This window comes from Centruroides vittatus, unplaced genomic scaffold, assembly GCF_030686945.1.
Source record: "Centruroides vittatus isolate TY-2023 unplaced genomic scaffold, ASM3068694v2 contig_595, whole genome shotgun sequence".
NCBI classification, from domain to species: Eukaryota; Metazoa; Arthropoda; class Arachnida; order Scorpiones; family Buthidae; genus Centruroides; species Centruroides vittatus.
This window is the reverse complement of record NW_027122359.1, coordinates 443,108-515,196: the sequence shown is the minus strand read 5'-3', so window position 1 is coordinate 515,196 and position 72,089 is coordinate 443,108. Positions and strand designations below refer to the sequence as shown.

The following is a 72,089-nucleotide window of genomic DNA, read 5'->3' as shown; positions in this document are numbered from 1 at the left end:
TCGTGTGGTTAAGTATGTAACGGACACTTGGTACATGTGCTTATTCGAGTGGCCAGTGGCGTTAAGCTATTGTTCGTGGGATTATGACTAAACGCCTGTTAGGCAGAAGACACCTAGCCGCGGCAACGGAAGTCGTTGCGATAGTAATCCTACGCGGTATGAAAGGATCCGCAGGTTCACACACTTTGTTACTTGGTCACTTGTTGCTAGGACGTCGGCGAGTGCGACGCAAGAAAAACGAACGTATACCCAGAATAGATTTGAACTTTGGGGTACGGACTCTCGAGTGTCGTCCACCCTGAACTTGCGCTTGGCTAAGACTCCATTAGCCGTAACAAAGTATGTCCTCGGAAATATTACGTTTATGGAAAAATTGTTAAAATTGGTTTTATTTATTTGGTTACGGCAAGAGACACGTCACCATCGCCAGCAAGGAGAATGCATCTCAGAAAGAATTTCATGTAAAGCTGGCCCCTATTTAGGTGTTACTTACGTCAAGAAAATCCAGAAAAGTTAACTTGGCTAGTCCCACGACTGAATACCGGTGTTCGGTGATTTTATAGGTACTGTTATTAGAGAATACTTATCGCGCTGCAATTTGTAAACATTGTGGACCTATAAACTCCCACTGTCGTTTGACTGTCTATTCGTTATTTCCTTAATGTCGAGAACAAAATGTGATAGACTGAACGTCAATACTCGATATTAAAGGCAAAAAAGCAGTCGGCATACATTTACTATACAGGGTATACGAACTTTTGGTTTTCAAGGAAAATAACGTTATTTCATTTCAAAAATCTCTCCTAAACAGACTTAGATGCATAACCAGCACGACTATATTACTAACAAGAAAAGTATGATGTACAGGAGCAAAACATCTCTCCACGCGACCAAGAACCAAGTGTTGACTGTCTCAGTAATAATACGGCGCTTCTATTTCGCGTAATATAATTGTCACAGAAATTAAGTGAATATAATATATATATAATTTAATAACTATATATTTTTTTGTAAAAATTATATTTAGTTTATGATTTTGTTAAATATTTTTGCAATAGATAGCGCTACGTGTAAAGCCAGAAAATCAAGGTCTGTATATGAAGATCAAGGCACGCGTGACCTACTTCTTGAGCCACCAATTTGGGGGTTTTGAGTCGCATGTTTTAAGCAGACTTGTACGAGCAGTCAGTGTCATACAACATTAATTAAACTAAAATTGCATAAATCCAGTGATTTCCAGTCAAAAATATAATAATAATTTCGGATGATTATGCAACCCCAATTTTATGTAACTTTTCAATCAAATAGTTTAAAAGAAACAATCATCTATATCATTTGCTGTCGTGATTGAAACTGATTAAATAGGCGCTAAAACTGATGTAATTACGTATATAAGCACTTCGTAAAGTAATGCAATATCATAGGTTATCCAAAATTTTATTTTAAAGATTTACCATGACAATATTAAAGCATCTCACTGACAGAAAAGTTGGCTGCCACTTAGCCCGTCTGCAGTTCTGCATCCATTTCGCTTTCCTCTGCTTATGTGCAGGAAATCTAAACAATCGAACGTCGGTAGACTTACTTTTACAATTAGGTGCCACACAATAACCCATTGTTTAACGTTTTGAGTACGTATACACGCAATAATAGTCGACTCGCGCAGGAACGACGTGTAGTGAGCTCTATCGATAAGTCCCAAAATGGCTGCCGCCGCATAAAATCACGGGAGGGTGTCCTGACCTTCTTATACAGACCTCGCAGACAATCGATATAGATAGAAATTAAGTGATTTATAGAAATCGAATCGAGATTTTCGTTTCGCATGTACGACATTACCTAAGTCTCTGACGTAGGTAATGTCGTACATGCGAACGTAACTTTCGACATCTGTAGAAATTGGTTAAAAGGCCTAGGCATGCATAGCGAACAGAGAAACAAACAAAGAAACGAACATTTTCATTTATGTATATAAAAGAAGACTACCAAGCAAAAGTTAATTATCCACAGGTAGAAAAAATAGAAAATACGCTGGATTAAAAAATAAGTGTTTTCATCTTTGGTTTTTCTTAGCATTTCCGTGATAGAATTTACATATTAACAATTCATTTGTTTTTATTTGTAATATATATTGTTCACTGTAGCGTTACCTGAAACAGTATTTTTGAAAATTTCAAACTTTTATTATGAATCCTATCACGTAAAGCAAAATACAGGCCAACTCATATCTACATACAAACATATTCGCATATATAAAAAGAACTTTGTTTTCGCGTATTTCGTGTATGTTTAAGTTAGAGAACCTTAAAAAATAAAGAAATGCAAAAGATCTGAAGATCAAACTTTACAACTTACAATATTTTCTGTTTCATAACGCGGGTAAATAGTAATATTACGATTGTATTATACAATATTTTATTATTTCACAATCATTTCGTCAGTATTTTAGATTTTGCATTTAATACGTTGTTAATGAAGCCTGTACTCCTAAAATTTATATATAATTATACTTTAGAGAAGATAAACAGAAAAATTTCCATTTATGAAAATAAAAATGGAGCACTTACCTATGGTCAGGAAAGCAACAGCAACGTTCGTATCAACGTACTCTACATTACAGTGTAGCAGTAATCCGAAGGCAGCTACTGTTCCCAGCAATGGACTGAAATAGGCAGCAATTCCAATCAACGGTTTACTACTTACAGCATCGAACGTTAGACAAGATACAAAAGAGAATGATGTCAATATAGCTCCAGAAACAATTAAAAAAAATGGAAGAATTAACTCGGTATTTCTGTTCAGTTCTACCTCGTGAGTTTGTCCAGCGGTCATATAAACTTCAATATGTTGAAAGTTTACACTTGATAACGTGTTCAAAAAAGCGCTTTCCCATTGCAAACCTAATTGTTTGTTTTTTATTAAATTATGATCCAAGTAGTAAAATAGACGGAATGCTTTAAAATCAACGACATAACCATCGTCGTTCGTTGATACTCCTCCAATATGCTGGGCAGATATTCGTAGTTGAAAACCATTTCTTTCCAATGGGTATCTAACGAAAAACAATTGAAACTATAATGTAAAAATATTAAAATGCAACAAGAATGTCATGCATTATAAACATTTCATCGACTACAAATATGTAATTTTTCGAGTAGTCTTATTAATAATTTTAATAATACAGTATATAATACTATAAGTGACATTTGTCAAATGTATTTTTATTGGTTATGTTTTTCGAAATTGGGAACGAGAATTAAACAGGTATACCCACACTCTTCAACATTATATACATACAGACACATTATTAAATTCTTCATTTTGTTATCTTTTTCAGGATTCCGGAATCAACGTGATTTGATATGTTCTCAAAGATTCCAACTTCGATCTTAATTAATAGTAAATGACATTTCAATTGTGTAATTTAAAGACGTGATATAAAGCAAGTTGGTTTGGTTTTATTCGATTACGTCAACGCGACGCGATACTTGGGCGATCTGCCGAGAACTGCCCTCCAGATGGTCATTTATGAGAAAAGAACCCTTATTTACGTGTTTCTAACATGAAGAAAACCCGAAAAACTCCACATGGCCTGCCTGTTAGTGAAGCGTGAACCCACGACCAATTAGGCCTAATCAGTTTTCTTGTAAGTTATGTGCTGTAAAGTTAAGTCATTTACTTCAGTTTACAAACCCGTTGTCGTATACCTTTTGCATTGCCTGTTAGACCTATCCTTGCAAGGATTGCCTGAAAGTAATGACAGATCAATCTGAATTCAATTAACCACCTCCCACAATTCTCATAATATCTTATTTAAGTTATGCAGTATTTATTCAGACTGTTGAAGCATTACGTAATTAAAATTACATAAAGACCAAAGCTAGGAGAATTATGCACTAAAAAGCATATAAATAAACTACCAAAATAGATAATAAAACGTTCAAATTAGACAAATTCTTTGAAAATACGCTTTTGAAAAAGCGTAAATATTAATCAAAGTAATTCAAATGACAGATAATGAGATACAGTTTATATACTCAAATTTGGTTAATACCAGTGAAAATATTCTTTACTATTTCAAAATCATTTATTCCTGAACTATTACCGTAATAACCTACAAGCACCGCTTTCAAATTACTCTGTAGGAAAAATTTTCTTTTCCACTAAAACAGTTTGTTAAATGACAGAAATTTCTATCTGTAATACAAGATATGACTGGTGCATTTTTGAATGCATCCAACTCATTTGAAAAATATATAAGATCTGCTCTAGAGGTACAAGTCTCAGATAGACATTTTGCAAATTTTTTTACTAATAGCCAATCTGCATTAGTTTTCACGAATTATTTTATCTTGCTGCTTCTCTACCAGAAGCTGTATAGATACTATTTTTAGTTTTATAGAGAATATCGACATCGCTCATCAGCAGCCGTTTTTATATCTACATTTCAGTAACGAGATTTATATACTTAAAATATTTTTTAGACATATGCAAAAGCTGCTTTAACTGCACAATGCAACTTTTGCATTTTACATTGCTGCACTTTCATTAAAATCAAAATTTGAATCACCCGAACAAGTCGCAAGCAAACTTAGAATTTAAATTCATTTAATAAAAGTATTTTCACTAATTAACCTTACCGATTGCTTTAGTTGCGTAATAAAATACACCTTCTAGCCGTTTTACTCAAATTGGTTACAGTTGTAAAGATAACAGAGAAACATCCGAAAGAGTTTCTTCATACATCGATGTTTTTCAAGCCATAATAACAGAATATTCGTAAGATATAAGGAAACGTACTGCTTATTCAGAATCACGGATAGCTCTTCCAATTGTTGAAGTGTTAGTGTTTCAATTTCTTTGCAAAGCACCGATAGCTTCACGATTAAATTTTCCTATTATTATTGTAACAGTGAATCTCCGCAACGATCACTAGTTTTACGTACAAAAGCCAAAACAGTAATTATTTAAATCATATTTACGCTCTCCACTGCATAGCCTAACAGCGAGAATGGCAGTTACAATCAAAAATTGTAATTTCAAAAGAACTGCAATGAAATAATTTACTTGCTGGATCGCCAGATTTGAGTATTATCCTTGTAGAGCATAATCTTTCCAAGCACTATGATTTCCATCTTTCATAAAATATTATCTAAAAGCAATTTTGTGTAATTTATTTTGTTAGAAATTTCGCCAAGTAAAAACTTATAACAATTTTCTTGGCAATCAAAATTTTTTTAGGAGTTTTACGTTGGTGAAGATAAGTTTGGCGCTAAGAAAACTTTCGATTATCGACCAAATTGTCATAAACTTTTACTTGGCGAAATTTTTTAGTCCAGTCGTTTTTGTTTGGATATCAATTGTTGTTTGTTTAATAATTGTATTATTACGTCAAGACAAACGATCGGTCGGCGCTCGGCAACCGCCGATCGATGCTTTCCCTACACCGTTTAGAAAATCTCTTGTAAGAAGTTTTAATTCGCATAAATTTTAGCTTTCGTAATTCTGAGTAACATTTTGAATAAAATTCATTTGTTTCCATGCAATTTCATACTTATAAGCATACAACTAAGCCATAAAACTTTGACCTATAGACCCGAAATTATTTGTGAGCATATCGCAGATAACAAGATAACTGAAGTTTAAGATTTGAGCTTTCTAGTCTGAATAGTTTTTTCTCTACGAGCATCTGCAGTGGCGGATAAAGGAAAAGGATCAAAAACTACAGCTTTTTTAGAGATTTTTGCACTTTTCAATTGCTTATATTTCGGCAACTGCATTACAAAAAATCTTGAAATTTTACACACTACGTAAGACAACAATTTTCCTTCGAAAGACATATTCGAAATTACTTCAGGTGTTTGGGGTCGGGAAAGAATCGATGTTCTAAAATCGACAACTCTGATTCCTGTAATTATAGTCAGTCAGTGAACTTTTACTAGGCGGAGAGTCACTGCCATATTTCCTGATAAGGAATATTTGCAGATGGTAATGCGTAATGCATTAAATAGATTTGAATTTATTACCGAGTTGATTGTAACGGATGTTGATTTGGGAATCAACCAGTTGGTTGTTATTAAGACTTGATGAATCTGTGAAGTAATTAGAGCTGACTCAAGAGTTTGGAATTTAATGGATAACGAGGTTGGGTCGGTAATGGACTTTGAGAGCATGTGTCCATTGATCAAACCATCCTCATGTTTTGATGCACTAATGGAAGTGTTATATAGCTTACATCCAATGGCTGTAGAACACCGTAAGGATCTTGAGATGATGACAAATCTGGTATGCGTGCAATCGTTTTTCTTTTTCGAGGGTAAAGTCTATAAACAGTTAAAAGGTGTCCCGATGGGCAGCCCAATGTCTGGTTTGCTGTGCGAGTTAGTTGTAAGAAAAATGGAGCGCATAACACTTATCAACTTCAAGGAGGACATAATCATGTATAAAAGGTACGTGGACGATGTGCTGATTATATGGAGGAACCACGCAAGAATACAACAATTCTTAAGTGACATGAATTCCAACGATCATGGCCTAAAGCTGAGCTCGGAGCATGTTAGTAGCGACGAATTACATTTTTTGGACATTAGTATTGCATTTAAGAACGGGTCAATAGACACGACAGTGTATATCAAGCCTACGCACGACCCGCTGTATATACCGTCAACATCGAATGATCCTATTACTTATAAGCTCTCAGCGTTTAGAGCTTTAATTAGAAGAGCGTTTCAGTATTGCTCTAACATAATCGATACGATGCGAGAGCTGGATAGAATCAGGCAAGTGGCTAAGGTGTTGGGATTTGGTCCAAGAACAGTTGAACGTTTGATTGCCGCTTACAAGAATCCTAAAGTAAGCAAGAAAAAACGGGATCTGACAAACGGTATCACGAAATTCACGTATAATAAACGTCTATCCTCGGTCATGGAGGGTATTGCAGGCCGCAGGAACAGCACTATTGTATACAAAAGAGCTTCCTCGATATATAAGCTACTAAGGAACGACAAAGATGGAATTAAACCGAGTGAGCAACCAGGGGTGTACTCGATACCGTACAGCAACGACCAATTAAGGATTGATAAAGAATACATCGGGGTCACGACGAGAAGCCTAAGTAAAAGGATTAAGGAACACAGATATGACGTGGCGAAAGGTAAATGCACAACAACGTTAGCAAAAATGGCGCAGACTGAGGGGTCCGTAGTTAAATGGGAAGAGGCCAGGATCTTAACTCCGATACATTCGCCGACACTTGCAGCTACAACCGAAAAATGTGAAATTTATAAGTCCAGCTTAACCAAAAAATGCTTAAATTACAAGGATGCGGCGATTTTACCGTCAGCTTGGAAGTTTCTAATTAAAAAAGTCAAGGGAATACATTAGATAGGGCAAAAGGATTGCCCAGAGACCTATAGATTTTTGTGAACTATAGATTTTTTACAATGTATACATGTAACATTGGCATATTTTATTTTATTATTTTCTATGCTGTTTATATTAGTTTTAGTTTACGTAGTCTAGCGTAGCGCGTGAGTTCTTTTGTAGTTTATTTCAATTTGAAATTGGTTGTTCGAAATAGTATTCGAATGTAGTTAGCCTGACGATGGCCCATGGAATGGGCCGAAAACGTTTGTTTATGATTAAATTTAAACGTTCTCAGCATCAAGGTGTTTTTTTGTCTTACTGTATATAAAATACTAGAAACTGAAGAGCATGACAAAAAAATATTTGACAACACAGATGCACTTAGCCGTAGAAGTAGCTAAAAGATTCAATTGTCATTGAACATAGGTAAGAAGATGATGATAAGAAGATGAATTAAGAAGATAAACATAAAGAAAAGAAAAAAGAAGAGAATCCAGATTACACTACCGAAATCCAAACCCAACGCAGATGGCTCTTAAGGAATTTTAAAAAAAAAAAGTTCGTTTCGGACGACGAGAAGTATTTTTCTCTTACCGGCATGCAAATTTACTACACGAGCAATGAATATCAACCACTTCCCGATGAAAAGTACACATTTAAAAAAATATTTGAAGCGAACATACTGTACATTGTCATTTCACCAACAATTATTTCGAAGAGAATTTTTAAAAAGTAATTATTAGCAATTGATACTGACTGTAACAAAACGAACTTCTATAAAAAAAAATTCGGTTAATATTACCTTAGGATCCAAAATGGCGACCAGGGAAATTTTTCCCTACTTCGGAGACTGCGACGGGGAAAAAATTTTTCCCTCCATTCAAGATGGCCGCGGTTCCGGCCGCCATCTTGAATTTCTCTGCAGACTCCGCGGATTTTGTCACCGAAATAAACAATAAAAAACAACAAAAAGAGGAGTTTTTTACTCACTTTTCGATTGTTCGATATTCTGAGTATGATCTCCTGTTTGGGGTCGACGAAATTTTTCGAATCGTTGACAGTTCTATGTTCGACCACTACTCCTTCTATGTCGTCAATATGCATATATCCTTTCCATTCGTCCGTTATTATCGTACTGCCGGAATTCACGTATTTATAAACGATCCAATTCACAGTGTTTTCGGATCTGTCGTTCACCTGACATATGAAGCAATTCTTATCTTCATCGCAATGAATGCAAACGAATCTCGGTCGGCTGTATGCCTAATTTTACAGCAAAATTCGATGCGTTATCGATACGGGGAGGCAAACCTAGCTCCGAAAAGTCGTCTTCCATCAACTTGTAGAAATCACGGGAAGTGCATCTCGACCAAAATTCGTCGTTGCAACTCAAATCGGCAAAACTAGTCATTATCGAACAATTGGCAATAAACTAAACGAGGGGAGGTAAGGATAGGGAAAAAAACACGCTTTTTCCTTAATTTCTGATTACTTGGTTCTCTAACTTTTAGGATTAAATTGTTATAAAAGAAATAACAGTACTTACTAATACTGGAGGAAATAATAATAATAAATATTCAACGATAGCAATTTGTGTGCGAATGAAATATCGTTACGAAAAAAAAAACAGTAATTAATCCAATACGCAATTCGTCGCAACACAGCAGTAAACGATTCTAACTGAAAACTAGTCGATTTGCATAAAATTGCCCAGAAATGACCAGAAATCACGTCGCAGATCATGCATTTGCATATTCGTTCGTAACACACCTACGAATTTCCCGCCGATTTTACTCTTGCACGACGTCACGAAAAGGCTCCCTCTACCGTTGCAAATTTACACACTACCGTCTCCGTTTCGAGGTTACAGGATACTCGGCAACGTCGAACGCAGGGTAGAAACCGAACGGGGAAAAATTCCCCACGTCGTCGACGTCGCGACTCTAGGGAAAAATTTTTTCCCCGTCGCAGTCTCCGAAGTAGGGATAAATTTCCCTGGCCGCCATTTTGGATACTAAGGTAACATTAACCAAAAATTCTAATTCCTTTTTTTAACAAACGTTAACAAAATCACTGTTTCATCTCATAGTCTGACAATGATTCGACTCACAACGCAAATTCGACGTCTGAGTTTTTCAAAGTAAAAACCACTATTTATGTACAACAAAAAATATAATCATTTAAATCAGACACAATGCGGGTCGATTAAAGATTTCTTTGCATATTTGACACAAATAGTGTACAGAAAAAGTTAGCGAGAAAAACGTACCACACAATCGAGTCAAAAAAATAAAAATTTCGACTTTAAAGAATTGACACGAAGGCAATTCAACGAAGTTGCGAGTCTACCGAACCAAATTTTCGATGCATCGCCAACAATGGCCAACAACGCCATATAATCACGTTCATTAATTCTATACCATTGTAAATAAGATTTGTCGTAAAACTGTATATAAAATTGTATATAATATTTAATAGTTACATCAACATTTCGATAAAATATTATGCTATAAAAACAATGCAAATATTTTGTCTCACCCCATTATTTAATGTAATTGTACTGTGCATCACGATTATTATATATATAATAAAAAACACTGCTTAACTTTTGTATAGAATAGAAAAATAAATAATAGTTACTTTATAAAATTTCCTCCTCGTTTAAAATCTTCGTATTTTCTGGTTAAATAAGCAAGGAAATTGCTAGGACATCGATTCTGTTTATTCCGAAGACAGAGATCTTCATAGCGAAAGAAACTGTTATTCCAAAATATGCTGATATTTCGAATAATTTGGTCTACTTTTACCAAATCTAACATAGCATTATCATTCAAAAGGGAATCGTTGTTTTTAGACACTGCAATAAAATATGATAGCTTTTCAGTTCTAGTAAGTCTGAAGATGTCTAAATTACCACTGGTATTAAAAGAAAACATTGATTCGACAGAATTTCTTTCCAATTTTCCTCTTCCATTAATCGGAGTGTAGAGATATTCGGCTTTCTTCACAATGTGTAATTTGAAGAATCCAGTTGCCAGGACAATCGTTATCAATAAGAAAATGTAAACGTACAATTGAGGATGGCAGCCGATATGATATCCTATACGAGAAAACCAACAGGTAAAGCTGTTTTTAATATTCTTCTTCATCGTTATTCTGTAATGAAATATTACAAATTAACATTGATTCCTATCAGTATTGAAAAATATGTTGTGTTTAATAATAATAATAATAATTGTAAAATATTTGAAATAATAAGAATTGCAAATTGTCATTTTCCATAGTGCTTGGACGCTTTATAGCTTAAATCGTAATTTTGAAATTATTAACGATATTTTCATCTTTAACTTAAATTCAGTTCATTTAATTACCGTAAAAAGTCACCATGGCAACAAATTAGAATAATTCTTTGCTTATAAACAAAACCAATAAGACATGGCGACAAATTTTCAACACTATCAAATGCGAAGTGTTTTAAAGTCACAAACAGCAAAGTAAGCAAAATAATTCTTCTATTTCGTATGAATTGGAGCATTGTAACACCTTGATTTATTTCGTTTGCTATTCACCATTTATAAATAAAAATGAAGACTTAGTATATCACAAGATTTTGAATGTTACTGAAGGTCATCAAAGGATTCTCGAATAGCTTAATAATATTTGCATGGATTCTTCAAATTATGTGAATAAATCATAATATAAACTCCATTTTGTATTATATGGAAATATGTAGACGTAAGTACACGAAAATATTAAATCGCTGAAGTGAGAGAATCTTATGTGTATATTTGTAGTTTTAGAATCTAACGGTACACTTGAGGATTACTACAGAATTCTATGGTCAATAGAGCATGCAAATTTAATGATACATTTTCTTAAGGCAGGAAAAGGTAATGGACAACAGTTGAACATTGTTAACAATCTCGTTTCCAAATGTAAATATTTATTGAGCAAACACCAGCGGCATCAACTTATATGAGCCCACGAAGCTAGGGTTAATTCAATATATCGGGCTCATACATTGGTTGTTTCTTCGTAATTTACAGCCATTTGATATCGCAGTAAAACAATATTGTTCAATCGTTTTATCGATTGAAATCAAAACAGAAATACAGTAAAGTCTTTACGTTGAAGTTTAAGGAGTAAAGAGAATTAGACCAATTAAGATAACTCCGGGATCTTTTATAATTTTAAGTCCACGAAATATTATATGATTTTTACCTCAAAATACTAACAGCTAATTTTTGTATTGATATTTTTGTTAGATAATTTATTATTTTATTAGTATATTAAAGTAATAATATAAAGCTTAATATACCAAGAATAAGAAATGATTTTAAAAATTCTAATACTGTACTTTCTATTTTGTAATATTATTTGCACGGCTGTTATAAGAGGAAATGTATGACAATCGGTCAGAGAAAGACCCCAAGATATTTGCATACTTGGACTTAGGAAGCCTTAAAACGTCGTAGAAATGAAAAAAAAGAAAAAAAAAAATGAAGGATGATTTCTGTATGTATGGATGTTAGTGTGTGTGGAAGAAAAAGAGATTTTGTTCATCCCTGTTTGAAGCTTAATAACTCTTGTGCTTTTTGTCGAAAATTTCTGAAATTTTTAATGGAGGTTTGTTTGTTACGAAAATTGACGTTATTAAATTTTGGTGGTTAAAAGTCCAGGGGGTGAAGAGATAATGGGGTCGTGTTTATCTCCAGTAGGGTCTGACTTAACGAGGATTTCACTTGTTATTAGCATTTCTAGTTTTTTTTTTTTTTTTATAAAACTCATTTCTAGCCTCAAAATTGAGCATTTTGCCATTTTATTGATATAATACTTAAAAATATAAAAATACTTTAAATAAAATATGATAAAAGATGGCGCCACCAAAATATTAATCGTTGTTGGGAAACTTGAGCAACTCGTTGCTGATTTATTTTTTCAAGTATAAATACAGTAAAACATTACTAAATCGTAAAATTTCAAAATTATTTGAAACATTTGAAACATTTTGAAAGATAACTTAATGCCGGTGTTTGTAATTAAAAAGTATAAATACAACCTATTTTAAATATTTTGGTGGTACTTTTCTTAATTTTATATTTTATAATTTTATATTTAAAAAATCGCAATTAGTTAATTTTCTTTGAAATATTCAGATATTTCTTGTACTTATTTTGTATTGTAGGCATTTTGCCTAACCTACTACTACTAAAAAATTTACAACTAAAAAACTTTTTGTTTTTTATCCATAAATATTAACAAAACTCTCCAACGGCTGTGTCCTAAAACGTGAGTTCTTAACTTTATATTTACGGACCTCTTCTCGCATTAATGTTCTTCATCCATAAAATAAATTTTTAAAATAGGCCTATATGATTTAAAATAAAAAACACATGATGTATTAATCTATACGCTTCTTTACACAATAATTAACAACACATAACTTTTAAAATATAAGAAAGTTTTATCAGAAATTTTTATAGTTTCATAATTTTCAAAAAAATGTCATATCTAGCTCTAATTGTAAGGATCCATCTCCCTACTGAAGAAGCCCACTAGTGGAGGAGTGGATGAAACCACTGGTGGTTCGGTAAGCATTCCATTTTTGTACATGCCTCACGTGTCCCGTCGCCGTAACCAAATAAATTCATGTAATATTTTTTATAGTCTACAAGACCTGAAATAATAGCGAGGTTGTGGCCGAAGTTTTCATCTCGCAGACGTAAAGTCGGACGTCGAACGCCGCATATACTGTATGATTGCGGTGCTCGATGTTCGACGTTCACGTTTCAGAGATGAAAACTTCGGTCGTAATCTCGCTAATAGATCTGTACTGATTGAGTTATATTTAGAATTATCACATGAATTCAATTTACTTTTAAGAAATAATTCTAAATTATACTGAAAGTATATCAAACATCACAAAGCTCGATATGCATTTAGAAATATAACCAAACGTTCGCCTTAAATAATCAGGCTATAAGTAACGATTAATACTAAGTAATAGATGTAAGGCGCCATCTTTTAACTAAATTAATAATTATATTACTTATCTTTCACTTTTTAATTTCGGACTTAACGTTATTTCTTTAGTTGTGTAACAAGTTATTATTAACTTTTTCATGCATATCATTCTTTAATGTCTCGACTAGTACTATTATTACTATCTGTTCACTTTTATTGAATTTAATCAATTTGGCTACAGTTTGAAAAAAAGAAATTGTAGACCTATAAATTCGCACTGTCGTTTGTCCCCTGTCTGTTGCCTGTCTGTCATTCCTTAAATTCGAGAACGATATCCTCGAACAAATATGGAAAGCTTAAGGGCAAGAGGCCCGATTAACTAATACAAACTTTAGGTCTCGACCGGAAGTCAAATGAATTCAATGCAGAAATTTTTTCAGAACAGAATTATAGAAAAAATAACTGGCATAACCCTCTTGTTTTCATTGAAAAGTATAATGTATACGGGCAAGACACAACTAATTTGAGGAGATCATAAAATATAATTTTAATAATATTTACTGCCTGGACAACAATTATAAATTTGAAAAAATTACAAAATTTCCTATGGACAAACTGTAAATGTATGTGTCCTTCCTTGCTGTCCCTTCCCCCACTTTTAGAATACGTCCGTAGTTAATTTTGTAGAGTTTCCAAATTTATCAAAAGACATATTTTAAATTAAATAAATTTAAAATATTAAAAATTTCAGCTCGGCATTGTGACGACGTCACGATAATTTTTGTTCGTTTTAATTTATCATCATCCAAAAAGCTTATTTTTTAGTCCTATAATACTTTTATGTGTACTGTACAGTACATACAGTACATACTTTACTTTTATTTCGTTTATTTATTTTGTTTCTTATTATATCCTGATGTTTTACTCTAATATCTTTAACAATAGAAAATACTTATCATTAGTGTATAAAATCCTAACTATTGAAGCAAAAAAGCAAGCTTAAAAATCAAAATTTACCCATTGACTTGACATAGAAATAACATTTTATCCCCGTTTTTTCCCCGCTGTAGATCTAATTTTAAAATTCGGTGTCTATTACCGCACACAATTTTAAAACTTCTGTTAATCCGAAAATTTCGTTGAAATCCGTCAACTCACTACTTCGAATAAAGGTGTACCGGCGATTTGTTAATTTGATCCATGGCAAGTAAGCTTGTTCGCTTTGATCCCTGCGATTCGATAAATTTAAATGTTACTAATTTATAATTTCGGCAACTGGTGCTAAGAGTGTATACAAGAGAAGCCATCTTATACATTTTTTGAAATTCTTCAGTAAATTAAATAAAACTTGGGTAGTAGTATTTTAAGTCGCTGCAATCAAAAAAAGGTACTTTTTCATAATATTTCATATAAATGAATTTCACCGTTATATAATAATATATTGAAAAGGATATTATATAAAAACTTCTTAAGAAATGAGAATGAAAGAAAATGAAAAAAGGTTCGAAATGCATATCGTTTTTTGAAAGAGTCGCTTATGTTAATTGTGGCTTGCGAAAAACTGCTACAGAAGTTGTATTGAGTATATTAAAAAAAACTAAATAAATGAAAACTTAAATATCCTTAACTAAATAAATAAACTTACTTATTAACTTTGCTAAGTACTGTATATTGTAGATTATTATAACATTTCCCGAATCTTCTATAATCTCATGTCTAACAAAACTTCACGATTCTTACCTGATAATACTTTTACACAGCAGAGTTTCTAAAATGTGTTAATTCTAACGTCGTTCGACAAAAAATTGAATTTCAATGTCATCGAAAAATCGGTTTTTTAAATTCTATATTCAACCGGTTATTGAAACTTTTTTATTTTAATTAAAATTCTGTAAACGTTTATCAGAAATTACGTATCTTGAATGTAGCCTAATTATCAGTTAGAACGCGAAGGTTTATTACTTTTACATATACGTATCGAATTTTTATTTTTACATCAAATCTTAATAATTAAATAATTTAAGAAATAAGTTAGAAATTGAAGGATAATTTATGTAGAAATTATCATATTCGAATCATTTATACGACATTAATTACTTATATTTGATTGTTACTTTTCCGCTGTTATATATAAAAATGTCCGTCCTAAAGTTTTTACATTATTGGACTTAACTCGTTCAACGCTTTCCGTAATCGTAAAATTTTTTCATAATTTTTGAAATCTGTTAATAATTTTGTAATTTGTGTAATGTTTAAAAAACAAAATACTTTTTAAGATTTAAAAGTGAACAATTTTTTGCATTATTTTCTAAAATTCCTCACTTAAACCATGAATAATAAAAAGTATTTATATCGTCGGGTGATTTACTGACAAGAGAAAATTTAGAATATTTTTAATAAATTTTATACTGAAATATTTCATATTTGAAACATAAAAAATTTTCAACCTTTAAAATATAAAAAATGTATGCAAGTTTTATAATTACCAATGTCCTAGAATTCTTCAAGGCTAAATCAACTAATAATCTTTGAATACGTATATGTTTACATTTTATAAATTTTAATTACAAAATAACAAAAAAAATATTATTTACCTCAGTAATTTCGGAGTGTTATAAAAACACTTTCGAGTTTGCGAAATATGTATTAATTTCCTTATTGAGCACTCTGTAGCTGTAATCAATAAACTTGACGCCAAAATTTGTATACAGATTGTGCAAAGTCGGCAGAAAAGGTAATTACAGAAACAAATTAGTTCAAAATTTTCAAGTTAAAGACGTTTTACAAGGATATCTGCGAAACAAAGAGACAAAAACACAACAAAAACTTATTTATTCGTTGCGAAAAAGGATGCATTCGGCACAGGATGGCTACTGATACTGTATAAAGAATTTTGATATTTACGACTAAATATTTATTTATAAATATTTATGACAAAAATTAATTAAATCTATTTTAACGTAATTAATTTTCTTTGTGTTCATTGTCATGATTTCTTCATTGTTTTATGTTCGTTTCCTTTGCGCTTGCTATTTTTTCTGTGCTACGAAAGATTTATCTCCGTGGTGCGTTGTGAATAAATTAAAATTTTATTTTAATTCATTGACAACGCACCACCGCAATTTATTATAAATTTTTATATCTTTATTTTTATCTATATATATATAATATACAAATGGACGAGTTTTTTGCCTATATTTCACTCTGCAGCCAAAACTACACATCGCACATGAATGGTGTTTGTGTGTGGTTAGTAAGCCCAAAGTCTCCCATCGTGCACTATGGTGGTTGCGTCTCGATAGCTATGAGGGTGTGGGAGATATATATAGGGGTTGAAAGTGGTTGACTTCGAAAATGTGTGACGCTTCAATGAGAATGTTCCAGTTTTTTCTAGAAAGTTCCAGAATTTTCTAGAATATCGTAGAATTCTCACACACATTTTCTGTCCTCACTCTCATTCTTCACCCCTACAACCTCTCCCCTCTCATTTCTTTTTAAATTAATATTACATTATAGTACATTTTTTAAAATAATCAAATAATTTTAAAAAACTAAATGACAAAAACAAACAACGAATATTCTGGAAAGTTTTGGATTAATTTAATAATTATTAGATCCTTCAAGAATGTTCCATAATATTCTATATTATTTCAGAAGCTTTTGGACGTTTCCGATAACAGATTAACTGACGCGACCACCATAGTGCACGCTGAACCTAAAGAGGTGAAATTTGGTACACAGTTAGGGTATGCCGTGAAAACGCACACTAAGAAGGGATTTTTCGAAATTCCCCCCGCGGGGGATAGAGGGAGAGCATTAAGACTTAACTTGAAACACGGCTTTTACTGTACTATTTTAGATGCGATTTTTTGTTTTTAATTACGTTTAGTCTTCGTTGAGTACTTAAATGTATTAAATTGATAACATTTCAGATATTGTTATAAATATTTTTATATATTTCGATTTTTTAACCAAATGTTCGAACCGTTTTAAATTCGAATTTGTTTTTGCATATTGATTCGATTATAGAACGATTGTAAACGGTCCAGAAAATTTATCAAGTTAAAAACAGTTCGTTTGATTCTCAACAATTCTCATCATTCTCAGCGGTAGGTGTTAAATAACAATTACTATGGTTGTTAAAATTCTGAATGTAAATAGGGTTTGCTTGCAAAATCCGCGCAGACGAAGTCGCGGGTAACAGCTAGTATTTAATAAAATTACATACATTTCTTCTTGGTTTGCGTTTTAAGTCATAACTATCGAACTAATTGTGTTCGAGTTGAAGACTGATTGTTTCCTCTTTGATTATACATGCGATCTCCAGCACATGACGTTAAAAAAAATGCTCTTTTATGAAAAACCCTTTTCCAAAAATAAGGTAGTTCAAGCAGTTTTCTGCTTTAGAATCGTATTTTATTGTTTTGTTAAGGCACAGTTCAGAAGTTTTAAAATCGGATTCTTTAATTTTTTCGAATTTTTATATTCGTAAAATTCGATTTTGAAAACACTAAGACCGGTTTGTCTTGGCTCAGGTACAACATCCTTGAAACATATCCTGACGTCGTGTGCGAGTAACAAACATTTTTAACTAACATAATTTGTTTACAAATTGTCTTATTTCATAAAAATATCATAATATAATATCAAAATATTTTTACTTTTGTTATATTTAAACCTTAAGTGTCGATTTATTCGTAACAAACATCGAAAGAAACAATCAGTCTTCAACTCGAACACAATTAGTTCGATAATTATGACTTAAAACGCAAACCAAGAAGAAATGTATGTAATTTTATTAAATACTAGCTGTTACCCGCGACTTCGCTCGCGCGGATTTTGCAAGCAAACACTATTTACATTCAGAATTTCAACAACCATAGTAATTGTTATTTAACACCTACCGCTGAGAATGATGAGAATTGTTGAGAATCAAACGAACTGTTTTTAACTTGATAAATTTTCTGGACCGTTTACAATCGTTCTATAATCGAATCAATATGCAAAAACAAATTCGAATTTAAAACGGTTCGAACATTTGGTTAAAAAATCGAAATATATAAAAATATTTATAACAATATCTGAAATGTTATCAATTTAATACATTTAAGTACTCAACGAAGACTAAACGTAATTAAAAACAAAAAATCGCATCTAAAATAGTACAGTAAAAGCCGTGTTTCAAGTTAAGTCTTAATGCTCTCCCTCTATCCCCCGCGGGGGGAATTTCGAAAAATCCCTTCTTAGTGTGCGTTTTCACGGCATACCCTAACTGTGTACCAAATTTCACCTCTTTAGGTTCAGCGTGCACTATGGTGGTCGCGTCAGTTAATCTGTTATCGGAAACGTCCAAAAGCTTCTGAAATAATATAGAATATTATGGAACATTCTTGAAGGATCTAATAATTATTAAATTAATCCAAAACTTTCCAGAATATTCGTTGTTTGTTTTTGTCATTTAGTTTTTTAAAATTATTTGATTATTTTAAAAAATGTACTATAATGTAATATTAATTTAAAAAGAAATGAGAGGGGAGAGGTTGTAGGGGTGAAGAATGAGAGTGAGGACAGAAAATGTGTGTGAGAATTCTACGATATTCTAGAAAATTCTGGAACTTTCTAGAAAAAACTGGAACATTCTCATTGAAGCGTCACACATTTTCGAAGTCAACCACTTTCAACCCCTATATATATCTCCCACACCCTCATAGCTATCGAGACGCAACCACCATAGTGCACGATGGGAGACTTTGGGCTTACTAACCACACACAAACACCATTCATGTGCGATGTGTAGTTTTGGCTGCAGAGTGAAATATAGGCAAAAAACTCGTCCATTTGTATATTATATATATATAGATAAAAATAAAGATATAAAAATTTATAATAAATTGCGGTGGTGCGTTGTCAATGAATTAAAATAAAATTTTAATTTATTCACAACGCACCACGGAGATAAATCTTTCGTAGCACAGAAAAAATAGCAAGCGCAAAGGAAACGAACATAAAACAATGAAGAAATCATGACAATGAACACAAAGAAAATTAATTACGTTAAAATAGATTTAATTAATTTTTGTCATAAATATTTATAAATAAATATTTAGTCGTAAATATCAAAATTCTTTATACAGTATCAGTAGCCATCCTGTGCCGAATGCATCCTTTTTCGCAACGAATAAATAAGTTTTTGTTGTGTTTTTGTCTCTTTGTTTCGCAGATATCCTTGTAAAACGTCTTTAACTTGAAAATTTTGAACTAATTTGTTTCTGTAATTACCTTTTCTGCCGACTTTGCACAATCTGTATACAAATTTTGGCGTCAAGTTTATTGATTACAGCTACAGAGTGCTCAATAAGGAAATTAATACATATTTCGCAAACTCGAAAGTGTTTTTATAACACTCCGAAATTACTGAGGTAAATAATATTTTTTTTGTTATTTTGTAATTAAAATTTATAAAATGTAAACATATACGTATTCAAAGATTATTAGTTGATTTAGCCTTGAAGAATTCTAGGACATTGGTAATTATAAAACTTGCATACATTTTTTATATTTTAAAGGTTGAAAATTTTTTATGTTTCAAATATGAAATATTTCAGTATAAAATTTATTAAAAATATTCTAAATTTTCTCTTGTCAGTAAATCACCCGACGATATAAATACTTTTTATTATTCATGGTTTAAGTGAGGAATTTTAGAAAATAATGCAAAAAATTGTTCACTTTTAAATCTTAAAAAGTATTTTGTTTTTTAAACATTACACAAATTACAAAATTATTAACAGATTTCAAAAATTATGAAAAGATTTTACGATTACGGAAAGCGTTGAACGAGTTAAGTCCAATAATGTAAAAACTTTAGGACGGACATTTTTATATATAACAGCGGGAAAGTAACAATCAAATATAAGTAATTAATGTCGTATAAATGATTCGAATATGATAATTTCTACATAAATTATCCTTCAATTTTTAACTTATTTCTTAAATTATTTAATTATTAAGATTTGATGTAAAAATAAAAATTTGATACGTATATGTAAAAGTAATAAACTTTCGCGTTCTAACTGATAATTAGGCTACATTCCGAGATACGTAATTTCTGATAAACGTTCACAGAATTTTAATTAAAATAAAAAAGTTCCAATAACCGGTTGAATATAGAATTTAAAAAACCGATTTTTCGATGACATTGAAATTCAATTTTTTGTCGAACGACGTTAGAATTAACACATTTTAGAAACTCTGCTGTGTAAAAGTATTATCAGGTAAGAATCGTGAAGTTTTGTTAGACATGAGATTATAGAAGATTCGGGAAATGTTATAATAATCTACAATATACAGTACTTAGCAAAGTTAATAAGTAAGTTTATTTATATATATAAGCTTATTTATATATTTTTCTTTATTAATGTGTAATAAAATTAATAAATATTATTATAATATTATACATTTTAATCAAATAATGATTAGTTATTAATAGCAAATAAATCACTTTCCATCTATTTAAATTTCATCTGTTTGCAAGGTCCAGATACATTTGATATTACTTTATAAAGCATACTTAATATTAAAAACTATATAGCAATTTTTACCATAAAAAATTTAAGTAATTGTAAAGATGACTAAATAGAAAAAAACTACAGTAATGTTTTTTAAATTATTTAAAATGGTCTTTTGAATTGCAAAAATAACAAATTTATAATAAATTAAATAAGTTTGTGATATTAGAATTAGAATTAGAATTTCAAATTTTAAAGTATTTTAATTGTGAAATCTTTTATAATCAGTATAAATATGAAAAAAATTTAAATGTTTCTTTTCCTATTTTAGAGTAATAGGCATATGCGATTAAGAGAATTACTTCTGCAGCATTCAAATGAAGCATCTCTCATTGTGATGACGCTTCCAATGCCTCGTAAGAGTACCTGTTCAGCACCTTTGTATATGGCATGGTTAGAAATGTTAACCAGAGATATGCCACCTTTTTTACTGATTAGAGGAAACCAAAGAAGTGTATTAACTTTTTACTCATAGAAATTTGTTATATTGATTTTCATTTTTTTTTCTATTCATTAATGTATATTGCTTATTTTTCATAAATAAAATATTTAAATTAATCTGAATTGTAGATATGATCACTATAAATTATAAACTTTTTGAAAGTCTTAATTATTTTATTACCAAATCCATTTTTATATTAAAATTGGAAATTACATCAATTAAAAACCCCGGCGTAAAAAATACACCTAGGAGAGTTTTCAAACTTTTACATTGGCGCCATCTGGATTTCACAATACTAACTATCTACATACAAAAGTAATATTTTATATTTAATTTACAGTATTACAAAAATAAAACATTTAACTTATTAAATATTACACAATAATAATTTTTTAATTAATGATAAATAACTAAACAATGAGAAATGAATTTATTTACTGAAATAATGCTTTTAAATAATGGAAAACTTTTAAAATTTTTTTTAAAAAATGAGAACAAAAACGTTAAAACATCGAAAATGACAAATTTATTTAAAAATAAAATCCAAAATATATACTTCTATGTAGAATACAAACAGAAGAAAACGATAGTGTTATCTGCTTATGTGTAGGATGATTGTTCTCAAGAAAAAAAATTAAAAACCCCGACGTAAAAATACTCTGTTTTCAAACTTTTACATTGGCGCCATCTGGATTTCACAATACTAACTATCTACATACAAAAATAATATTTTATATTTAATATACGGTATTACACAAATTAAACATTTAACTTCTTAAATATTACCCAAAATAATTAGACAGTATTATCTATATTTTTTATTACGATAACTTTGATAAATTTTATAATAATAATAATAGTAAATATACTTTCATTATTTTAATATATTTAAATTTAAATTAATGGTAAATAACTAAACAATCAGAAATGAATTTATTTACTGAAATAATGCTTTTAAATAATGGAAAACATTTAAATTATTTCAATTTCTTAGCTAGCTTCTACGTCATAGGATCGTCACAGGAAATAGAATGGCGTCACCTTATCTGTTGCAGGTGTGTCTACGGTCACGTGACCTGTGACGTGGCCTTCAGAAACACGTGTTTTTGTTTTCAATATTATATTTTGTAAATTAATTAACAGAATTGAATAAAAATGTATAGAATTACAAGAAGCGATGTATAACAAATATATAAGAGCATAAATTAGTATAAAAACTAAGAAAATAATTATAAAATTCACAAAAGTGACTTCTATACATCGCATACATACGATTAAAAAAAAACTTGAATCAGAAATCATGAAAACTATAACAGAAATATGTAATGAACTCAATAAATTTGTGATATCACAAAAACTAGCAAAAAAATTAAAGAAACAGAGAGAAAAACGATCATTTACCTCAGTACTATCATGACCTTGAATAGACTAAGTGGTAAGTTTATTTAAAAAATCAAAAATGACAAATTTATTTAAAAATAAAATCCAAAAAAAATATTACTATGTAAAATAAGATCAGAAGAATATAATCGCGAAAACTGCATACTTCTAAGATGCATAGTTCAAATAAAAATGGTTGTTATTGCCTTCGTTGTCAGCCCGGCAGAAAATTCTGCCGGCTGAGTGTACCAACTTGAAAACGACCCGGCAGAAAATTCTGCCGGGTCACGTCAAACGGGTTATAATATCAGGCCCAGATAACATCTGAGAAATTGCTGGGTAGCAATTACAAGCCATTGCTGGGTAGCAAGTCAGGGATGCAGCGATGACATCTTTAAGAGTATCATCTCCTGAGTATCATCTCTGAACTTAAAATTCTTTATATTATAATTATTACAAGAATTTTATAATAATTATACATTTCTAACTACTTTTAGATGAAGATACCAATGTCACAAAAACAAGAAAACAAAACTTTCTTGTCTCATACTTACAAAGCAAGCTAGACCAAAAGCATCAGTTGAAACAAGAAGAATTAAATTTAAATAAAGAATGACTGAAACTGGAACAAGAAAAATTTTGATTTGGAAAAAGCAAAACTTGATTTAGAGAGAAGAGAGAGAGAGAGAGGAGAGAGAGAGAGAGAGAGAGAAAGAGAGCAAGACTGAAGCAGGATGGAGAGGAAAGAAGAGTGTTATTAGAAATACTTTTGAAAACTTTGAAGAAAAATGTTTATAAAATTGAAAAAATTCTTTATTTATTTATTGATTGCATTCTAAGTATTTGTCCAATTTGGGGGGGTAAACAATTAAAATAATCTGATGTTGCACTACCGTATAAGCATGTGTGACAGTTTGTAAGTAGTGCACCAACAATATACAGTTTACAGGCCTGATGGTCGAGCGGTAAAGGTGGCAGCCTACCGCTCTGGGGGACCCGGGAACGAATCCGAACGGGTCGAATAATCCCCAGGAATTTTTCGGGGGGTGGTCCGTTCGGATATGTCGGGCCCCGTCCCTCACCACCCGGTCGCCCCATTGTGGGCCTGGCCGAACCCATAATGGGCCTACTAAAAGAGGCCCTCTTAGTGCCCACAGGGCGGAAAGAGTTAAAATATATATATATATATATATACAGTTTACCAACAGGCTGAAGGTACAGTTTCAAATTTTTTTTTTAAATCTATAAAAGCAAATATTTGAATTATTTTTTTAAAATACCCATTCCACACACTCGCTTACTGAACTCATCCTGGAATTAAATACTTCTTGCTCAGGTGTTAAACTAGCACTTCGGAACGGTGTAATCAGGTGTTGACGCAAAGGATAACCAGAATCTCCATTTAAAACAAATTGGGTCCCGTTCTCGGAACAAGGAATCGCAGCCAAATGCTCTAACAAATTAGATTCTCTTAACATTCCACTGTCACGACGTCTTCCATTGGTCCAAATAAATTAGCAATCATACCATCGGGTGTAACCACTAATTAAAATTTCAATGTATACGTTTATGGAAACCGAATACCATCCTTTGATGTGTTTTTGGTTGACAAATAGGACATGCCGTTCCATCTATAAACCCCCAACAATTGTCAAAGGAGCACCTTTTGCTGTTATTACTTGGCTAAATTAATTTTTCTCTTGTTAGTTTTATTTCGTTGATATTCAATAACAATTTGAAATGGCTATTGTAAATGATATTTAGTGTTTCATGCACAAATCGTGAAAGTTTATTTTTTGATTTCCCCAACAAAACAGAAATATCATCAAGTCTATTAGGATAAACTAATCTTCGTAATAAAATACATAATGCATCAATTCCAAGTGAACGTGATCCATTTTCACAAATGATTACAGATGGAAGGCGTAAAGCAGAATGCAGATGAAACAAATCATCTCTTAAAAATCTGTTAAAATTAAAAATTTTGTATTATTCCTTTTTTTTAAGTATTTACTTTAGTTTATAAATATTTACTTACCGAAGACGGCCGGATGGCCGAGCGGTCAAGGTGGCAGCCTACCGCTCTGGGGGACCCGGAATCGAATCCAAAATCCTACTAAAAGAGGCCCTCTTAGTGCCCACAGGGCGGAAAGAGCTAAAATATATATATATATATATATATATATATATACATACCGAAAATAAAACAAGCAATCAGAATCAGTCATTTTATTTAAATTTATTCTTGCTTTTGTCACAGGTAGACCTTTAGTGATATGATGTAATAAAATGGCTTCTTCATGACATAATTTATTATCTGGAGTTTATAATTTATTATTTCCTTCTTTTGTCAAATTGCACAATATCTCGCTTCACTACATTAAATTGAAAGTAATTATATACAGTATAAATAAATTAAATTTACATTAAATGTATTAAATATTTATTAATTATTTTGAAATAAATTACGAATTTTTGATGAAAAAATTAATTATTTTAATTATGTTTACTTTTTATAAATCAAATATAATGCTTATAAACGCAGGAATAGAATAAAAGCAGGCATTTTTATAAAATTTAAAATTATATTAAATATAAAATTAAAATTTCTGAAATATAATATAATTTGATTACATCAAAAATTAAATGATAATAACATAAATTTTGACATTATCTTAAAGGATAAAAAATGAAATAAAGGTTAAATTATTTATGACGTAAGAGGTCGTGTTAGGGTGAATCAGATTCTAAGGAGGCGCTGTAAACAAATATGCAGACGAGAATCAAGATAAAATACAACAATTTCAACTTATATTTACGATTTTTTACGTTTATTTTAACAATATGAACGTAAAAGAACATTCAGATTTATTTGTTATGAATTAGAAATGCCTAAAGTAGTAGAAAATATCCAATTGGGACTTAGTGCTTGTAGGATTGGTTTGAGAAAGGTAAATCTGATTTTTCATTTAAATATGTTAATTTAAATATTAATTATGTGAAAGTAAACTCGTTTACACAACATAATAATTTTGTTACGTCACAGACTATAAAGAAAAACTCAGAACACAAGTATTACTATTACAGTATTTTTCTTTCATACGTTTAAATAATAATCGACATTTTATACATTGTACATGTTATATACTAAGTACAAGTTATATACACATATATACACAATAAGCTTTACGTAATGAATTAAATTACTTCTTATTAAGTATTACAAGATTACGCCAAATGCCTGCTTATATTTTGTCCTGAAATTTAAAAAAATATTCTTTCAGACCAGTTTCCCGTTTCCTGTAACCTGCAATTAGTCTGAATGAATGTTTGGTGTGAGGAATAAGTTTATACTTTACAGATGAATATAATTGGACAGAATTAAGTGTAGATGTTCACCTAGGTAGCCTCAATGGCAGTATCGTGTTTAACAATTTAGCCCACACAACTGTGCCAGCTTCAGGTAGCCCACTTGACTGTTCGTGGAGTACTTGATGTTATATAGTTTTAGGGGTTGTGGGGCAAGCTCCCACCTGGGCGCTGAGGTGCTCGCTATCACTTGTACTGAGGCGCACATCTACATGCAAAGCATGTGTAATAGTGGTAGACTGATACATGTTACAAACTGACCTTTGCAGATGAATATCATGCAAAGGGTCAACAATTGCAGGAGTGGTATGATTTATGTTTTAAAAATACAAAATAAAACATCAATTTCGCTAAAAAGTAGTGAAAACAACCGGCGTCCCATTAACAGAGGTGCCGCTATTGGGTTTACCTACGTAAACATTTACCTATGTGTTTCAATACAACAGGATTTCACAGTTTGGTCTTGCTTGTTAATATTGATTAAATTACTAGTATGATTCAAATAATAAAGTAATGTCAAACTTGTATATAACAAATTACTGTTTATTTAATCTCTGTAAGTTTTTTGTATTCATATGTTGTTGAATTTGGATAAATTTCAAAGAGAATTTGTTTGTATTTCAAATCTAATGATTGATTACTTGTCTTGTTAACTGGCGTGTAGTATTATTAAATTTTTCCATTCACAAAAAGTCAGCATGATAAAGCAAAATTTTAAGTCAGAAGTTTGGTAGTAAACCATTGTATGAATTTATATTGATATTCTAAAATTTTATGAATTGCTAAATAAATTTGTTTTGTACTTTCTGATTTTCTGAAATATATATGAATACAGATGTTTCAGTTTAAATTTCATATTCTATAGATATAGGTATATGCCATTTAATGACAGGGATTTGTTCTGAGAAATATGTCATTAATCAAATATAGTTTATAGACTTAAACAAACCTATATAAAAAGTCTATTACTAATACTATGTAATGCAAGTGTAATACAATAATGAGCATTTATGTAGAAACCTTATCACACGTTGGATGTATATGTTTTTATTTTACTAACTGGATTTTTGGTTTGGAAGTGTTATAGTAATAAGCATTTATGTATCTAAACATATCTATGTATTTTTAAATAGCCACCAACATATCCTACAAAGCAATGACCGGCATTCAAAGAAAAAACAAACTGAAAATTCACCACGAATGTTTTTGAACTCCCCAGAATTCTTTCATTCGAACACATTCGAATGATTGTGTTCTGAAGCCTTTACATTCCATTGAACATCCATTTAATGCCTGAAGAACTCTGGAGAGTTTGAAAACATTTGTGGTAAATTTTTGTTCTGTTTTTTCTTTGAACACCAGTCATCGGTTCGTAGGGTACATTGTTGACTATTCCCCAGTGTTGTGTCGTTGTTGTCTTAAATAACCACTTTTTGTGGAAAAATCAAAACATTCATTTTACCAAAAAATGTTTTTAGCCCTAATCAGACTATCTTCAGTTTCTATTGCAACTTTTACATAAACTTATGTTCTAACAAAATCTATAAATTTTTTTATAGAATGTTTGTTTGAAATCATCATCTAAAATATATTATGGACATTCTTCAATTTTAAACAGTTAAGTTTTATTCTATATTTCAGAACATGTGATTGACAATTATGTATATTTAAAATTTCCTTTAATTCAAAATTTAAAATTTCAAGCATACAAAAATTTAAGATAATAAGGTGTTAAAAACTTAAAGCTTCAAATTATACTGATAAAATAAAGGGTGTGAGGGATATTTGAAGACATATTTGGTAATTTAATAAAACAGCACTAACATAGCAAAACCAAATATATATGAAGAAAATTTTGTGAGCATGTTCTTGATAAGCTTTCTTACAAGACTATTCTATGAATCTGCTTTCAGCTTTGATGACTGTTTCAATGATTAACTGGAATCATTGACATGTCTGGACTAAATGGCTTATTCATTTTATTCTTTCTTTCAACTGGATAAAAATAGTCAATAAGAAAAACACACCTTTAAAAATCCAGCAAAAAAATTTTTACTAATAAAAAGGTTTTCAAACGGTTTTACCGATCTTCATCAGTTAAGATGACACAGATTGTAAAAATACGATGCAAATTTAAAAATAAACATTACACTCAAACCTGTTATTGTGCAGTCTTTTTTTCTGCGATTTTTTATACGTGCAATGTGTTTTGTGCAATTATTTTTGTGCAGTATACCAATTTGATTGAAATTCATATACTGCACACAAAAAAAGACTGCACAAAAACAGGTTTGAGTGTAAGCAGAATTCTAAAATAAATATATGGATATATAACTGAAATCATAGTTGTGAATAATAAATAAATAACTACAGAAATAAATTAAACAATAAAAAATAAAAAAATAGATGAATAAAAAAACTCCATATTAAATTAATATTCACAAAAAGACTGCCATGTGGTAACCAATCTGTCAGCATCCTTATGGTTGATGCAACCCGTTTTTTATGTGCTTTAAATATCTCCAATTTTTCTACATATTGCATAGTATTTATATTTGATGTTGGTTTGATAGAAGCATGCTCCCATTGCACTTGAATGCCCTGATGTGCGTAAGCCGCCAGCGTCATGCTATCGAGATTTTTATCAATAGTATATTTATGTTCGTTAAGCTGTTGCTGCAAGTTTCACCTGGTGGCACCCACGTAGACCAGCCTTGATTTGAAATGGTCGATTATCAGGATGGAGTAAATTCCTGCAGTCAAATTATGGTTATACGATTGTTTATCATTCCTTAGAATTCTGAATATTGTCGGGTTGCACCGATGTATAATCTGGAGATTACCAGCTCTGGCCACTTTCTTATGTATTCCTCTTAAAAAAGGGAAATAATTTACAACCATCCTTCATTTCTGGACCCCTGAAGCATTGAGACGACTTCTGGTTTGAAATGTTGCAATCAACTTCTGAATTATTTTTATTGGATAACCTTGTTGTGTGATCTTTAAGATGTAACTCAGCTCTGTTAATGTGTCATTTATGCTGGTACAATGTGTATGTGCCCTTCTTATTAAGGATTTGAAGGCTGCCAATCTGATGTAGAAAGGATTGACAGAGTTATGTGGAATTAAAATGGGTTGAAAACAAGTTTTCCTGTATATTTTGGTGCAAATTTTACCATATTTGCAAGATATGGAAATGTTCAAAAAGTTTACAGATGTTTTGCTCTCCTGATCTAATTGTGGGAATAATCTATAGGGATTATCATTGAACGCTATTAAAAATTGCTGCAGGTTTGGTTTTCTATTCCATAAGAAGATATCATCCACATACCTAGCATATACGATAAGGTGTTGGAATTTGGTTTGAATTCTGTTATCTAATTGTACCACCAGCTCACATAGAATTGCCAAGGTGGGACTGCCCATGGGTACTTTCTTTCCTCTAAGTATACTTTGTTCTCAAATTCAAAGAATGAAGTATAAGATAGAAGATGTGCCAGTTCTAGTATATGATTGTGATGTTTACATGCATCATCGGTGTTGGCAAACAAGAAGTCTCTTATAGCACAAAAATAAGGAGGTATTTTTATAGAGGGACACGTCAATTTGAAGTTGAAGACTGTCATGTATTCCTTGTCTAGTAGACAAGGAATACATGACTGTTATAGAATGTCTCAGTATTGTTTCGATACTAAGACATTCTATAACCTGCAACAAATTGTTAACTGAAAGTGGATGGTAAGCAGCCTTGGCCTGGTAGAATTTGACCAGCTGTTTTTCGATCAAGAATGTCAGTGAGTTGCATTTCTTGATTACAGGAGGTATTTTGTTTCCTGGCTTATGCTTCTTGGCAAACGTGAAAATTCTTGGTTTTCTGGTGCATGGACTGTAGAGCTATGCATATGTAAAAGCCTTGTTAATGGAGTGGAGGTGAACTCTCTTAACCCTTTGTACTGATTCTAAAAAGTTGATAGATGCCACTTGGCATTCTGTGGTTGTAACATAGTCTCGTAATTTCTCATTGTAGGTAGATTGTTTGAGCAACACCACTCCTTTTGATTTATCTGCTTTCATCAGAACAGTGTTATTATGTTCCAACCATTGGCATGATTTGGCATATAGGCCAAAATGTCCTGCCTGTATTATTGCTTTTCTCATATGTTGTCTGGAAGTTGGTTTTCCAACAAAAAAAATCTTAATGTATGTCATTCATACCTTTAATGATTAATTCAATGTCTGGTTTGAAGGTTTCTGGCTAGGGCACATGTGGCATAGAAGCATTATTAAGACATCCAGAATGCATTGCAGGGATACTATATCATCCCATGTTGTGATGTAGGAGTTCTCAGTTCTGTTTGGTTTGATATTTTGCATGCGGAATATCCATTTTAGCTTCTATATATATTTTTGTTTCAAATTTCTTGCGACACATAGTGATAAATTAATGACCTTCTCATTTACCACTGCTAGGAGTTTGGATCCTGTTCATAAATGCCATCTTCCATGTATATCAGCCTATGTAACAGAGCATACATCTGGCATCTGGTATTCCTAATTGCTTTTCTGAGGCACAGTTGTTGCAGACGTGGAAGAAGCGAATTATATCCTTCAGGCAATTGTATGCAATAAATAGACATTGTAAATGCTCCATTGAGGCAGCATTGATTTAGAAAATCCAATTTAGCCCTTGCTTTATGTATTTTAAGGACCAGTTTCCTGTATTGTTTGGCCTACATAGTCATAGGTATATCAATATATTTTTTTTAAGAAAGTGGCCAGAGCTGGTAATCTCCAGATTATATATCGGCGCAACCCAACAATATTCAGAATTCTAAGGAACGATAAACAACCAAATAACCATAATTTAACCGCAGGAATTTACTCCATCCCGATAATCGATCAACGTTTCGAATCAAGACTGGTCTGTATGGGTGCCACTAGGTGCAACTTGCAGCAACAGCTTAATGAACATAAATATACTATTGATAAAAATCTCGATAGCATGACGCTGGCGGCTTACGCACAGCATCAGGACATTCAAGTGCAATAGGAAGATGCTTCTATCATCAAACCAGCATCAAATATAAATACTATGCAATATGTAGAAAAATTGGAGATATTTAAAGCCCATAAAAACAGGTTGCATCAATCATAGGGATGCTGACGGTATTGGTTACCACATGGCAGTCTTTTTGTGAATATTAATTTATTATGGAGTTTCTTTTATTCATCTATTTTTTTATTTTTTATTGTTTAATTTATTTCTGTAGTTGTTTATTTATTATTCACAACTATGATTTCAGTTATAAATCTATATATTTATTTTAGAATTCTGCTTAATGTTTATTTTTAACTTTGCATTCTATTTTCACAATCTGTGTCATCTTAACTGATGAAGATTGGTAAAACCATTTGAAAACATTTTTATTAGTAAAAATTTTTTTGCTGGATTTTTAAAGGTGTGTTTTTCTTATTGACTTATTCATTTTGGACATCTTCTTCACTGAAGCTATTTATTGTGGTGATTAGTCTCCCTTTCAACAATTCTCCAAACATAGTCCATAGGATTTAAATTTTATGAGTTTGAATGCTATATGTTTATTGTTACATGTTCATAAAGATTGTCTGACATCCCAATTTTTGGGTTATCTGGGTTTGTGAGAGGGTGCTGAGTCTCGTTGAAACGTGTACGACTTTCCATTGCATGATTCTTCTATCCAGGGCTTAACAACTACAAGAGGTGTTCAAATGAAAAGGTACAAAACGACACTGTGGGCATAATTGAAGTCTTTATTCAAAGTAATCACCAGAGACCTGAGCACAACTATCCCACTGTTTGAGATGAAGGATTCCTTGTTCCCAGAATTCCTGTGCCTATGACAAGAGCCAGTTCTCCACTGTGTCCTTAGTTTGTCATCCGAGTTGAAGTACTTCCCTTTGAGATGAGTTTTGAGCGGACCAAACAGATGGAAGTCACAGGGCGACATGTTCGGGATGTAGGGCAGATGCTCAAGCTGCTCTCACTTGAACTTTGCCATTACACTTTCTCACTGACTTGTCGGACACACATTCTCCCTGATATACAGCCACCATCTGGCGATGAATATCAGCTGGTTTAACATCTTCTGCAGTCAGAAATCTGATAACACCTCGCTGCTCCTCAAATGTTGACTTTTGCAATGTGAACGCCATGATGTCCTCGCAGTCCTCATACACACTGTGACATCAATTGGATGGAACACGCAACTGCCTGATTCTCTCCTGCGTCATGTGTGGGCGCATGCGCATGATGCACAACCATGCCGGACACTACATTCATGTCCCTAGATGTCTCACTACGGTATCCCAAAGTGGCATATTCTCATTTCAATCGGTTTGGTTGTGACGATGTTTCATACCTTTTCATTTGAACACCCCTCATATCTCGAGCACCTCAATATATCCAGCTGCATTAACTCTGATCCATGTAAAAATTAATGTGGCATGACCTTCATTATTTACCACTCTTAAAACCATAATAGTTTCTGGACTATACACTCTGGGGTCATAAGAAGGATCTGCACATAACCATCTGTCATTTCTTCTGTTAGACTTGGCCTTGGTGCATATATGAACTTTGTGTACAAAAGATCTTGCAACATTTAGAAAGTTGGCAATTTCCAAATTGCTGTGTTCTGCACATACAGCAACAATGACTACATGCTTTTTCATTTCTTGTGTTAGCATTTATCTACTATTGGGATCTGAAATAGACATTTTAATCAGTTTAAAGAGTGTAATATACTGAAAACTAAGTGTCCTCCTTTACCTCTCATCAGGCCCATTATTGGTACAGTATATGCAAGGCCTTGGGCCAAGAAAAGCTTGGAGGCCGCTTTAAGGAATTCGTAATGGAGGGTTAATCGTTCATAAATTTTTTTTCAAATTAGCTTTCGATTGTTTACTGTTTATAATAATTTTATTACTTGTTGCTCTATTCAATTTTGCATATTTTCGAGGTCTCGAATGTTAGGAGGCCCCAACGTCTGGAGATCCCTGGGCCCAGGCCCAATACGCCCTCACCTAAAGATGGGCCTGCCTCTCATAACCTGTAAAATAAAATAAATTGAATATTTTAACAATTTTGCATAGTTCAACTATTATAATGCAAACAGTACTATAGCTGTGAAGCATGCATTACAGTTGGTGGTTGCTCTTTTGAACAATTTCTGTAATTAACCATTATTAAAGATTCTTTTTTTCATGTTTTGTGTTATGACTCTGCATTTCAACACTTCACATTTGACCACACATTCTATGACCAGAGATATTTGTTTTGGTGTGTTCTTCCACTCCTTAAAGTTTTTCTCGTTTTTTTTCTCTCTGAATATTAATATAACCTGCCCACGATCAGTATGTTATGAGAATTAAACTATACTTTTCACTTGCTTTATTGTATTTCTTGCTTGATTCTAATAAGGTTTAAGGTTTAGTTTATCTAGGATTGCTTTCCAACTATTTGGAAAGGTATTCATATTGTTATAATTAATGATGTCAATATACATAGAGAGGTAATAAATATACTGTATACAGGGTGTATCAGTACAGTAGTTACAAACTTTCAGGAGAGATAGAATACACCTAGATGATGGGAAATCACATAACAATGCAATGCTTTCCTGGCGCAGTAGTGTAGACACAAAACACAAGAAAGGAAGGACATGAACAGGGTGAGAAAACATGTTTATTATTCTTAGTACAGCAAAAATTCTGGGACGTCTTTGGCTGGTGTATGCAATACGTCAAGGCACTGGTGTATGAAACTCCTGTTAACAGTGCTGAGGAACTTGTTTCACGCATCGTGGCAGCTGCTGGGAAAGTCCAGGACACGTCCGGTATTTTCAGCAACATTAGATCTTTAATGCGTCGGAGATGTGAGGCCTGCATCATGGCCTGGGGTCGTAATTTTTAACACGTTCTTTGATTTTTGCTGTACTAAGAATAATAAACATGTTTTCTCACCCTGTTTGTGTCCTTCATTTCTTGTGTTTTGTGTGGTCACTACCGTGCCAGGAAAGTGTTTCTGACCATGCATTGCTATGTGATTTCCCATCATCTAGGTGTACTCTATCTCTCCTGAAAGTTTGTAACTGCTGTACTGATACACCCTGTGTATGTTCTAAAATTCTAAGATAGATTCTTTTTTTTATTCCTCTAGAACAGTGATTTTCAACTGGTGTGCAGCAAAATTTTTGAAAGTTATTAAATAAATTTTCAAAGCCCAAAGAACAATAAGTATACATATCAAAATTTAAACTTTTAAAATGATTATATGAGTTTTTCATTGTTATAATCAGGGCTGCAGAGTTGGTAAAAAAACCACTCATCTCCAACTCCGACTCCTGATAATTTTAGTCGGCTGACTCCCGACTCCAACAAACTTAGTCATTTTATAGGGAGCAGAGGTGCTCATAGGAGGGTACCCTACTCTTAACTCTGAAAGGTGCCTTGGTCATTTACCTAAATACTTTTATAGTATTTTTATTATTTATCTTACATTAATATTTATTTGTTTAAAAAAATTAATTTTTAACAAAATTTATTAAGAGGAGAAAGGGGCGATAAAATTCTACATCTATGTATATTTGACAGCATTTGCACTTCAATTTCACCCTTCCAGAAGAGTTAGTTCAACTAAAAAGTGTGTGATCTAGCTACTTCTGCTCCTTGTTCAGAAAAGAAAAATATGTACTTGATCAATTGGTCTGGCTCATTCATAAAAATAGAGAACTCATTTAGAGCAGGGATAATAAAGGAATGATTCAAAAATATTCAAATTTAATTGGGTCAAAATAATTTAACTACTAAACACAAATACTACAAAGAACACTACATATTGAATAAATGAAATTGATGCATTTTGTATTTAAAATAAATGAATTATAACAAAATACAAAAATATTTTAAAAAATTAATAAATATATAATAAATTTTCTTTCATTTAAATAAAAAAAACTTAAGTAAATTCAAAATGCGGGAGTTGGAGTCGACACATTTTTTCCGACTCTGACTCCTCTGGCTAGAAATTTCTCCAGACTCTGACTCTGACTCCACAGCCCTGGTTATGATAAATAAACTTATATGTAATGTAGTAAAAATTATATGTGCATAACACTGGGTTATTTCATTTAAAATGAAATTTTCTTTAAATCAGAAATGTATGTATAATTGTCCATATTTAGTTTAAATTATTTTAACTTAGAAATAGCAGGACATTGGGCATGTTTCTAAAGACAATTATGCCACTTTTAAATGCGAATTAAGACTTAATGTTAATTGCTTTTCTTATGTAAATAAAAATTATTAATTTAAATAATTATTGTTGTAATCTGCTACTATTTTAAGGAACAGCAATACTGTTTTATTTAATTCACAAAAAATATAGACAAAAAGAATTAGATTAACTGGCAAGTAATATGGCAATAGAATGTTTACAAACGACATATTTAAATCGTGCGATTTTTGTCTGAAGAAATTTGTGCTGCACAAATTTAATTATAGGTTCAAGTGTGTTGTGAGATAAAAAGATTGAAAAACACTACTCTAAAAGGACAGGTTTGCTCCAAAATACATTCACATTTGTTTCCCAAGCCCATTCCATAAGTGTTGTTATATTTTCACATTCCCCCAAAGGCTGCTGATTTTTAATGTTCTACAAACCCTTTTGATCTGTACATGGATCCTATGTAAAGTACTCATCACATTTAGAGAACCTGATTGCATATATTCCTGCTTTTGATAATGTATTTGTTTGGTCCTTACAATAATGAATATCCTTAGAAATGATAAGTTTCCTTCTTACTGCTGGTGTATATCCTGTCATACTGACATATTTTGCTGCTAACACTGCAACTGATTTGCCTGTAACAATGATGATTTCTTTTACCTTGTTAGTATTAGCTTGTCCTTGTTTCATTAAGATCATTTTGAAAATTCCACCACTATCCCTTTCAGAAATCCAAAACTTAACACACAAATACATATCTACTGTATTGTTCTTATGTTTGCATTATACAAGTATCCTCTTATCCTCTTATGTAGTATCTTCACTTTGTCCAAAATTACTTGTACTAATGTTGTTCTGTTGCATACCTCCTGCTAAACTTGCTTTTAAGTTACATTTAATAATAGCCCTCATATGTTCTGTTCTTATTCTCAAGGAGAAGAGGCATTTAATGTAGGATGTGCTGTAAGTATTCAAGAACAAGACATTGCCAAAAACAGAAATTATTATTCTTTTTATTGGCAATTGCAGTGCACATTTGAGGATTCCCATTCTGAAAGCTGTAATAGTTCAATTTTACTGCAAAGAGCAACTTCTAAATTGCAATCTTTAGATCAAGAAATTATTTAAAATTTTTAATTACAATATGAAAGCTAATTGTAGGAAAAATATTGAACATTATTGAAGATGGATCATGTGAGTTTGGAGTGAACCTAAAACATGAATGATTAACAAAGTTTGAAATGAAGTTCCACAAAGCGTCATTGCAAATTGCTTACAAAAGTTTAAGTCAACAATTTGATTTGAATAAATTGGAATTTCCATTAGATTCCATTGACTATACCAAAGAAGGCTGGACTTATCTCATATCAGTAATGAGTGATGAAAAAGCATCATTCAAAGATTTTTCTCAATGTTGACAATGACCTAGCTGTTTGCAGACACTTGTCTAAAGATTACATCAGTAAAAAGAAACAAGCAATGAAGATGAGGAAGGAATAAATTGTATAATTCTGCTCTCCCTATATGTAGGGAAGCCAGATCTAGCTTTTAAATTTTAAATAGTAAAATTCTCTAGCTTTTAAAAGGTTTTCCAGAAACTTCATCATTTTATGAAACAAGATGATTGCCCAGGAAATTTTAAAATACTGCCAACCATTTGATTTGCCAGTTTTGAATATTTTTTGCCACTTCAAATTATTTATCATCAGCAATTTTACTTACTTAGTGCAGATGCTGTAACCTTATCATCTAATAGCCTTATTGGTTAACCTACATCGTCTAGGTCCAGTGCCTGGTGTCTTATTTACTGGGCTATTGCCACTCAGGGACATAAAAGTTTCAAAGACATCAACTAAACACTCAATTTTCAGAGGCCCAGTTTCCAAAACACCTGAGAAGTGGGTCTTATTGTTTGGACAAGGAACTGTTTGTGTTTAAAACGATGTGCTCACCAAAGAGCTGATTGGAAACCTGAATGTCTGGTCCTTTCCTTGTTAGCAATAGGAATCATTTTTGAATGATATTTTTTATGAAAATTCCATAACACATTTGATTACAATGCTTAATTAAACAGTATTTCACATATTTTCTGTCATATGAACATTTTTGTTTTAGTTTACTGAAAAAAGATCAAAGTGAAAAGAAGTCATTCTAAAGAATTCCCCAAAATTTTCTATCAGTCAATAAAAAAATTTCCAATCTGGAAATGTTGGGTGGCATTGCACAAAACTGCCTTTGGTTCTCAATGTCATTTCCTACTTTTCTGTTCAAACTTGCCGCGTGACATCATGAAATTGCTAGGTGTGTGGTACACGGTACTTCCATCACATAGGAGCTAGACAATCTGCTGTTTTTCTTGAAGTGTGCTTGTGATTCAGTTTCACACCGATTGTTGAAATAAATGGACTGGGGCAGGGATGGTGAACCTATGGCACGCGTGCCCAAAGTGGCAAGTAACAGAAATCATCTGGCACGTAATGTATCATATGATTTCTGTCCTTTTCAATCATCCTTTCTGTTTATCACCTGATCATCCTTTTTTCAATCAGAATTTCTACATTTATTCGAATTAAAGTGTATTCGTTTAATTTCTTTAAATATCATTATTCGAAGTCTAAGACTTTGGCATGCAATAACGTCTTTAAAGCTAAGTATGCTTACAATATGGCATGGGGACTCAAAAAGGTTCGTCATCCCTGGACTAGGGATTTATTACCACTTGCTGTTGCCAATATCATATTTCTATTATCACTTTAATAAAAATATTGCCAAGTGGCAATTTTGGCACTATATAGCATGACCCCTGTATGTATAGGTAAATATAATGTATTTTAACTGTAACTACAAGGTTTTTAGAAAGTAACTAAGCATTGAGAAATCACTATAATTTTGTAATAATAAGGCAATCATAAAATTTGTATGTACATCAGTCAATTAAATTTTATAATTCCTGCATTGGTGGTTTGGATAGTGATAAAGAGAGGGTGCATGCAGAGTGGCAAAAAAAGATGATCAATCACTTGTCTGTTCAGAATCAAGTGCTGATTGCTGCATGATATGAGATGTACAAATCAGTAGTTTCTGTGCAGGAATGGTGAAGGACATCATGCCACCAATCTGTCCGGAAACAATCAAAAATTTTCATTCAAATCTAAAATGGCCACAGGTTTGGTTGTGGACACAGAGAAGTAGCTGCCCATCGACATCATGATCTGAGGAAAATATATTGTTGGTGGATGGCATTGAATTTTAAGGTTTGCATCCATATTACTATTTTATAAGGTACATATCAAATAATTTTCGTCATCCTTGTGTTGAAATAGAAAGTTCCTCTGTGATCAAAAAGTATTGGGAATAGTTCAATAAAACTCAAGATTTGAATTTATTCATCAAAATTTATTTTGTTCCCTTCAAAGTAATTCCCTTTCACTGCAATGCACTTATGGCAACATTTTTCCCAATCCTTAAAACATATTTTAAAGCTGTTTTCATGAAATCCCTTTAGGACTTGCAGTGAATTTTGTTTTATGGCATTGATCAACTGAAATGGTCACCATGAAGCAGAAATTTTAGTCGAAGAAATAGGAAAAAGTCGCATGGTGCCATATCAGGTCAATGCTTAGCTTGCAGAACAAGAGCATTGTGAGCAAAATGCATGAGTTTTTTGCCACAAATCAACCTGTTTGCTATGAATTGCTTTACACAAACGATGCAAAATTTTCAAATAATAATCTTTGTTGACAGTTTGTCAGTTGGAAGGAATTTATGATGCACAATACCATGACAAAGCTGACTAAGGAAATAGTTGTCTTTAATAAAAAGGACAAAAGGGTTAAAACTATAATAAAATAAATATTAAATAACTAAAATAATTTTTTACCTCTGAAATATTCCAGGTATTAAAAAAAGCCTCTTAAAAATTTAAAAAAAATTAAGACTTGGCAAATAAAACCACATAATATTATTGAAATCTGTAAAACAATAAACATTTTAAAACCCCCCTTTTTTTATCTTAATTTATACTTTCAATTATTAGATCATATATAAAATCTATATTTGTGACTTCCTCCCAAATAAAGTCATTCTAATTTTTTGGATTTTTAAAAAATTTTATATCATATATTTAGTACTTGGCATATGACATTATAATGCCTTTTATTGGTTAATATTAAACTAAAAATATATTTTCCTTGTGACTTTAGTCAGGACCAGTATTTTTAAAGAATTGTCAACAATTGAAGAGGGTTTAGACCCAAAATGCAATGGCAATTCAAAGTAATTAATTTTGCCATACTCTTTTAAATGCACATCATGTATAAGTCTTACATTTGTGAAGTTATGAGATTTAAGAAGTACAACAATTGAATAGAACAAGAAGCTTTGAGAACATCAAAAACTCTTTTTTTTATTAAATTTTGAAATTTTTATTTTTTTAATTAAGTTTTCATAATGATTTTCAAAATGTTTTGTAATAAAATAAGTTGTCTGTTTTTGAGATACAGTAGGGTCAAAGTGCCAATGCTCCCTGATGTGATTAAGTATGTTTAATGGAATTTAAAGGACCAAAAAAAAAACTGTGCTCATCTAATGGAAAATGAGTATAAATTTGAACAAAACATAACAAAGCAATTGATGCTGATTGTGTTGTTCTTGGATCACCTCTCCATGGCCAGAAGATGCAAGAATAGCCTCTTCCATGGCAGCAACTGCAAGGATTGTCTGTCCACGCTAGGCAAGTGTAAGGATTGCACCTATCAAACCCATTAGGTGCAAGAATTGCTGCCTCCTTTATTATTTGGTTCTGTTTAAATCCTATCATAATGGGACAAAGTAACACAATGTCCTAATTAATGGCTTGGTGTTGATCCTGATTGAATGAATGAAGTTGCTATTTAAGTACATTGCTGATCAAAATTAAGGCAACAAACAGAAAACTTGTGTAAAATTAGCATTTTTATAAAACACACAAGTAGCTGAAACTTATGTCATACGTAAATCAGAAAAAGGCAATCCTGTCAAGCAAGTGTGATGCAAATGAGGAGAAATCAATTGCAAGAGTTATCCAGATGCCTTAGGGCAGTGTTTTTCAAGCTTTTTCATTGAGTGGCACCCCTGATTGAAAAATAAAAAATTGTGACACCCTTGACCAGCGGCGGATCTAGAATCTAAATAAGGAGAGGCTAATGGGCCAGATGAACCTTTTGCAAAACTGAATATTATGTGCAATGCTGGAGTGGGGTCCCTTCCCCGAGAAGAAAAATTTTAAAAATTGACAGTTTGAAGTAGCATTTTAATGCAAAAAAAGCATTTCTACGTGTTCAAAATCAAAATTTAAGTCCATTGAATTTTGTCAAATTACCTACATGTAAAATAATAGTCTTGTTATTGTTTTTTAAATCTACTTTTATTATCGGCCCTAAACTTTGCGACACTCCAATCGTGGCACCATGGCACCCTGGTTGAAAAACACTGCCTTAGGGAAAGCATTTGGATGATTCATTATAATGAATGGCCATTGGTTTCTGCATTTTTGCTATGTACTGTACTGTACATTTGTTTGTATTGCTTTATGACATGAGAGTGTTAATTTTGGGAATGAGCCTATGTAGAAAATAATGTGACTGTTGTTTAATTAATAAGACTAATTATAAAATCAAAATTAGCTAAATATGAAATATATTTAAACTACTAAATTTAACAATTTAAAATAACTAGCAAACAGCCTAATAAATTATATGTGAAACTTAGTGCCTCTTTTTTTCCCATTGCTTCATTTATTTAAAGGCAAAATAATATCCAGTCAACTTAAATTTTAGTACATGCAAATAAGGCTATCTGTATTTTATATATTTCATTACTTTCTTTACAAATACATTGTTATCATATATACAACACACAAACTGGATAACAATGTAGAACAAAATAACCAAAACTCCAGTATAAAATGAAAAGTTATTTAATGGAAGAACAAATGTTTTTAATAACTTCAGCTATCATCATCAGGTTAAAATATATTCAAAAGATAAACAAAAGTGAAATGAATGTCTTAATTTAAAGGAAGAGATGTCATCTGATTGTTGTTATATATAGTATTTACTGCTGGACTTCAAATAGACATCATTTTCTGTAGAACAAATAAGAATAAAGATCTGATACTCCTGCATAGAACAACATATCAACAAGGCATCCTCATGAGGGTGGTTTTTTCAACCTCCAATGGTCTTTAAAATAAAGGACAAGTGTAAATAACAAAATGAATTTATTACCAAAAGTTAGGTACAAGCATGGTTACTTTTTGACATAATCACTGTGGAGATTGAGGCATTTGTCATATCTGTGCAATCTCCTCTTCAAAGAATGCTGTCGCCAGTGACTTGAGATGAGCTTTAACATTGTTTTGGGATCATCATTAGTCTCAAACCTTTGCCCTCCTAGCCACTTTTTCAGTTCATGGAAGAGGTGGAAGTCTTCACACACCTTCAATGTGTGAAGACTGCCACTCAGCTTGGAACTTTTTAAACACCCAATATAGTGCCCAAGCTACTTCCACCTCTTTCCTGAACTGAAAAAGTGGCTAGGAAGACAGAGGTTCAAGACTAATGACAATCTTCAAAACAACATTAAAGCCCATCTCAAGTTACTGGCAGCAACATTCTATGAAGAGGGGATTGCAAAGCTTGTCTGCAGATATGACAAATGCCTCAATTTTCACAGTGATTATGTTGAAAAGTAATCATGTTTGTACAGTACCTAACTTTTGGTAGTAAAATTCATTTTGTTATTTACACTTGTCTTTGTTTTTGAACCATCAGAGGTTGGAAAAAAACTGCCCTTGTATATTGAGGACACACAATCCACTGAAGTGCCTTCTGAATATCTTATGAAAATCCACAACAAAGTCATCCATTTTACTAAAACACCTTGGCACATTTGCTACACATGACCAAGGATTTTTGCATTTGCCATCTGGCTGTGCAAGGATTTTTGCTGATCTGTTGACAACAAATCAGCTATATGAATTAAAAGAAGGCTCAATCATCTCATCAACAATGATCTTCAATATCATCGGATCATAAACAACTCCTTACATCTATTGGAATGATTACAACACCTACAATTGGGGAAAGACATCTATATTACAGTGTATGATTTGATTCTCTTTACTCATCAATTAAGAGCCATGTTTCTTTAAGCTTTGCAATTTTCTCTTTAATTATTTGAGTGACCATGCCAATCTTAAAACTTGTTGACCTTGCATGCCACATTTTCTTTCTCCAGTTCAAAGGGAATGTGTACTTACAAGTCAGGAGTGTATCCATTGGTAACTCCCTCTCTAGAATCCTCTGCAAGTTGGTAATTTGACAACTGGTAAATATCATCTTGCCCTCCTTTGAACAACACATTGTGAGATCCTGGGGAGGTAAGAGGGAGTCGTACCTCTTTTTCCGGTGACTCACTTGTCACGGATGGCTGTTACGTCGACGGCACGTTACGCAAGTGGAGGAGGAGGAAGGATGGGGTCGACGATAAGGCGAAGCCGACAGTCAAGAAGACACCATTTTATAACAAAACAAGATTCATTAAAAGTGAAACGAACAAAACTACACTTCTACCCTCATACACAAAAAGGGGGTCCGGAGAGAGAGAGTTTACAAATAATTTTCATACCTCTTAACAAGTCCGAAATAGACGGAGTCCAGTGAATGTCCCGGTAGGTAAATATTCACTGAGAAGTGATAATAATTTTTGGAGAGTCAGTTAATGGGACGATGGCACGTAGAACCTTAGAATTCGTAAACTGGACAATGGCACTTAAAAACTTAAGAAACTTAGAAACTTTCGGGTTTGGTCGACGGCGCAGTGCACTTCGTAATGGAGAGACGATCGGAGAGCCCTTTAAGGGAGAAAGGAAGCGTCTTTTTTAGGTTTTTGATGGGAAAACCTGTCACGTGATCGATAACTGATCGCAATTAGGGCCATAGGTGTTCCCGGGATTCAAATAAACGACTAGTTCGCTAACTGTAAACTATCGTGCAAGATGATCTACCTGCTCCAAGGGAATAACGGCTTGTTGACAGTTAGGGGACGATCGTGCCAGTCAAGGGTCAACAATTTCCTGGGTATGGAATGTTGTTGATTAAGCCGTTTATAATAGGAGTGAAATAATTCAGAAATTTTAGGTTCTTAACTTCCAGATTTCACAACATCCTTCTTTACACTTCTTATCATATGGCATCTCAGACCTAATCTCCAGGATTTCATACTCTATCAATTCTAACCCTTTTGGTCTACTAATGTCATTTGGAGCAGGAAAGCCCTACCTTGATACATTTCCTTGATCTTAACATTATCATCCAAGAAAGGCATATATCCATCACAATATCAGTGGCGTGCCGTGACATTTGATGATAGGGAAGCTGTGTTTCTGTAAGAAGCCAACTTCCAGGGGCAATCAGTTAATTGCGCGTCAGTGATGGCGTAGGGTCTATTTGTATGTGCGTGGTGGCGGAAGAGACGTACCAGACAAAAACAGACAAAAAAGAAACATAAAATAAACATATACTATGTACAAAATAGTTTGCTTTAGGACAATCAGCCGTTCGGACATCCTGGGCGTCGATGTGGTTCTTCGATGGTCGATCGAAGGTGGCCCGGGGACAGTGGCGTTGACAAGTCTGTAGGGCACGGGGAGACTTCCTCTATTGGTGTTGGGGACACGGTCTAAGTCCGAAGTGGCACGGGTTACAGGTTGGCACAATAGACGAGAAATTGTATTTTTTTTTTTTTTTTTTTGTGCATTGACACACGGCACGGCGTTTTGGTTATTCGGAACGTTAACCGAGTGCCAGGTGTTATCGATTGTCAGGGATTATATCAATCTCCGTTCTTTCTTTCGTCCATTTAATTGGTCGTTCTTCCTCAATCATGCTTCCCGAGTGGTTGGTCCCTGGTTACTAAACGTAACGAGACTCTTACCTGGAACGGGAGAAAAGTCAAAATCGAAGACGAATTCGATCTTCCACCGATCATAGGACGACTTTCTTCCGCGATTTATGGTTTCTGTCTCGCAGTTTGATATAAACAATGGGTGTCCGATTACAAACGACTTTTACCTATGTTTTTTTAAACTAATAAACTTTTCTCTAAATTAACCGTTTTTTCGCGTCTTTCGTGTCGGGTCAGACCTGTCCGGAACCTCACATTTCCATAAAAGTTTTAAACAAATACTGGAAATGACAAAAATAAACAATTTCTGTATTTTAGTTCTAAAATGCAAATACATACACAATACAAATTGATATGATACAAACAATAATAGAAAAACTTGTTTCTTTAATTTTTTATAAACTAACTCTATTCAGCGATTTTTCTGCAAAGTTGTTAATTACTTTATCATAAAAGTCGTTGGTCGTCGACTCTATCAACGTATTTAAAAGCTCTTTTTCTATCGAAACACCACAATTCTTCCGCTAGCGACCACAATTCTTCCTCCGACCGAGTGTTCCTGGCCAATGTATGAATTTGCGTCGTGGTCGAAAAACTGCGCTTAGCAGACCACCGGTAGATGGTACCGTAAATATTAATGATATTAAATCATATAATTCTTTTAGTACGTCTTTGTTCGGATCATCATAAATTATAATACTTTTTATGTCTAAGAGTTACTTGTCAATAGGCCTATAGTCCCGACATGAATATAAATATTGCGATTCACTACGTAATCTAAATAAATCAAAAAAATTTCCATAAAATTTACTTCATTTGTAGAATTAAAACACACTTGGAAAAATTGTTTTTCATAATATTAAAATTATTAACATCTAAAAGTGATAAAAATTCTAAAGATTTTATGTCTGAAAATCTGTCAATATAATTACAGTATAATTTTAAAAAATTATAATAAATATAACTTTGCAAACAAAACGTACATAAAAATAACATTGAATACTCTTTACTTTTTAAATCTTAAACAATTCACTTAGTCAGATAGCTCCCTGCCAGTGGCTAAGGGATAGAATCGTTGGAAGCGTTACACGTGTGTAGCTTTCACCAACTAAACCGGCTGAAGTTGGTGCTCTGTAAAGCGCATGCGCCAATGCCCACTGGCTGCTTTACACCATTCAGTTATTCTCGCCGTGGAAGCTGTCTCGTAAGTGCTTCCATTCCGCCACTGATATTCAAATATACAATAGCAATCTTATTGTTTTTTCACATGTAGTATATAAATTTGTAATAAAATACATAATGCAGTTATAATAAAATATTAATTTTAATTAATTCAAAGTATGTTAAAATATGAATATTTATATTTTAGAAACTACAAGGAAAGGTCATTGAAAGGTGGAAGTGGCGCTTCCACTGCTTCCAATAACGGCACGCCACTGCACAATATACAGAAAACCTTCATACCATCAGCTATTCATTCCTGTGATATTGTACAATACTTCCCTTATAAATTGACAGCATTCAGAGTCTTTATCAGAAGCTTTTTTATGCACATTTCCAACCACAACAATAGAGCTGAAGAACTAAATTACCACATCAACATTGTAACACAACATGGCTACCATCATATAATTAATCAAGGGCCTAATCAAATTGTACTCCTCACACTCCATATGTGACTTGGAGGATAAACCACGGAAATTGGTGACAACAACCAACATTTGAAATGAATTTACTTGGAAATTGTAAAGACTAATAATGTTGATGTCTTCCACACATATTCCACTAAGGAATTCTAAGGATCATATCAAGGACCACCATCACTCAGGCATTTACTCCATTCCAATTGCCCACACCCACTCTCAAATGGCAAATAGAATACATTGGTACCATAACACATCTATTCAAATATTTTAAAAAACATTTAACCTTGATTAAAAAGGGGGGCATTTCACAACTGCACTAGCCAGTTTGGCCACAGAATTCCAAATCCAAACACACATTAGATGTAGCCCAACTACTACTTGCAACCAGAATACAATCATCTCTCATACACTTTGAGAATCTAGATATATACCTGGTATATATATATCTATATATGACGTATGTATATACAGTATATATGTATACATATAGGGTATGTAAAAAAAATATGGCCCTAAATTACAAGGATAGCAATACCCTCCCTCAAGCTTGAAGGAAGTTCTATCTGTTTGAAGTCCTACAATAAATACTATATGTAACATCAACAACAAATCAGATGACATCTCTTCCTTAAATTATAACATTTGATTCACTTATGTTCCTTTTTCAAATTCTGCATATATTAACCTGATGATGATAGCTAAAGTTATCGAAAATATTTGTTTTCTCATTAAATAATTTTTAATTTTGTTCTGGAGTTTCGGTTATTTCATTCTTCTAATATATTATTAGTTATTAAATTATGTTTAGCTTTATATTTGATAGTTTAATGAAGAAAATGAATATAAAAGATTTAATATGAATTTTTAATTTGTAATTAAGATACAACTTATTGATATGATGTTTGATATTAACACCAAGTTTAATGTTATTCATAGTGTTGGCAATGGATGAGATGTCACAGACCTTTAGTTATTGTTCGTGACCAATATGAGGTACTCTGTTTAGGTCTGAGTGGTGCAGGTAAATCCACAGCTTTGGCAACATTAGTCGGAGAAAATATTGATAATATCGAACCAACAACAGGTGAGAGATAAGAAAAATTTTTATTTTATTATAAACCAGTGTTAAAGTCAATAAATACATTAATTTAAAATTTATTTTGTATACTAGTACTTTTTATATATTAACAGGATTTATTATACTGGAAACTATGGATGCAGATATTTAGTCTTACAGATCAGAAATAATGTTTTTTATTTAGTTCACCTTATAATAAGTCCTGTTAATATATAAAATGTACTAGTATACAAAATAAATTTTAAATTACGATAGAAAGCATAATAATTAATCAATAAATACATTGTTTGTATTTTTAGGGTTTAATATTAAAACACTTCCCTTAAAAGAAACTGTGTTAGATATTAAAGAACTTGGAGGTTTGTCTCTTTTCAAAATATATCTTGAGTATTATATTTGTACCTGGTGTATTCTTATGACAATTTATTTATCAGGAGCAGATAATGTACGACCATTTTGGAATAGATATTTTACTGGTCAGCATGGATTATTATATGTAGTAAATGCAGCTTCAGATGATGATAGTTTAAAGCTTTCGTTAGAATCATTATTGACAGTGTTATCTGATCCAGCCATGAAGGGTATACCATGTGTTATTCTTGCAACACATGTTGATTGCTCAGATTCAAGAACACAGCACAATGTAAGTTTTTACTCATATTTATGAGAAAATGAAGATATATACAGGTAACCTCTGTATAACACGGCACTTCTATAGCACGGATTCACTCTAACACGGTTCGAGAATTGGGTAAAACCCTCGTACAACATGAAATATAATAAAAACCATTAAAAGTTAACTTTATCTAATTTGAAATTAGGCAAATCCCTGTACAACAGTTCAATAAATGTGATAAAGCTTTTAAGTACGAAAGATACCTCATTTGACATTTTTCATTCGAGCGCGTACATACTATCAGATTTTCATGCATATTTTCGTGAACTATTAGTACTTAAGTACAGTATGTAAATTTTCTTTTCCCATCTTCTGTTGATACACGTGGTCCTTCTCGAAATTTGTTTCAGTGTTGCCAGATCTCGATGCTTCTCATTTTATGTTGCCAGATGTTTTTCCCTTATTCCATACTTGCTTTATTCTGTCACTGGTTCTTAGACATTGAACCACACCTCTGACTGTTGGGACAATCCACACCTTTACAACTATACTTTAAGACTTTAATTGTCTCTCTTTTTTGGCTACGTAGATTAAAAATTTTCAGTTAATAGTGCTTAGTGATGATGACAAAAACATTGTTTAATTTATATTAATATTTATCACTTCTTAAGAAAATTTTAATAAAGATATTTATCTTAATTATGAAAATATAATAGCATGTTTTTTAATTTTTGGAACCTAAACCTACCTTTTCGTACTAGTTCTTTGTTTCGTATAACACGGATTTGCATAACACAGCAATTTTTTGGAACATAACTCTTGTGTTTTACAGGGGTTACCTGTATTTTATTAAATATTAATAAAACTATTTTTGGCATTTTATTTTGCTTTATTTACCAGAATTATAAAACAGACAAAAATCAACTTCTATACATTAAAAGAAATTTAATTGAAAATACTTTTGAATCAATGAATTCATCATCAATATCCACAGAATAGAGAACTTAAAATGAAACATACAAGTTCTAAATAGAAAGTTTTATATTTTTTTCTTATTAAGACTATTTTCAATAATTTTTAAAGAGATATGTCAAAAGTGATTATTTATACACATACATATAGGACTGAAATTTGATACTTTTCATTTTATATAGAAGTTTATCATAAATTATTAAAGACCAACAACTGCCGAATTATCGGGCTAGCAAATGGCTATAGAAATATTAATAATTTAAGTTAATTTGGTACTAGAGTTAGGCGTTAGGTGCCATCTCTTGCTAAATTTAATAATTAGAATTTTAATTAAATAATTTAAATAAATTTAGGCTTAACTGGAAGGAAAGAATCGGCCCGAAGCGGGATTCGAACCCGCAACTTCTGCTATCCGTGCAGACACGTTACCAGTTACGCTACCCGGACCTTCGGTCCGATCTCCCCTTCCAGTTGATATAAGATTACCGTACGACCATCGACGGTCATTACAATGTCGGCTGGGGACACATTAATTGCCCACGTCCTCCCAAAGGCACTCAACCGGCCATCACAAACCCCGGCAAGGCATATACATATAAATAAACAACAACTAACCCGTTATATATAAAGACCAACAACTGCCGAATTACTGGCCGATGGTCAGTAATTCAGCTACCGAATGACCGTCGATGGTCGTACGGTAATCTTATATCAACTGGAAGGGGAGATCGGACCGAAGGTCCGGGTAGTGTAACTGGTAACGTGTCTGCACGGATAGCAGAAGTTGCGGGTTCGAATCCCGCTTCGGGCCGATTCTTTTCTTCCAGTTAAACCTAAATTTATTTAAATTATTTAATTAAAATTCTAATTATTAAATTTAGCAAGAGATGGCGCCTAACGCCTAACTCTAGTACCAAATTAACTTAAATTATTAATATTTCTATAGCCATTTGCTAGCCCGATAATTCGGCAGTTGTTGGTCTTTATATATAACGGGTTAGTTGTTGTTTATTTATAAATTATTAAATTTGAAAATTGCTAAATTATTAATTATGTATGAATTTACTTTATGGATTTATCTTATATATTTTTTTCTTTTATAAATTAATTATTTGTGACATCATCACAATGCTGGGCCGCAATTTTTAAGTATATTTTAATTTGAAAAATCATAATTTCTGATCCAGATTGGAAGTTCATATTTAGATCAGGGCTACAGCCCCTAATAATATAAAGATAGTAATTAAAAATTTTGTAGAATACTAGCTGACCCGGCCACACGTTGTTGTGGCTCAAAATGTATCTATTATAAATGTATAACACTTCCCCGTGGGGGGAATTTCAAAAAATCCCTTCTTAGTGTACATTCTCTTGACGTACCCTATTAAAACGCAATCAAAAACGCATCTAAAATAGTATAATAAAAGCCGAGTTCTTCACAGTAAGCCTTAATCCCGTCACTTTTCCCGCTGGGGAATATCGAAAAATCCCTTTTTAGTGTATATTCTGTTGACGTAACCTATTAAAACGCAATTAAAAACGCAAAAAACCGCATGTGAAATAGTATAATAGAAGCAGAGTTCTTCACGGTAAGCCTTAATCCCGTCCATCTCCCCCCAGTATGGAGAATTTCGACATGTATATTATATAGAAACACGTGCGTATTCGAATGCAACGTTGTGTCAAAATTTCAAAGGAATCGGTAGGAACAAACGAACGTTATATTTTATTTATATAGATAGATAGAAAATGATCTGCTTCAGTCCATTCTCACAGAAAAGCAGAATGCCTCACAGAAAAGCAAACTTAGGTCATCGTAAGGTAGAGCCATCTGTTGGACATAAAAGCCTTAATCTATATATAAATATATTTTTGAAAGGGGGAGGGAAATGGTTTAGGGGTATGAAAAATAGATAGTAGTTGATTCTCAGACCTACTGAGTATGCATACAAAATTTGGTAAAAATCGGTAAAGCCGTTTCGGAGGAGTAAGGTAACTAACATTGTGACACGAGAATTTTATATATAAGAAGATAAATTAAAATAACTTTTTAATTGAATTATTATGAGTAATTCTTTCAATTAATAATCATCAATTTTCGATTATATAATTTTTTTTTACATCTAACTAAACATAATCTATCCAGTTATCAGATAAAATTTAAGAGCACTGTCTATTAGCATTAATAAATATTCGTGAACACCAATAGATAATGCTCTTAAATTTTATATGGTAAGAATCTGGCATGAGAAGATAATTATTTCTTTCCTATTCAGTTATTTCTTTGAAATTACTATTGATTATAATTTATTGAAATCATATGTTGATTTTTGAGAATTTTGTAATAATTATCATCAATTTTGTACAGTTGGAACAGTTTTTTCAAAGTGCTCTCCACGGGAGGAAATGGACAATACAGATGTGTAGCCTACAAGACAATGAGAGCATCCAAAATGCATTGGAAACACTTATTGACCTGATGGCATACAATGTTTAGCAAGTAGTATTTCTAAATGCTGAAAGCCTAGAAGTAAAGCAAGAGAGTTGAGCCAATAGAGATAAGATTCAAGCAATTGTCTGTTTGCTCAACCGTAGATAGCATATCTGATTCCTGTGATTGTTGTTATGACGAGATCATACAAATGCATTTTGTGCAAGTTTACATTATGTAAATCATTTCTATTCACTGGAAGAGAAATTAGAAGAGAAATTTTGAAACTTTGTTACAGTAAATTGATGGTATGATTTGCACTGCCATTTTCTATCCATTTATTAATGCAAATGCCAATTATATAAGTAGTTTTGGTGGCTTAGAATATTTATAGGATATGCAATAGTTTCTTCCCAATTTGAAAAGTAAAATATCCAAAATGTTATAAACTATTTATTGAGATTTTGTTAATGTATTTAAAATGTTCTGTAATATAATAGAAAAGAATTATAATCTGTAAAATTATTTTAAAATTTTGTTGGAAAATAGATATTTGAATAACATTGTGATTTTTGTTTTTTCCCTCTTCTTATAAATTACACTAATTTTAGTTTGTCAGATAATTATATATTGAATCTGTCATGAATTTTACTGGAGCTTGAAATCAGCCAAATTTTATAAATATATCTAACTAATGAACTGAGACTATTAATTTTGTTCATTCACTTAGAAAATTTTCTTTATAGAAAAAGCAGCAATAAACACATTCACTTTAGAATTTAATTATTTCTTTTGTATTAATTAATTTAAGAAAAATTAGGTACTTCTTTTTGTATTTTATATACATATTTACATTGAAAATTATATTTTGGAAATATTTACTAAATTATTTAACCAATTAATAATATGGTCACAATAAGCAGTTTCATTTAAAATTATGCAGGTTTTATTTGGATAATGTTTTATTATGTTTTTGTTACTAAAGAGTTATTTAACATTCTTAAAATCATTTTTTTTTAAATTTAATATTTTATATTATTGTACGATTTCTACAGATTAAAATGGAAATGAAATTTTCAGTTATAAATATTTTATGTCATTTGAATACAAGGTTTACAGTTTAACATTCATATTAAATTATTATGATTTATTAAAACAAAGAACTGTTAAGTAGTGTATAATTAAACTGATTGCTCAATTTCTTCTATAACTAATTGAATATTGTATTTTTAATGATTGACTGTTAGAAATTCATTTTTGATGCATAAGATTAATGCAAAAAAGAAATAATTTGAAAGTTTTCCATTAAATTAAGATAATTTTTATTGAGGTGGTGTAAATTACTGATTAAAAGTTATCAAATTAAGCTTAGCTAAAAAAGTAAACTAACAAAATTAACAAAAATATAGTGACTTTTGAAGTAGTTATAAAAAAATTGATTTGTTAATTCAAATATTTATAAATCAGTCAAACTTTTAGAAAAATGTTTAATAGAAAACTATGCAATTGAAATTTATGTTATAACTAGGAAAATTATAGTTAATTTTATATCCATTTTTCAAATTTACTAAAAATATAAATCTTAAAAGATGAATTTAACAAAAGTCAGCATATTATCACTAAAAATAAAACAAATCAATTTATCACTTAAATAATTGCTTGTTGACTAGAAATATTGATAAGTGAAGTTTATCTTTGTGAAAATTTCTAACCTATTTTAAACCCAAACTTTGTATTTATAAATTTATAAATTATACTTTTCAATGCTGTGAAGTGGTTAATTTCATACAAGTGCCGTTTAAAATAAAATGCTTTAAATAATATCATACAACCGACTGATGACGTATAAAAATTTTGTAAATGTAGCATTGAAACGTAATGATCTTCACTATTTCATTACTAGTTAATTTATGTATGTACAGTACATTTTATTTATTAACAGCATGTTTAAAGCAATAATGTACTGCAATCATTCTTGAATTCTTTTTAACAAATTATTTATGATACAAAGATTCTTCTATTGTAATAAGAAATTTATTTGGAAGAAATTAAAGACTTCAATTAATGTAAAATCTAAACAAATAATTTGAAAACTATTATTAACTTAATAATTAATTTTAATAATAATAATTAATTTTTCAGTAAATTTGTTTTAAATTATTTTTATAATATTTCATTTTGCAAATTATGCATAACTACCTAATTTAATTGTCAAATTTTTTAAAATATGATTTGTAATAAAACAATGTGAACAATAATAATAATTACAAAAGTAAAGATATTCAGTAAGTTAGACTTAGTGCATTATATTTTGCAATTTAATATCAGTCTCATTCATGTTTTTATATTTATCTCGTAACTTTTCCGACAAGATGTTATTAATCCAAGAATGAAATCTCTATTAAAATCAATATGTAATTTTTTTTTATATAAGTCTACATTCATGCATTTACATTTTTTTAAGTTTAACAAGAACCCGAATAAATATTTTTGGAAATGGCAGTAGAGCTTATACCATCCCATTCCACGAAAAAAAAAAAAAGATTGTGTATAAGATTTGTATCTGGAATTAAATAGTAAGTGTTAATTGAGATAGATTTTTCTTTATTAATCTTGTTAATTATTAATTGATAAAAAAGATTTTTTAAAATTTAAGTTATTTATGTTTTTAATTAAGAAATATATATTGTTTAATACATTAAAAAGTGTTGTATATACATTATTACTATTATTATTTTTAGATACTTTTAATTCTTCGAAGTTTGAATTTGTTATGAAAAATTTTACAATTGATTGTTTTGTAGATGTATTAAATATTAACGCATAAATGTATTATAATTGGTTATCCATCAAAATTCTCCCTTAGGAAAATTTTCAAGTTGTTCTCACATTAATGTTTTTGATCATACTTTTTCAATTCATATTTTATCAAATCTAGTCTTCCATGTTCATCTCTTCTGTACAAATTTGTTTGTAATTTATCCATGTATAAAACTCTTTAATTTGGTATATTATAAACTTTGCATGTCACCCATTAATCACTATAAATCTGACAAACTAAAATCTTCTATAAAGAAGTGTAAATTGGCATTGATACTTGAAATTGACTATGTTAAATCGTACAAATTGTTAAATTTGAAAATTATATAAATTTGGCTCAAGTATTCATATGTTCAATAATAATTGCTTGTAAAAAACTATTCATAGAAAACAAATCTACAGATTTTGTCACACTGTATGTATAAGAAAAATATTTTCCTGAATGTGGATGGATAAGATGAACTATTAGTCAACTAATATGTATGAAATATTGTTTCTGATTAATAAAACTTATTTCAAATTCAATTTTATTGTCTTTTAAATACTTTAAAATATTAAGTGTAAAACAGTAGTAATTAAAGAGCATTGCATTGATAAATTATAAATGAAAAGAAAAAAATATTCTTTCAAGTTAATAAATATTTTACCCCAAAGCCTTACTTAATAATTTCTCTCTATAATTCCCAAAGAGCACATTCCAAATGTGTTAATTATTTGTAAATGGCTGATAATATTTGAAAAAATGAATATTAATTATTATAATCACTTGGTCATTTTAAGTTTCTTGATCTGGCCCTTACAGAACCAGAGTGGTGCCAGATTACTGAAAATTCCGATTACCATTTGTTTATGCAAAATTTGATATATTATACACAATCTAAACATTTTGTAACTAAGCATGCTGCTATATGCTTCTGTATTTTTATACAATGAAAATGAAGCAGTGCATGACTATACTTTGTTGAGATATTGTTCATTAACATTTCTGCAAAGTTTTACAAAAAATCAACATTATTATATCAACTGTTTGGGATCTTTAGCACACCATATGACTATACAAATTTTGATTTGCAGAATACTAACATGACAGATTTCCATCAAACAATTCCATAGTTGCTTTTTAGAGGATACTTGATTACTGAACATTCTTGAATATTTAGTACCAAATTAATGGACTACTGTTGTAATAATAATAATAATAATTCTAAAATTAAAAAAATATTTAATTGATATAAAATTAAAAAGAAATAGAAAAATAAATTACTACTATTTAGTTTACAACTGAAGAGAGCCAAACTAGTAATTTAAATGCATGTTATAAAAAAAGTATGTTATTGAATAAAACATCTTTCCAAAAGCGATAATTATCCACAAGGTCGTAATAGTAAATGATTATAGAATAAATTTGACATCATCCTGTAATGTAAGCCACACTATTTTAGTATTTATATTATTTCAAAAAACCCAACTCTTTGTTTCAATTGATATTGGTAACTATCACTTACTACTATTAAAGTTTTGAAATTATGAGATTTTTTCGGATCCCCTTTTTTAAATTTAGGCCTATGACTCTTGTATTAATATCAGCAGGCAAATCTAACTTTCTATCATTCATATAAAAATATATTTCTAAGATTTCAAAAACGTTTTTATTTGTTAGAAATATTAGCAATTAAAATTGTTTTGATATTTTTCCTTCAGGAAATGAGAACAAGTTACTGTTAAATCTTTTTTCATATTCATTTAAATCTGAACTGAAATTATTTCAGTTATATTAAAAATTTAACACATTAAAGTTATTTGTGAATAAAATCGTAAGAAAAAGAATATTTAAATTGCTATATATTAAATATATACTTTATTATAGTTATGAAAAATTACAACAATATAAATACATTTCATGAAACTTCGCACTGAAAATCATAATTCACAAAACTCATTTCTGTAAAGCATCTAATTGGTTTTGTATAATCTCCAGCTGAAAGAAAATAAAAATTTTAAATGTTAACGTTCTAAATAACTTGGAAAAAGGAAAGAAAATACAATTTACCTTATTATATAATTCATATAACTGTTGATGATTAAATTGAAATTGGATTTTGTTATTTTTGTCTTTATCTGATGATATTTCCAATTCCAAAATGCCCAGAGGTATTTTTAGATTTGTCTGCGAAGCTTGTGCCATTTGTAAATGTAATTCCCATTTGACATCTGTAAGCTAATAGAAATAGTATTCAATTGTATAATAATAGAAGTTTGCATGTTTTATTTAATATGGCATTCAGTTATTAATATAATTTAATAAGCAATCAATAGTTTTATTTCAGATAAAATAGGCTTGTAAGATTATGGATCTTACAGTATTTTTACACACATATAACAGTTTGAATCTATATTAAAAATGTACCTGTCTAGGAGAAATTGTTCTCTGTCTTAGTTTTTCTGTTACACTTTTAGCATTGTTTACCCATGCTTGAACAATAGAAGATACCTTAAATTAGAGATTAAGAATCAAAATTATCTTTTGAAATAATTAAAATTCAATTATTGATTTTTTTTTATACTTTTTCTTCTTGGAGATTTATTTCTTGCAGTTGTTGTGATAATACAGCTGGTTTTGCAAGATTATATGCAGCCTAAAAAATTGAAATTGTCAGAAAATTATATTTTTCAAAGATTTCAAACTAGTCCTATAAGTTTACCTGTTCTAAAATGAATGAAATTGTTTCAAGAACAAGATGTAATTGTTGCTGATCAAGAGAAAGTGCTAGCTGTAATTTTTCTTCTTCTTCTTCAGTGAAACTTTCTTCCTATATGAAAAATATAAACAGAAAATTAATTTCCTAAGACAAAACATTATCATCTCATAATTTGCCAATGGAATTATGTTTAATTGTAAAGATTTATTAATAAAATTCACATAGAAAAACATGAGTTATCAAATGCATAAAATTTTAAATGTTAGACTCCCTTAATATAGAAAAACAAAATAATATTTTGGTTAATCATTTTTCATTTTGGTTTAGATATTCATAATTTATAAATTTATTTTATTCTTTCACTCTCTGCTCTGTAAGCACTAAGAGTTTTTAATTATATGCATTATGAATTTGGTCAGGCCTACAAGAAGGGTTTGGTGATGATATATCCAGAACTATTTGTGTAGAATCACTGACAAGTGAGTCTCTTAACTAAGACTCAAAGTCTAGTTCTTTGATATGGCAGGCTAATGCTTTTACTGGTTTGGCCATCTAGTTATCCACAATAAAAACATTGGTTAAATTGCATAACAAACTTTTTTCTAAACAATATGCCAAATAATCATGTTTGTTGATTGTTTATGAATATGCAAATTTAACTGTTTGAAACCATAAATTACAACCAATATATAAATATTATAAAATTTTGGTTATATGTTACCAGCAAAACCTGATTTTACACCAAACTAGTTTTGCCTAGGCCAAACTAGTTTGGCGTAAGCGTGCCAGGCCAAACTAGTGTAGAATTATTATTCGAGTATATTAATGGTTAATTTAAGTTCATCATAAAACACAAATAAGTTCATTTTTAATTTTAGTTTGATTTTAAAAGTTATTTTTATTATTTCGTTTGAATTTTAGAAAATATTTTCGAAAGTTAATTACTTTTAAAAGTGCATGGCTTAATAAAAAAAATACAAACTGATTAGCTTATTTTTATTTTATAGTTTTGTACAAGTGTTGTGTCACTTCTAATCAATAGCATTTTTGGTTAATGTTACCCTAGATATTGAAGATGGCGGCTCGTCTCTGATTCCAGCGATCAGAAGACGGAACGGTGGGGATGCACATTCTAACCTAACCTAACCTAACCTATTCTAATAATTTGGTTGCTAATAATTACGGTAATTTATTATCAGGTGCAAGTCATGCAAATGTTACTTTTTAATTCAAGTCCCTATTGTCACAGATAATCCTTTTGAATGATAATAAGTAACTACAATTGCTGTAAAAAACTAATTCTCTTACCTGATCTACTTTTTAAACACAAAAAACTGAACTAGTATAAATGCAAAAATATTATACTGATACAGATATATATCTGATTTACTGATTTAAACACAGCACAGCCACTTGCTACTTCTCGAGACAAACTAACATTAAAATCAAATATTGTCAATAATTTAAATTCAAAGCAGAACTATCAACACGTTACACATCATATTGTTTTTTATGATAATTGCCACCTCAGCTTTTAGGAGCAGTTGCCCAGTATATTACAAACAAAAACAATAGCTTTGCACTGTCACGTCAAAAGCCTTTTGGCGAGCACTGGCCAACAATGTACCTGCACCATAAATCGAAATCAAAGGGTACCGAAAGCACTTAGGCAGAGGCGTGCGATTAATCATAAATCGTATACATCAAGATCAGAATAACATAGACCAATATAGAAAAGTGTTGTATAAAAATTTTTAATTATTGAATGGTTTAAATAATATTTTTATTTTGCTGCTTATGCCACCCCCTTACAGTGCCGCCTGATGTGGCTGCTTCTCTGCATCATAGCATGGCAGAGCCCTGGATAAAGGGGGTCGTGTGTATCGCCAGTAGGGTCAGACTTGATGATGATTTCACTTGTTATTAGCATTTACGATTTTTTAAAACTCATCTCTACCCTCAAAATTAAGTTTTTTGACATTTCATAATAGTTAAAAACATAAAAAGCTTTTTCAATAAAATATATAACAACAGATGGCATCACCAAATGTTGCTGGAAAAGTTAAGCAACTCATTGCTGGCTTTTTTTAATTTGAAAGGGCTGTGATGATCCATTTTTATCTTATTTTTACATTATCGTAGATGGTATCAGTCTATATAATAATAAAGGTATCCCTTGCTTAACATGTAAAATTAATTACTTCAACCCCTTATATAAGCAGCAGAAATTCTAATTTAAGCGGCTTTACTTAACATAGATACCATATTTTGATTAATGCAATTTTGATATCTGTGGTAGGATCGAAGGATTAATTAACCATGTTAATCAAGGGATACCTGTATTGTATTAATGGACCTCTTCAGCATATAAAATGTTATCTGTGGTCAAACAAGATAGATAGGAGTTTCTTGTATTTCTGAATATGTGAGGATAGTAAACATGATGACTTCAGAAATAAAATTACTACATTATTGATTTAATTTTAAAATACTTTTTCGTAATATTCATGACTGTAATATACCAAAACACTAAGGAAATTTTAATATGTAATTTTTAAATAATTTATATATATTTGAAACAGCAGAAAGTCAGAAATACAGTAAAAGAAAAAGAAACAATAGAAATAAATACTCATACATGGTCACCAACACAAACAAAAGTATAACTTTCAGTTTAACTTACAATTTTTGTTTGTTAAAAGAAGTAAGTTACATAATTCAAAACTTTATATATAAAGTCAGGGTGTACCCCTTAAATGTCCTTAGTTTTAAACAGTTCTATATAATCCATTTGTACAGATATGTGAATAAAAGTTATTGGAGAATGTTGGTCAATACTCCCAAGTTTTATATGCATTTGCTTGAGAAGGTCACTGCTGCTGCATAGTGGCAATCTGGACCTTCACTGCTGCACAGTCTAAATCACTGGGGCCTATTTTTTTGGTCTGCCCGATCACCTGACATCATCTCTTTGTCGGCATGTCAAAGACCATGTGTATGCTACAAAAGTACCAGACATGAGAGCCCCATGTACAAGAACCATGGATGCCATTAACGGCATAATTCCTATGCTGGCTGGGATGTGGGCCATAATAAAGTACAAACCAGATATCAAACTTGTCACATCGGGAGTATATATGGGTGTGTACTGATTTAATGTAGTAACTAACTTTTTCAGATGCACTTTCTATTATCATTGTCTACAGTGTTATACTCATATTTCTTTTCCCAAAATTGATTCGCAAAACTAGGCCATATGAAGGAACACTCTGTATTTATATTCATAATAAATAAATAAATTACCTTGGAATGCAATTTCTGAAGAATACGTGATAACAGCAATGGAAATCTGGCATCATTTAAATTATTTATTAACTGAACAGCCTCAGTTAATCTGAAAAATACAGAATATTTATTTTAAAATTATACTTGACAATTATCTACGTGATATATTTTTAATACTACAATGTGAAATATTTTAATTTACAGATTTTATCATTTTTCTCACTTGTTTAAGTGAATTTTTTGGTTTAAATTTTCCATTAAAATTTAATAGATTGATCCAACTGAATATGCAATTTATGGTATTACCAGAATATTAAGCTATTTGTCAGTTTTGTCTTTCTAAGTTTCTAGAATTTTAAATAAAATGTTGAAATTCAAAAATTTTAGTAATATAAATAAATTTCAAGTATTATTTCTTGCTGAATTTCTTATGCCATTTGTTTCCCTGTATAATCTCATCACTTGTTCAATTTCTTTTCAAAAGAGATTCATTTAATATGAATAAATAAACTGACAACTCCTACTTAATACTGGTTATTATTAGATAAAAAAGAACACTACAGAAACCTAAGATATCTAGAGTATCTTAGGTTTTTGTAGCATTCTTGAATAAATAAATGTTTAAGATGTGATAAAATTTCTTCTTCTGCCACAAAAGATCCAATATCAAATCTAGTCTAAGTTCAAGATTTTTATAAACAATTCAACCCAAGATTCCGACATTTATTCATCATCCGTGCTAGCGATCACCCAGAGATACGATCAAAAACATGGAAGAAATGGCTAAAGTGCAGGCCATATCTTCCGACATAAAGTCACTACAAAAGAAAACCGAAGATCCAACAGCTCTCTATAAACCAAATTTTTGTGGTTTTTCACAATCCAGAGAGCCACGTTAAATCTAACACGCAACACGACAATCCTGTTAGATTTACACTTTAGGTAGAATTCAGGATCTAGTACCCTTTGGATATTAATAAAGGCAGAACACTCCGATTGCCAGTTTTTTCCACGAGGAAACAGTCAACAGTCAATGTTACTTTAATAAAGTGCAACCAAACCACGAAATCTTCAAGTTATTATGTTTTCAGATCATTCTTGTATGTACATTCTAGATATGTCGGGCATTGTCCTTATCCGATCATCTCTAGATTATAATTATAATGATTATTTAAAAGAACCATAGAGCTCAATGTGTTGATAGCCTAAAAAATTACCCCATGCAAAATCATTTAAATTTATACAAGTAAATAAAATTTCTAATTATTAACATTAAATAACATGTCAGCTCCTCCCATCTCAAAGGTTCCTTCTGATAATGAAGATGCAAAGGCAACTTTTTCGTTATTGAAGTGAATACAGAATTTTTTAAAACTTTATATGAAGGAGAGAGAGTTTATGACAATTATTTATCATCATCTGATGAAAATATTAGATTTTAATAGGGAAAACACACATTTCGTTCAAACGTTTAATGTTAAGAGAAATATACATTAATAGTTCCATTTATATAAATATACATTTAAGTTTAATCGTAATATTTATAATTAATTTAGAGACTCGTGTAATATACATAACTCACTTTTTTGTTTTGGTAAACATGTCTGTTACCATCTTTTATTAGTAAGTGTTGCCAACTCCGTCTCTCAGCTATGTATATAATGTGCCAGGTTGCCGATAGCTGGCGCTCGATTTAGTAGTTTAGTCTTTTTCAAGCAATTTTGTAATTTTTTTCATACGAGAAAAAGAAACAACAGCGTGCCGAATAAGTGTTTTGTGACTGAGTGTAAGCATGGCTACTGCAAATCTGCTGAGAAGTGACAAATTTTCTTTTCTTAACCCGTTTATATTACAAAAAAGTTTCTTACAACATTTTGTAAAGTTTCGAAATAACACTGCTCGGGAAGCGAATTAAAAGTCCACACAAGAATCCGACGTTCAGTAGGAAGTTTGTCCTGTGCCTCGTTGACCCGGGGCGCACGGCACTGGTTCCAGCGTTGTCTTTCTTGAATAGGCGAATCTGAACAACACGGGAGAGCGAAGGTAAATCCCCGGACGTCGAAAAAGGCTTCCGTTGGTGAACGGCAAGATCACAAAATTCCTGAAGAGGAGAACTACGAACCAAGAACGTCACGTCCTTGATTCGCGCGGTTTTATAAGTTTTTGCGGGTCCCAGACCGAACATTCCAATAGATCGTTTCCGACTCACCTCCACTTTCCGATGGGTTAATGATGGTACTCGTTACGAAACGTAACAAGTTTAGAACGAAGAGTTGACACCGATTGTCAACTCGATCCCTATCGAAAATGTTCGATTTTAGGACTTACATTATTCTTTTGTTTTAACCTGAGAAGTACGTCTTACTCAGAAATTTCCATCAACGTGTCCTTTTATGGACATAAAATTTTCTATTTTTCCTTTTTTGTCGGTTTATTTTTTACATTTAATTATTATAAATTTTTCTTTCATACCACAAAACAAAAAATTTTTTTTGTGCCCGTATTCTCGACCCACTTCCGGAGCTCCACAAAATTGATCGAAGGTATTTATATTTAATAAAATAGGAAAATACAGAAGGTACAAAAAGTTTTCTAACACCCTTCTTTACAATCACCAGCAACAAGTAATTTTCCGCTACAGAAACGACTTTTTAATGGAGGCAATATTGCAAATTGGCTGAGACGTCCTGTGATGAAGTCTCTTTTTTTTTAAACTCTTTCCTCCCTGTCGGCACTAAGAGGACCTCTTTTAGCAAGCCCATTATGGGTTCGGCCAAGTCTCACAATGGGGGCGGGTAATGATGGACGGGGCTGGACATATCCGAACGGACAGCCCCCCGAAAAATTCCTGGGGATTTTCCGACCCGTCCTCCAGAGCGGTAGGCTGCCACGGCCATCCAGCCATCCTGATGAGGTCTCTATAGATGAAGATTGAGTGTTGCTGGTGAATGTAATGACGGATGTTTGAATACTTTTGTGCCTTCTGTATTTTTATATTTTATTTTAAAAAAACGTGTCACTTATTTTTTAAGCGTTCTGAATTCTGAACATTGTGAATTAGCGCGCTTGCTATTACGTAGCAAGCGCGCTAATTCATAAGCCATTTCTATCTCAAATTCGTATCATCAACAAGAACTAAACAGTAAAACTGAAAAAATCAATTTTGTGCATTTACAGATTTCTACAGAATTTTTGACGATCTGTCAATAGACATTACCAATTATCCCCGTGCAATTAGTTCAGTAGATAGTGCTGCCAGTGTGATGAATATCACCCTGGCAGCACTGTCTACGGAACTAATTGCAAAACAACACGTGGCTTACATTTGATTTAAGTCTAAATGAGCGTAATAAAAAACTTCTTAATTGTATAAATATAAATAAATATTTTAAAATATTTGTTCTGATTTTTACCACGTGACAATAACAGAAGTTGTAATTGGATTATAAGAGGCTCTAACAAGTAAGATTTTGTTGACGTCAGAAGGTTTGTAAATGTTTTAGTCTATTTGAGATGTTTGGAAATAAATAATTAAGTAAAGGAAATGTTATCTGACTAAAATGGCAAAATGGGCAAGACAGAAAAGTTATGAAAATGTAGAAATTTTAATAAATTATAATGTATATTTTAAATATTTACAAAGTACTGAGAAGTTTATTGATGTGTTTTAGCTTACAGGTAAGATTAGGGGAATGTATGGTTACCCTAACCTTACCCAAATTGAGCTCAATTCAAGCTCAATTCCTTATCAGAACTGTAGACCATACTCATAGGAGGAACCTATCTCACAGAGTGTACAGTTCTGGGAGTGAGACCCTTCATTCAGAGTTCACATCTTACCCCACTTTGTCCGGTACAGTCTGTATTACTTCAAAACTAAGGTCTTAATGGATCTTCTAATGCAATATAACCAATCAACAAGTCTATATATAAATGATTTTTAAAGAATTTTTAAGTTTAGCCATTTTTGGACCCATTTTTCACTCTTAAAAATTCCCAATTTGGACAATAAATATTACAAATTTAGACATGTGAAATTAACTCAAACATGTAATTTAACAAATGTCCATTAAATCATATACTTTCAATGTTTCTATGCAAATCATATACAGAAAATAGTATCTATTACTATCGCATGAATGTCTTATAAAGTTACTAGTGTTTATATTAATAAGCTCTGAATTTTTTTTGTAGGCTACTTAAAAATTTGATTTTAATATACTATATTAAAAATGTATTCTGTCCGTTGGTTCTCCTTTCCCTCAAGGCATATGGGTAAATTTTTATAAGATAAATTAATAATTAAAAGTATTAATGTTTCTAAATTAATATTGCAAGGTTTAGATTACTAGAATGAACAGGATAGATATTAAATGCAAATGATATTTATTCTAGATGGTGCCTCGCTGTTGTGTTCCTTTTTGCTCTTCCGGATCAAAAACGACGCTGCCCGGTGTGTCTTTTCACGAGATACCGGTTAATTTGGAAGTGCGTAAACGGTGGTTGAAAGCAATCTTGAGAGAGGATTGGGTGCCGAACGATAAAAGCAATTATTCGCGAGTTTGCAGTCTTCATTTTCTTCCAAGCGATTTTAAACCAAATTTGAAACGTAAAATTCTTTTTCCAAATTCTGTTCCTTCAGTTTTCTCCAGCTATTCATGTTTTATGCAACCATCAAATAAAAAACCAAGAACAAGTGATTCAACAGAAAAATGCGAAAAATATCAGGATAAAGTTAATGTTAAAGAAATTACCGTGCATAATAATAAAAATAGCATATCTCATATAGAAACTCTTTCTCATTCAGAACAATATATTTCAAATGTTTCTATCTGTAACCTTCGGTCCAATGTGTCCAATGAAGCAATAATTTCTAACAACAAATTTGTAGAAAAAAGCATTACAGTTGACAGTAACAAAAGAATAACTATGTTATTGCAAAAAATGTGGAAGAGAAAACATGCTTTCTTAAGTAAACAAATTAGAAAATTGAAAGAACAAATAGATGACATTTTATGTGAGCTAGAAAAAACTAAGGATTCTGTCAAAAACATTACTGGAATATAGAAATGTTTTAAGGGTGACTGAAGTAAAAGAATATATCTGCTTGTTTCTTAACAAATCAGATTTCTAATTTTGCCAAAGAATATCCTACATGGTGTGAGAGAGCAATAACAATTTGTGCTTGGTAGAGAATGTTCTCCAAAAAGATAAGAATTTGTATGAAATAAAATGCTGAAGCTTCCTAATGAATCCACTTTGAACAGAGTTATATATAAGAAGCATAAGTGAAAAAATAAAATAGATGTTAGCCCTTTAATTATTCAATATTTAATGATAGAATATAATTCTTTTAAAAATGAACGAATTATTAGTGAAATTATACTTCACTAGAAATCCACTGGTTTCTAATTCACTAGAAATGTCCATTAAAGATCATTTTACCTGTGATAAAAATGAGGATAGATTCATGGTAATGTTGACAAGGGGCCTGCTGCAAATTTGCTAAATGCAGGACAAACTTCTGCAATATTAGCAAAAAGTATGTTGAATTTTATAATTGTTGATGTTCAAAAATTTTTTAAGATTCCCTGTATGATATGTATATTTTTGTTAAGAAATTAAAAGAACTTTATCAAATAACATGAATGGTTACCAGTGAAATTGAAGTGTGAATTCAGAAATATACATAGAGTTACAGATAATCACAGAATAAATCAGTTAAATTGTAAATGTTTTTATGATAAACAGTAATTTTGTACTTTAATAGTTTAAAAAAAAACTTGTATTTTCATATTAAATGATTTTATGGGAACTTTGTAGCCACAGATGACAAATCTGTCAAGTACTAATTCTGAGCATGTTAAAAATTTTATTTCTTAATTTGTCAATACTATCTGCTACTAAACTATTTAATTTTGTAAAACATTTTTGTTTAAGGTAACCAGTCATTTTTCTTTTTATTGTAAATCTGTAAATAAAATTACATATATATTTACTATTTTCCTCAGTATATGAAGAGGGTTTATTTGTATTCATTTCGAATAAAATCGTTAAGTGAAAATACTATGAGTAAAAGTTTCTTTTACTTTCCCTGCTGTTATATATAACAGAGGGAAAGTATGGCAATCGGTCAAAAAATGACCCCCAGGATTTTACATTTTTTGTCTCGGGACCTTGAACCATCGAAAAAATGCAAAAAAAGGGGGGGGCTAATTTCTGTATGGATGCTATTGTGGGGGGCACGATCTTTGAAGCTTAATAACTCCTATGCTTTTTGTCAAAAATTTCTGAAATTTTGCGAGGAGGTTTGCTTATTATGGGGATTGATTCTATTAAATTTTGGTGATTAAAGGTCAGCGGTGTGGGGAGATAAAGGGGATATCTCCAGTAGGGTCGGAAATGATTTTACTCGTTATTAGCATTTACAATTTATTTTTATAAAACCCTTCCCTACCTTCAAAATTAAGCCTTTTGCCATTTTATAATAGTTAAAAAATATAGAAAGTTTTTAATAAAATATAACAAATGGCTCCACACACTTGGCTTTAAATCCCGGGAAAGTTAAGCAACTCGTTGCTGGATTTTTTCCAATAGTGAGATTAGTGATCTTTATCACGTCTTTCTTAATTATCCGCAATAAACAGAAATTAAGATTAAAACAATTTATTTTACTCGCCTATTTAACTATGCAATTCGTATTGAAATGCACAGTTTGGTTCAGAATTTGAAGCACGAACGGTTTAGGAAATTATGCATTGTCACATAATTATATCTACCGGAACGGTAAAACTAATTTGAACGCACTCAAGACAAACATTTCCCGTCCGTATCTCTTGGAAATATGTTGAATTATGCAATTCGAAATTAGTTCGTGTAATTTTTACAGCCAGACGTACTACAAATAAGGAAAAAAAAATCCCTAACGTTTTCCGTCGAGGCGGATTTGAACCACCGACCTATGGATATCTATTCCACTACAGTCCACCGCTCTACCAGCTGAGCTATCGACGGATTGAATTTAAAATTTGCAAATTTAGCTGAAGTGTTTTTCTTCCGCAAAGTCGTCTTCCTGGGTTACAGAACTGATCGGTGCGATTTCAGTAGGTTTGCAGAGGAATGCCAGAATTAACCAATGAGGTTGAGAGCGATATCACCGCCCAAGTCGAAATGAACCCTTTGCAAGCGCCATCAATTCGATCACTAGCCATGCTATTGCAACAGCAAATATTCTGAATGCACTGGTTGATGCCAATCGTTGTCGAGACATTAAAGAAAATGCACGAATCGGACTCGTCTAATGACAACGTGGTTAATCCATTCTGTTAGTATACTGCGTGAGTTCGAATCCTATCCTCGTCGCGATCTGACTTTCGGTTGCGCTTTTTTTCTCCCTCCTTCGTTTAGCTGCTAATCCACGCGAAGAAATAGCATTGCGATATTTCTCTCAAGCGTTTAAGCTTCCTTTTCTTACTTAACCGTGGTCAACTTTACAAAATTTTTTGTATAAAGTTTTTCGAAAACTGAATATTTTTTCAAGTTTATTTTAATTTACGAAATTAATTAAAGATTAAAAATGTATGGTAAACATATTGTAGTTTGTATATGATATGTTAATAGCGAGGTTCAGGCCGAAGTTTTAAACGCGAAAACGTGTACGTCGGACGTTCAGACGTTCAGCGCCGCTTTCCTGTAAGCCTAGAAGTTTGACAATGGTGTTTGGAAAGTCAGTGGAATCATGCTCGACGTTCCAAACGCCATTGTCAAACTTCTAGGCTTACAGGAAAGCGGCGCTGAACGTCCGACGTACACGTTTTCGCGTTTAAAAAACTTCGGCCTGAACTTCGCTATTAACTTGAGTTATTTGAAATATATTTGAAATTTTTATTCATCATTCTGAAAAACAGAATGATGTCGAAATTAATGATGCAGTTATACTTGGAGATAAGCTTATATAAATCTAAATAATACCAGTATAAAAACAATTTTTTATGTCGAAAAATTGTTATAAATTGAATCGTTTTAGCAAAATTTGTGATAAATGTGACTGTTCAAATGCATCGCGTAATAATAAATGAAACAATATTACAACTCGTATTATCATCATTGTAAAACAAAAGTAAAAGCTTTTTTTTATGTTAAAAGGGATCCATTATTAATACTCTGTAGTTGTGAAATTTGAAGATTTTGCACTGATAACAAAATATCCGTTTTATTATTTCGAATTATTGGTATACTCTGAATCTAAAATATGGCGAAATTTCAGAATCCGAGATGGGAAAGTGTGCCTGCTTGCCTTGTATGGCCGGATATAGATTACGAAGAAAGTTTACAGAGATCCCATCAGATACAAACAAACGAGAAAGGAGAAACAGCAGTGGAGAGATTGAGAGTTCGGGCCATAAATCCTCAGAATTCACTTAAGATAGCATACACTATAAACAGAAACGGAGATAAAATGATTACTAGAGAAGAAATGAAAAGAGTAGCGAATTTTTCGATGCCTTATCCCGCTAAACTATCAGCTAAAGATTATGAAGAATTATTACTCATCTTAGATCCACTTCATACGAATTTAATTAAACTAGAAGACTTTTTAAATCTGTTTAAAAATGAATCTGTTTGCGACTTGGGAAACTCGATTAAAAAAGTTAGTACGAGTAGCTTACAAAGACACGAACCTCTCACCCTGTTGCAACTCGATGAAAAAATAAGATATAGCATCAAAAGTCAAACAGAGAAGTTATTGAAAGCTTTTACTTTTTATGATTTTGAAAATACAGGTAATGTTTCGAAACAGCACGTCAAATATCTGCTTCAGAAACATTGTATGCCACTTTCCGATAAGCAGTTCGAAGGGCTGTGGAAAATGTTTCCAGTTGAGAATGGTGCATTGAATTACATACGATTTCTAGAAGATTTTGGAGATTGTACACCCAACGATTCAATGAATAATTACAGAATAAAAACAATTTCTCGAACACTAGTCCGTTCATCTTCTAAGTCAAAATATGAACCTTCGATTCAAAAATTGAGAAATGCATCTAAATGCCATTGCGAAATTGAAGGAAACCACCAATTTAATGATATCAAGATAATATTGAGAAACTGTATTGAAAAAAATTGGCATGATATAATTCGGAAATGTAAAGAAGCAGATCCACGGAAATCGGGTCGCATTGCATCCGAATCAATGAAGGAGGTACTAAATCAGTGCGGAATTCCAGTTTACAGTGAATTTATGAATAACTTTTTAGAACGACAATACAATATGATTCCTGGAACACTCATGAACTACTGGCAATTCATTAAAAATATTAGTAATAATTCATACCACCATTCGAACAAATCTGATCAAGCAGAAATGCAAATATACCGTAAAGAAAAACCTGATTATCTCGCCATACCTGAAGAAGCAGCATGGTCTACTCTCCCGGCTCCTCCAAACTATGATCTTTTGCTAAAGAAATTGATAGATTGTTCGTGGCGCAATATAATCTATAAATGTCGCACGATGGATGTTAAAGAAAGTGGAAATATTTCCTGTGAAAAATTTATGACGATATTGGCAAATTGTGGTATTCCTGTTACAAATCGAAATCTTAGCAGAATACTTCAAGAAATATATAACATCGTACCAGGAAAGAAAGTTAATTATTGGTTGTTTCTTCGTAAATGCAGCTTGGATGAAAGAAAGAAACCCGATAATGCTATTACTAAACCAAACTGTGACCATGTGTATAGAGTATTACTGCGAATGAGATCTCAAATTTTATTCTACTTCAGAGCTTTAAGACAACAATTTCTAGCAAACGATCCACAAAAAGCAGGATTAATCGATGCTACAAACTTCAAGAAGATTTTGAATGATTTTGCCATCTGTCTCAGCGACGAAGATTTCTTTATCATCTGTAAACATTTCGATCCTGTTTTAAGCGGTTCCATTCCCTACGTCAATTTTCTACAGTCTTTCGCTCATCCAAATTTTTAAATAATCATATTTTAAAAGTTTAAATTGTCTTAATTAAGATTTTTTTTACTTAAATCATTATAATTATAGTAGATAAATTCTGAATATAAATATTTTAAGATATTGATGTCTTTCGATACGAATAACTAAATTAGAAAGATCTTCATGACAATAAAAGCTGCTAATTCTTATCATCATGAGGGCTTTTTCATTGTAAATTTAAAGTAATGAATCTTAATAAAATAACGTTTTCATTTGATTTTATTAGAAGCTCATTGGAGTAGTATGGGCAAGGTAGTAAAAGTGGTCTAATGTGTAACATCTGTGGTAGTACACCAATATTTTTATTTGTATATATCTAATATATATGTATATATTTCTATACTTTCTTCCTTCTTTGTTCTCGGTTCTTTTGTCTTTCAATTTCTAGAAGCTTCTTAGTATGGGTGGTGAGTCACCTACTTCGAACACAAAAGAAAGGTGGTAACCCTGAGGGCAAAAGTAAGAAAGGAGAAGCCACTTTTAGCTGGGACGTCGAAGGAAGAAGACGCAGTGTAGTGTTCTCCAGACTGTTTTTGCCTCAGTTGGAGAGACGTTAGTCAAGCTAAGACTGAATATTTCGATCTCAGGAATTCTGGAAAGTTATAGGAAAGTTTTTGATTGAAGATATTTACGTCGTTTTTCCTCAACCCTACGAAAGAAATATTTCGGCCACCACCACCGCCAGAGTGTTTACCAATTTTGGTGTACCCTTCTTGTCTTATTCTATCGATATACTCGTCCTATTCTCTATCCTTTTCCTTCTTCCCTTTTTTGTTAGCATAAGTAGTTTTTAGTTCTTTAGATATAAGACTTCTTTGTACCGCGGTAGATTTCTATTAATCGTTTATTTTTATTTTATTGTCGCGGGAATCGCGTCAACCGTTCTGCCTGGGTCTAGTGTTAATTGTTCGTACCAGAGCACGAACGGATTACGAGGAGCATCGGAATCCATAAGAATCCTGCTTATTGTAAAGACCACGGGTGAAATAAAAAACGTTTTTATTGTATTTCTTGTCATCTCTTTGTTAGATCACAAATCACCACGTGCGTGTTGTAACACATCAAACATATATCAACGGTTCTTTCTTTCGCACAGCATTGAAAAATGTACAGCAAAACGTATAGTATTTGAAGATTTTTCTTGTCCAAGTAACAACTTTAGCAACTTTAAAAGCATTCTGACTAGACTGCTGGATGGATGAAGTTATTACGGCATCAGCCTACTGCTCTGGAGGACTTTTTCTTTTATTATTTTTGTCCTGTGAGCACTAAGAGGGTCATTCGATCAAGCCATCGTCGGTTCAGTCAGACCTACATACTTACAAGAAAGACTTCGGTCGTACACAAGGTGTTTAGCCGGTGGAAAAGAGGGTAAGGGAAAGGGGAAGGGAAGGAGGAGGGAGAGGAGATAGATGGTAGAGAAAGGTAGGATCCCTCTGAACAGCGTATGTACCCTCTATGTTTGATGTTGGCGTGCAGTTTTTAGGCTGCAAGGCTGTAGTCCCCCGAAGAGTCTAAAAGAAAATCCGAGTGTAGCGAACACCAATGATTCAGTGCCGCCACGAATAGCTAAGTGTAGAAGTTAGTGCAAAGTGGCTGTTAGTAGGAAGACTTATATCTACTTAACACTAATAAAACTGAACGCGATCGCATATCTTAATACTAAACAGCTAGACAGACAGCACGAAAGCAAACAAACACAATGACAAACTAGACGAGATGAACGGACTGACAGAGACAAACGAGCAAGACCCAAATATTGTTTTTTATATATTATTATTATTTTTTTTTAAACATTAGGCTTATCTTACTCACTAACTAAACTATCATAACCTAGGACGAACCTAACCAGATGACTAAAGCTTACAAATCCTAATCTAACTTAGCCTAAGGGGCCGTCCATAAATTACGTAAGGGTGATTTCGGCCATTCTAGACCCCCACCAACCCCTGTGAAAGAAACTGTAATATTTTCTTTGATCCCCTCCCCTGACCCCAGACCTATGCCCCACGATCTACAGTACCTTTGTTTTTGTTTTTAGAGAAGCCGAATTGATTCTGATGCAAGGATAATAATAATTAGATCGTCTAACACTTTTCTCAGAGTTGGGAGAAGGCAGATCGGTCTGTACTTTTTGTTAGTGTTAACGCTGGTAAATTTAACACTAGCCTTTTTCCACTAAATAGGAAAAGGCCAGTGTTCAAGCAAATATTAAAGAGGATAACAAATGG

General features: G+C 31.7%; 4 protein-coding genes and 1 non-coding gene across 7 annotated transcripts in view; 2 read left to right on the top strand and 3 right to left on the bottom strand.

Annotated features, from left to right (window-relative positions):
• Positions 1–10,518, bottom strand: part of LOC136979165 (patched domain-containing protein 3-like) — a 12,360-nt gene extending 1,842 nt beyond the window's left edge. The window contains exons 1-2 of the mRNA XM_067275090.1: positions 10,006–10,518; positions 2,568–3,052 (exon numbers count right to left, since the gene is read on the bottom strand). Of these exons, the coding sequence (XP_067131191.1) occupies positions 2,568–3,052; positions 10,006–10,514 (994 nt within the window). The 5' untranslated portion in view covers positions 10,515–10,518. The remainder of the gene's footprint in view (positions 1–2,567; positions 3,053–10,005) is intronic.
• Positions 10,519–25,439: 14,921 nt separating this feature from the next.
• LOC136979174 (ADP-ribosylation factor-like protein 15) lies at positions 25,440–54,387 on the top strand. Of its 3 annotated transcripts, XR_010881353.1 has the most exons (6): positions 25,440–25,670; positions 46,882–47,029; positions 47,323–47,382; positions 47,458–47,666; positions 53,507–53,618; positions 53,784–54,387. XR_010881353.1 is itself a non-coding variant. In XM_067275104.1 (5 exons), the coding sequence occupies exons 1-5, from the start codon at positions 25,608–25,610 to the stop codon at positions 53,546–53,548; spliced, it is 522 nt and encodes a 173-aa protein (XP_067131205.1). In that variant the 5' UTR covers positions 25,440–25,607; the 3' UTR covers positions 53,549–54,387. The 3 variants fall into 3 exon arrangements, 2 of the variants coding, with proteins under 2 accessions (XP_067131205.1, XP_067131204.1); XM_067275104.1 differs by having other exon boundaries at positions 53,507–54,387; XM_067275103.1 differs by lacking the exons at positions 53,507–53,618; positions 53,784–54,387 and adding an exon at positions 50,980–51,311 and having other exon boundaries at positions 25,442–25,670.
• A 1,310-nt stretch (positions 54,388–55,697) lies between these two features.
• Vlet (Valette) lies at positions 55,698–61,483 on the bottom strand. The gene is made up of 7 exons (XM_067275089.1): positions 61,429–61,483; positions 59,865–59,955; positions 56,565–56,672; positions 56,427–56,498; positions 56,270–56,353; positions 55,913–56,080; positions 55,698–55,840 (listed from the first exon to the last, which is right to left on the bottom strand). Exons 1-7 carry the CDS (start codon positions 61,458–61,460, stop codon positions 55,799–55,801), a joined length of 597 nt encoding a protein of 198 aa, XP_067131190.1. The 5' UTR covers positions 61,461–61,483; the 3' UTR covers positions 55,698–55,798.
• A 5,294-nt stretch (positions 61,484–66,777) lies between these two features.
• TRNAY-GUA (transfer RNA tyrosine (anticodon GUA)) lies at positions 66,778–66,860 on the bottom strand. Its single transcript is given in 2 exon segments — positions 66,778–66,813; positions 66,824–66,860. It is a non-coding gene; the product is annotated as a tRNA-Tyr (tRNA).
• Positions 66,861–67,926: 1,066 nt separating this feature from the next.
• On the top strand, positions 67,927–70,007 carry LOC136979162 (EF-hand calcium-binding domain-containing protein 6-like). Its single transcript, XM_067275088.1, has one exon. It carries the CDS (start codon positions 68,098–68,100, stop codon positions 69,835–69,837), a length of 1,740 nt encoding a protein of 579 aa, XP_067131189.1. The 5' UTR covers positions 67,927–68,097; the 3' UTR covers positions 69,838–70,007.
• Positions 70,008–72,089: the final 2,082 nt, after the last annotated feature.

Coding starts and splice junctions, on each gene's coding strand:
- LOC136979162 (XM_067275088.1), top strand. CDS start 68,098: ATGGCGAAATTTCAGAATCCGAGATGGGAAAGTGTGCCTGCTTGCCTT.
- LOC136979174 (XM_067275103.1), top strand. CDS start 25,608: ATGCCTAAAGTAGTAGAAAATATCCAATTGGGACTTAGTGCTTGTAGG. Junction 25,671..46,881: donor GTAGGATTGGTTTGAGAAAG/GTAAATCTGATT, acceptor TGTTATTCATAG/TGTTGGCAATGGATGAGATG. Junction 47,030..47,322: donor TAATATCGAACCAACAACAG/GTGAGAGATAAG, acceptor TTGTATTTTTAG/GGTTTAATATTAAAACACTT.
- Vlet (XM_067275089.1), bottom strand. CDS start 61,460: ATGGTAACAGACATGTTTACCAAAACAAAAAA. Junction 56,499..56,564: donor TTTCATTCATTTTAGAACAG/GTAAACTTATAG, acceptor TCAATTTTTTAG/GCTGCATATAATCTTGCAAA. Junction 56,081..56,269: donor GAACAATTTCTCCTAGACAG/GTACATTTTTAA, acceptor TATTTCTATTAG/CTTACAGATGTCAAATGGGA.